The sequence below is a fragment of the Lactuca virosa genome, chromosome 6, assembly GCF_052849685.1.
Source record: "Lactuca virosa cultivar CGN04683 chromosome 6, Lactuca_virosa_CGN04683_v6, whole genome shotgun sequence".
In the NCBI taxonomy this organism is placed as follows: domain Eukaryota; kingdom Viridiplantae; phylum Streptophyta; class Magnoliopsida; order Asterales; family Asteraceae; genus Lactuca; species Lactuca virosa.
This window is the reverse complement of record NC_136431.1, coordinates 170,675,456-170,747,544: the sequence shown is the minus strand read 5'-3', so window position 1 is coordinate 170,747,544 and position 72,089 is coordinate 170,675,456. Positions and strand designations below refer to the sequence as shown.

At 36.8% G+C, this 72,089-nt stretch overlaps 3 protein-coding genes and 1 long non-coding RNA gene across 4 annotated transcripts; 2 read left to right on the top strand and 2 right to left on the bottom strand.

Moving 5' to 3' along the window:
• Positions 1-34,468: 34,468 nt before the first annotated feature.
• On the top strand, positions 34,469-36,869 carry LOC145119142 (phosphoribulokinase, chloroplastic-like). Its single transcript, XM_079054763.1, has 5 exons — positions 34,469-35,286; positions 35,748-35,832; positions 35,948-36,032; positions 36,139-36,383; positions 36,472-36,869. Exons 1-5 carry the CDS (start codon positions 34,736-34,738, stop codon positions 36,721-36,723), a joined length of 1,218 nt encoding a protein of 405 aa, XP_078910889.1. The 5' UTR covers positions 34,469-34,735; the 3' UTR covers positions 36,724-36,869.
• A 135-nt stretch (positions 36,870-37,004) lies between these two features.
• Positions 37,005-39,465, top strand: LOC145119141 (uncharacterized). Its single transcript, XM_079054762.1, has 2 exons — positions 37,005-37,211; positions 37,412-39,465. Exons 1-2 carry the CDS (start codon positions 37,106-37,108, stop codon positions 39,130-39,132), a joined length of 1,827 nt encoding a protein of 608 aa, XP_078910888.1. The 5' UTR covers positions 37,005-37,105; the 3' UTR covers positions 39,133-39,465.
• Positions 39,466-42,025: 2,560 nt separating this feature from the next.
• Positions 42,026-45,179, bottom strand: LOC145120297 (AMP-dependent synthetase and ligase family protein). The gene is made up of 6 exons (XM_079056122.1): positions 43,949-45,179; positions 43,430-43,619; positions 42,948-43,093; positions 42,778-42,845; positions 42,463-42,565; positions 42,026-42,303 (listed from the first exon to the last, which is right to left on the bottom strand). Exons 1-6 carry the CDS (start codon positions 45,047-45,049, stop codon positions 42,190-42,192), a joined length of 1,722 nt encoding a protein of 573 aa, XP_078912248.1. The 5' UTR covers positions 45,050-45,179; the 3' UTR covers positions 42,026-42,189.
• Positions 45,180-47,041: 1,862 nt separating this feature from the next.
• Positions 47,042-49,564, bottom strand: LOC145119120 (uncharacterized). Its single transcript, XR_013713687.1, has 3 exons — positions 49,097-49,564; positions 47,906-47,963; positions 47,042-47,230 (listed from the first exon to the last, which is right to left on the bottom strand). It is a non-coding gene; the product is annotated as an uncharacterized LOC145119120 (long non-coding RNA).
• Positions 49,565-72,089: the final 22,525 nt, after the last annotated feature.

The following is a 72,089-nucleotide window of genomic DNA, read 5'->3' as shown; positions in this document are numbered from 1 at the left end:
CAAGATAAGAACAAGGCTCAACAGTCTTATTTAGATTGGAAACAAAACAAAATTATCAGAAAACAAATTAGAATAGTTAACAGTTCTCTCAGTATCATACTTATATTTTCCTTTTACAATATAGTCAGAAAATTTTGAAGGAAACTTAGACTCCCTACTAGACCTCCTAAAACCTGTAGAGATGTTGGAAATGGTACCCAAATTCATTAACTATTGGTAATATTTATAATAATATTAGGGTCCTTTTGGGTTTCCCTCAATACCCAAATTGAGTAGAATAAATAAATGAAAAATTATTTTATTAATTATTATGGTTAATAATTAATTAGAAGCTAATTAGAAAAACATTTTGGGAATTAATTAACAGTTTAATTAATTAAAGGGTTGAATATTCATTAATCAATAGTTGGTTAATCAGGAATGTTCCATAACCCTTATGGAATTAGGGTTGGATGAAAATCAATCCATCCCACATGGGAAAATGAGTGAATTTAGTTCTAGGTCTCCTATCCCACATGGGAAGGAGTAAAAAACCTAGGAAGGGATCTAAGACTATAAATAGGGCCTTAGGGATTTCATTCTTCCTTGCACCTTGGCTTAAAGTTTCGCCAACCCTTCTTCCTCCCCACATAGGGATAATTTCTAACCCTCTTAGGGTTGTGAAATTTACCCTTCTCCTGGTTATTTTTATTCCACTCTTTGTCATTGGGTGTGATACCATTAGAGGGATTTTGGTTTGGGTCCTCTCATCAAAGTAACTTCATGGAGGACAAGATCAAGATCTCAAGCATGGAGGCCAAGGGCTACATAAGAGGTATGTTTCTCTTCCTTATGTCTTATGTTTCATAGGGTAGTTGTAATTAGTATGAAGCCATATATCCTAGGGTGCATGTACACTTAGGTATATTATAGTTTGATTTTTCGCTACCTAGTTTAAGTGTATTTTATGCATAGAAAACCCAACAAGAGACACTACCAGATGGTTCAAATTCAGAATTACTAGTTTCCTCAGAAACACTATATGGATCAGGCATAGCCTCCATGGAATGAGGACTAAGTACCTTGCCACCCTGGCTGCTGGGTCCAGCGAGCTCAGAACAAATGGCTACACTTGTACCTTCAGACTGATTGCTAAAACCATATTCATCATGTGCAAGTGTATAAGCTATACAAGATGTTTTGAAAAAATAATCATTGGAAACAAAGTGCCTAGTATTTAACTCATTAGTCATATAAAAACATTAGAATTTTGATTAATTCCACCAATGTATTTTTTCATTTTGTAAGGAAAAACATCTTCATAAAATTTTACATCCCTAGAAAAGAAAAAAGAATTGTTGTCAAGGCTAAAAAGTTTATACCCTTTCTTTTCATTAGAATTACCAACTAAAAACAAATTTTTCAGACCTCTCAGCCAGTTTATCAGAAACATTTAATCTAACAGCAAAGCACAAGCAACTAAAAACTCTTAAATTTTTAAAAATAGGGACCTTATTGAAAATCATTCCAAAAGGAGATTTACCATTCAAAATAGAAGTTGGAAGTCTATTAATTACAAAAGTTGCAGCAAGAACAACTTCACCATAAAATTTAAGAGGCAACTCAGACTGAAAAAGAAGAGATCTACAAACATTAAGTAGATGCATGTGCTTTCTCTCCACAACACCATTATGTTGTGGAGTGTAAGCACAATAAGTTTGATGTATTATACCATTACTTCTAAAAAATTTGGTTGAATTGATTATTAACAAATTCAATCCCATTATCAGACGTAACAGTCTTAATACAAACATTAAAGTGATTTTTTAACATGTTAGAGAAAACAGAAAACCAATAAAAAAACTTTAGTTTTAGACTTCATCAAGTAAAACCAAGCACCTCTTGTGAAATCATCCACAATACTCAAGAAGAACTTAAAACCATCTTAAGTAGTAAGTCTATAAGGACCCCACACATCAATATGAATTAATTCTCCAAAATTGGTTGATTTATGTTCACTATTGTGAAAAGAATTACGAGACTACTTTGCTTTATGACACACATCACAAGGAGGAAGAGCCTTAGATCCTAAACAAAGAGACCCTCTAAGAACATTAAGAGACTGATCAACAGGATAACCTAATCTATTATGCCAAATTATCTTAGACACATAAATCAAGTTTTGAAACATCAACTTTATTTTCTAAAAAAAATTCACTGTGAGTCATATGCTGACTAGCACTTGAATCTATAACCCATTTTTACTAGTAATAAAAAAATTACAAGAGATACCTACCATATTAACAATCACTTATGTACTTCCTTGTTTCTCATTGATAAGGCACAAAAACTTAGAATAATGATCACCAGTTAAGTAAAACTTATCAGAACCACAAACAGTCTAAGAATTGTTATTGGATTGAGTACTAATAGACTGATCAGTCTGAGTATTCAATACAAAAACATTCCCAGACACAATTTTACTAAAATTTTGGCTATAATTATTCCTAAACTCAAAATCTTTTGGAAAACCAATAAGTTTATAACATCTTTCAACTGTATGACCTTTCAAACCATTATTCTTACATTGTAAATTATGATTTCCTCGAGTTGTATAATTAAAAGTTTTTCTTTTTATCAGAAAATTTTCCTGCAAAAGTAGATGCTTGAGTTTTAGAAGAACTACTAGAGAGAGAACCTTCTTTTTGAAGAGATTCTTCTCTAGAATCAATTGAAAAAGCTGCTTTTACATGTGGAAGAGGATCCATGAGAAAAATATGGCTTTTAACTTGAATAAAACTATCATCTAGACTAGTGAGAAATTATTAACTTCATTAACTTTGAATTATTATTAAACTGAGTAGAGGCTTCACAAGTACCTTCAACAACTTTAGTTAAACCATCAAATTCTTTCCAAAGAGCATCAAGTTTACTATAATACACAGAAACAGACAAACCATTTTGAGACAAAGAGTTGATCTTCTTATAAAGATTAAAGATAACAGAACCATCAGCCTTATGATATGTTTCAAACACTTCATTCCATATAATAGAAGCAATTTCAGAACAAACATGACTAGCATAAATGGACTCAAAGATAGAACCTAAAAGCCAAGAACATACAACATCATTGAATCTTTCACATTTATGGATTTTAGCTTCATCATTGACAGAGTTAACAAACGAATTATCAACAAAACCTAGCTTATTCCTCCCTTTTAAAGCCCTAATCATAGAACTTATCCATATCCAAAAAATTATGACCAGTTAACTTGATACTAATTATGGAAACAATACCATTATCAAACGGATGCAGAAACAAAGGATCATCAAAATCATAATGATCAACACTATTCTTAGTACCAGATCCTCCTGGAGATGTTTCACCAGTTATGATGAATACACATAATGAAGAACCAAGATATTAGATGAACTCGGTAGGAAGTATCACTCAACCTGCCTATACTACCCAGATTCATAGTCACTCTTGGACCAGAGCAAGTATAGTAAAGACACATAGCCTTACACAAAGTTAAATGATACTTTGGAACTTAACAAATAATCTTAAGAACTTGTACCGAAATTAAAATAAGACTTACAACGGTTTTTTGCGAAAACAATTAACAACAAGCAACATAGATTATTACCAAGGGCATCCAAATGCCAAGGACCACCTGAATTACTCAGATTGCACCGTTTGTGCCTGTTGAGGTTGACCGTGGCTTAATGTTGGCCATTAGAAGTAACCAGATGTTATCTAACATTTACTCTCAAGCTAGCGTTTACACTCAACAGACGAAGATGTCCGAGATGGTTCAAAGTACACACCGCGATTCATAAAAGAAACAATGATCGAACACCAATCTTACCATAATACAATAGATCAAACACCAATCTAGCCATGAAGACACAAAACCAAAGAGAAAACCCTAATCGAAACACAAAACAATAGGAAGACACAACACAATCGGAACAAGAAACCCTAAATAGAAAGGAAACACCCTAGATCGAGATAAACGAACATAATACAACACACATTACTCAATCCCGCTCTAATACCATGTTAAAACGATAAAGAAACAACTCAAAACACCAAGAATTAGAACATCAACATTTCTCTATTTATTTAGAACCAGTTGGTTTGAACATATATGTACAATGAAAACCTCGCTACAAATAACACTCACTCTCAAGCTTATTACAAAAACAATAACAGAAGAATGAACACACAAAGAGATTTGTAACCTGAAACTATAAACCATAAAACCCGAAGACTCATGAACAAGACAATAGGAAAAGCAAGTGCAATAAAAAATATCTATGCTAAAAAAATGAACAAATGAGCCATCAACAACTTTAAATACACTGGGCATAAACCATGAATCATACACGGGAAAACCGAACTTGCATTCATAACTTGAACCGAAATAAGATCTGTGTGCTTTTGGAGAATGAAAGAAACGAGGCCCAGTCCTTCAACCTAACAAAACGAACACAATAAACCCTCCAACATAAACCTGCACAAAATGCCCACAAGCAACAAACACCTCACAAACTAACCCTTTTATGACATCTTGAAATAGCATCATACTTTTCAACAAGTAGCTTTGATATCTTGCAAAATTCGATTGGTACAACAATAAAAAGCCACAAGTATTTATAAAACTCATTCCCAAATTCACTAAACTTCATTTTTTATTAGTTTAACATTACATTAAATAACAACTATAGCAAAAAGAATATATGTTCAAACTTTTTAAACTTACTTTTAAGGATGTTATAGTAATATCCACCAAAGTATATTGAATTTTAACGGGGATAAGTAGTTCAAATGAGTAATCGAGTTACCACCTTGTAGGAAAGAATGATAAATGAATTTTCTAAAGGACCTCACAGTGTTTCACGAACCACCCATCAGTCAAACCCACCTATCATATTTGTTAGACATTATAACTCCTTGGATCACATTTAGAGACCATAAATATTGATTCTTCAATCCTTACTATGATCGACTTTTCCAATTCCACATGATGAATATATCTGTAACTCTTTCTAAAAACTATCAATGGGGTAAATACCATCACATAAAAGAGTGCAAATATCTTCAAAAGATTAACATTTCCTACCCACATATCCTCCTAACAGCTAGTTGTTAGCATGTTTTCCACTTTCATAACAAAGTAAGAATCAAGATTCACCCTGGGGTGGTTATATTACTAAGAGAAGCGAGAATACCTTTCCACTAAGAATTACATCTATAAGTTAGCATTAAAAAAAACCTCCATGTTGATTGTAGCTAGCTTGAATTACCAAGACCCATTTTGAGTTTTGTTACAAAGGAAAAATACCTTTCCACTAGGAATTACATCTATATAAGTTAGCATTCAAAAAACCTCCATGTTGAATATAGCTAGATTTAATTACCAAGACCCATTTTGAGTTTTGTTCACAAAGGAACCTCCACCAGTATTTTGCAAGCAAAGCCCAGTTAGCTCCAAAGAGGCTACCGATGTCCAAACCACCTTTATTGTTTTTTTTTATCAAAAGAGAAACCTTCCATTTAACAAAATACATCTTCTTTTTGTGCCTTTCAACACTCCAGGAGAACCTCCTTCTAAGACTTTCAAGAGCGTTAGTTACCTTTTGTGGGGCTTTAAAGGAAGAAAAGTAGTAAGTGTAGAGAGTACCAAGCACATACTTATTGAGAGTTAGTTTTGCTCCTATCAACAATTCCTTGAACTTCCAACTTATAAGTTTGCCTTTGGAATACTTTTCTATCATAGGATCCAAGATTTGCATCTAGAGATTCAAGGTAATTTATCCCCTTTACAATGAATAATATTGGCCAAATCCTCTTGTCTCCTCGATCCCTATTCCAACAACTAAAAGTTTTAAAAGTTTTCATTAGTTATGATTAATTTGAAGACCCAAGCCTAGATAGAAACTCTAAGGATACATATAATTTGTTGTGTTCATTTTTCCCAATCCCAACAAACAATGTGTCATCTGCAAAGCAAATGTGGGAGACGCTCCCTACTACCAATCTTGAAACCTTTGATTATACCTTTTCTATAGCGTCCCAAAAGGAAACTCTCAATCCTCCCATTATAAGAAAAATAAAAAAAGAGATAAGGCGTCACTTTTTATAAGACCCTTATGTAATCTAAACTCGTCGAACGAAGACCTATGTATAAGAATAAAAGTTGTGGAAAACGAAAATAAGCTCTAATATAAGCTCTCCACTTATACCTTAAACTTATACCTAAAAGGATGGAGTCAAGGTAGCTCCAAGAAACCCAGTCATAAGCTTTCTGCAAATTAACATTAAAAGATATTAGCTTTTCTTGACACTATTGGCCCAAGGAATTAACTCATTTACAATAAGGACCTTTTCAACATTTGTATCCCTTTACTAAACATTGAATGATACTCACAAATGATAGACCTCATCATTATCTAAAGAGTATTAGCAAGAACCTGAACAAAAATTTTGTAGAGACTTCCGATTAAACTAATAGGATGATAACTATATATGAAAGTTATGGCTTTAACTTTTAGGATACAAGAAGTATTTAGAACACATATTATAGATACATTTTTTAAGGAAACCTACATACTTAACTTAAAAAATAAAATATGAAACCTTAAAACCTTCAAATAATTACATTTTCAAATGATATAATTTAGGTCTTTTTGATAACCTTTGAATTAAACCATTCAGAACTCTGAATCATTGAATAGACCTATAAACCATTCAACATTCAACGCGTTTGATATAACCTATGAACGACCACCGAACAAATACCCTACCTTATTAAAAATAGTAAGAGGTTGGAACCATTCAACACTAATGATTCAGTTTTTTTTAATACATCTCATGTAGCTATAAACGAACCAAACGAAGGTTCTTCATGTTTGTTCATTTAAGTTAACGAAACAAAGAATGAACACAAACGAGTTTTCTTGTGCACGCTCATTCGTTTGACAAATTACATTGTTCATGCTTGTTCGTTTATGCTTGTGAACATGCTAAACGAACATAAGCAAACAAAGATAGACAAACATAATTAAGCATATATGAACATAAAAAAATATAATTTAATAATGTAATCTGTCACACCCCCGGCCGACGGTGTGACAGATTGGTATCAGAGTTACATGTTATAGTGAATTAGTAATTCCTTAGAAACTACGACTATAACCTATGGCATAAAACTCTGAATTAGTTAAATCTAATAAAAGTATTATTATTTATTACTGTACGGATAAACTACTTAAGGGAGAGGTGTCTAGGATGGAAAAATTTGGCGTTTAGGTTGCTAGATTTCAGAACAACTATATGCAAAAATGGTCCCCCCCCCTACGAACTTTCCTACTTGGCCGATCCTTGTAGTCTTGAGGTACACAAACAGAGAATTAATAAAATACCCTAATCAAACACTAATCAGATAAAGAGTTATATAATCTCTTATAAATACACTGGTATATCATAAAAACTATCCATTCAAATCACAACTTAAGATTTTAGGTCAAAAGTGAATACTAGGGTTAGTCTAGTACTGTCGTCGTACCACAACTAGAGCTAGAATGCGCAACTAAGTTTTATTATGGTCCAACTAACGCACACGTAAAACTGGATGTCATAGTTTAAAATCTAAACCCTTGAAGATTTATGGATCATTAGTTTAGTACGCCTAGTTAGAAGATTAGGACGAGGCCTACCATTAGAGGATCTTCAGATCAGTAGCATAGATCGACTTTCTGAAGACTAGAGCCTTAGATCAAGACCTGGTGCAAGAGGATGGTACACCTTAAGGATATCTGAAATAGAGACAAGCATACGACACACCATCCATATAGAAAGTGTTGGATTAATGTCTAAGTCCATAACTATATTTGGTATGTACTTGACCCGACCCGGCATGGTCCATTTGGGTTGCACTTCACCGACACAATTTATATGGATAGTCTTTTGAGAATAGTATATTTATGATTTATATTAATATATTATAAGTTCTAATATATTAATATGGAATCATATTATTTAATTAGTATTGATCAAGAATTAATTTAGAATTAATTAAGTGATCAAAAAGAACTAATTAAATATGGACTCTTATATATATGGAATGGGCCAAGTTCATTTAGGTTGGGCTAAGCTTTCATGGATGGTCCATGGAGCTTTTAACCCATGGATCCTATGTAAATGAAAGGTCATGGGTATTAGGGTTTACATGGATGTAACCCTAATCCTCCATAATATATAAAGGGGTCCTTGGCTCACAAAATTGGCATAAGTGTGTGAAAATAAGAGTGGGCCGATTTTAGTGTGCATACATATTCTCTCAAGTTCTTCCAAGGTGTTTTGGTGTTTTGGTGATTTGTGATTCCATTTGAGGCTTCCACACTATTGGGGCTAAGCTCTTAAAGCTTGAAGACATCAAGCTACATCAAAAGGTATGTCATCTAACTAGAACTTTGTAGTATAGGTGCTTCATAATATGCTAGTTAGGATGAAACCTTGGAATAGTTAATATTTGCATGTATAATAGAGAAAACATAGATCCAAGGTTTATAGGGTTGCATGTACACCATAGGAGTGTTAGAATGCTCAAAACCCAACAGAAAGTTACCTAAGATACGGTACTATCTACTCTCTCTCTCTCTCTCTCTCTCTATATATATATATATATATATATATATATATATATATATATATATATATACACTATAATAGGAAATTATATGTATTATATATTATTTCTCATAAACATCTACCTGTTTGATGTCTTATGTAGGAATTAGAGACGATATGGAGGACATATGGGACTGGGTGTCACATCCTTATTTGGTGGAAGATCAGGTGGTGCCATACACGACCGATACTGGGAGCGATTACGATCCGACGATGCCCCTACAGCCTACTCCAGTATCAGCTGACGAGGAGCCATTTGAAGGTGAGGAAGAAACCAGTGAGGAGGAGCATCTTAGCGATGAGATCGGTGGAGTACTTGCAGACAGTTCACCCTATCCAAATTCGTCTTCCCACCAGGAGACTCAAGTGGAGGACCTTACTGAGTCAGAGTCATCCCCAGAGACTGTTTCCCCACTTCCCCCATCCTCTCTTAGTATTCAAATCCCAGGACGCAAGATTATTACTACCCCCAGAAAATCCATTCCCATCCCATCCCGCAAGAGGGCAGCCTCCCCACCATCATCCCCGATTCCATCCAAGAAACCTTGCCCCACCTGCAAGTGGACACCCCCAGGTAGATGAGTGGATCCATTAGGATAGTATTGGTTGTTATGATATTGGAGAGTCGTCCTAGGCGCCGAGGCGCGATTCCATCCTAGAGGATACCAAAAATCGTGCGATCTCAGTGTTAGTCCCGCATGTTGCACGGCACGGGGATCGCATACATCAGAGGGATGAGGATCGCGAATCGTTAAGGAGGGAGTTCAGGATGTTAGCTTGTAGAGTTAGGGTATTAGAGCAGGGAAGATACTATGAAGAAATAAGGATTCTCCACGCTTATGATCATCTGGAGGAGACTCATTCTATAGTACAGTACCAACATATCGTGATTGAGAGTCTCGAGGAATGCGTGAGAGAGACAGAGTTGAGGTTGTTGGTTTCTGGGATAGGAGCGGCCACTATGAAGGTATTGGTTACCTACAACATCAATTAGCTTAGATAGTGGCCTTTATATTAGTCTGTTTTGGGTTATGATAAATAGTTCAGGGAAGCTAGAGACTATGAATTTTTTTGGTTTTGAGGGAGGGAATAGTCGTGTAGCCGATAATAGGAAACCACTACCTATTTTGTGTAAAATATATACTATTCCTGCTCAAACCACACTATTGTAGACTCTTTTGTTCTTAAAAATCTGTTGTACAAAGTTTGCGAAAAGTTAATGAAAACTATGTGATCTTACTGTTTATTTTGTTGCTTGATTGCTTTGTTTTTCTTGATATAGTTAACTCTTCTAACTAAAATATCAAAGTAAAACTCAAAAATAACAACTAACATATGCCTTCAATTTATAATCATGCCTCACACTAGAAGGAACCTAGGGCCAATCGAAACCAATCCCGAGCCTATGAGCTCACCAGCGATCGAGGCACTAGTGGCTCAACGCATAACTGACGCCATAGAAAGCCTAGAAACCCCTAGGAACTTAGGATCAGGAGGTAACGGAGGCGAGAGTTCACAGGGTGATAATCGAGGTCCAACTAGAGTTTGTTCATATAAAGATTTTAGGAACTGTAAGCCGAAACCCTTCTATGGAAATGAAAGCGTAGTTGGGCTGACTAAGTGGATGGAAAAGATGGAGTCTGTTTTCAAGATAAGCTTCTGTCCAGAGGACAATAAAGTCAAGTTTGCCTCCTACACCCTGGCAGACGCAACATTAAATTGGTTGAAGAGTTACACCAAGACCATGGGCGTAAACATAGCAAACGCCATGTCTTGGAATGAGTAGAAGCAACTCATGATTGGAGAATATTATCCACGCGAAGAAATGCAAAAGATGGAGCAGGAGCTGTGGAATCTCACGATGCAAGAAGTTGATGTTGCGACCTACACAAGCTGTTTCAATGACCTTGCCACCTTATGTCCCGGTATGGTTACCCCAAAAAAGAAGAAGATAGAAAGATATATTTGGGGTTTGCCTCAGCCTGTCCAAGGCTTAGTTACTGCCTCAAAGCCAACTACCTTCGACAATGCTAAGAGACTATCCTTTACTCTGACCCATCAATAGGTTCGTCATGAAACGATGGTTCAGAAGGACGACCTTCCGAGGGTGGAGGGTAGAAAGAGGAAGTTTGGCAAGGAGTCCAAGAAGAAGGATAGGCAACCAACGGAGAAGAAGCAGGAAGTTATTAAGGTGTTTTCGATTTCAAGACCCTCGACAGGGACTACCTATGGAAGTAGCCCTAGATGAAATGAGCGTGTGTTTTGTCACAATGAAGCATGTTGGGTCTGTATAACTGCGACAAGAAAGGTCATCTTGCCAACAGATGCAAAACCCCACCCAATCGAGGAACCGCAACCATAGATAGCCGAGCGTGCTATGAGTGTAAGGAGATTGGAAATATCAAGAAGGATTGCCCAAAGTTGAGAGGTCAGGGAGATAATGCTAGAAGCACAACATTTTTCATAGGAGCAAGAGCGGCCGTCTAAGACCTAACAGTGGTGACAGGTACATTTCTAATCAATAATTTATATGCAAATATACTTTTTGATACCCGCACCGATAGAAGCTATATTACTCCCAAATTTAGGAAATCATTAGATCACTCCTCTAGTAAACTTAGGGAAGCCTATAGGGTAGAAATGGGTAACGGTTAAGTCAGTAGTGTTAAGGAAGTACTTAGGAATTGTGCCTTATTATTAGATAACCATTCTTTTCTCGTCGACCTTATGCCAATGGTCATTGGAAGTTTCGACGTCATCATCGGTATGGACTGTTTATCCTCTAACCACGTCGAGGTGTTATGCTTCGAGAAAGCCTTACGTCTACCCTACCAAATGGAGAACCCCTGATCATTGACGACGACAAACCCAATAACAACCTAAGGATCATATCCTGAATGTGTTGGGTTTTGAGCATTCTAACACTCCTATGGTGTACATGCAACCCTATAAACCTTGGATCTATGTTTTCTCTATTATACATGCAAATATTAACTATTCCAAGGTTTCATCCTAACTAGCATATTATGAAGCACCTATACTACAAAGTTCTAGTTAGATGACATACCTTTTGATGTAGCTTGATGTCTTCAAGCTTTAAGAGCTTAGCCCCAATAGTGTGGAAGCCTCAAATGGAATCACAAATCACCAAAACACCTTGGAAGAACTTGAGAGAATATGTATGCACACTAAAATCGGCCCACTCTTATTTTCACACACTTGTGCCAATTTTGTGAGCCAAGGACCCCTTTATATATTATGGAGGATTAGGGTTACATCCATGTAAACCCTAATACCCATGACCTTTCATTTACATAGGATCCATGGGTTAAAAGCTCCACAGACCATCCATGAAAGCTTAGCCCAACCTAAATGAACTTGGCCCATTCCATATATATAAGAGTCCATATTTAATTAGTTCTTTTTGATCACTTAATTAATTCTTGATCAATACTAATTAAATAATATGATTCCATATTAATATATTAGAACTTATAATATATTAATATAAATCATAAATATACTATTCTCAAAAGACTATCCATATAAATTGTGCCGGTGAAGTGCAACCCAAATGGACCATGCCGGGTCGGGTCAAGTACATACAAAATATAGTTATGGACTTAGACATTAATTCAACAGTCTCCCACTTGGATAAGTCTAAAACTATTATTGAGTATGACTTCAAAACCTAACTGGCAATCGTAGCTCTTAAAGCCGCTGTCGAACTCTGACCTTGTCAATGACTTGTCCATTAGATAAGGGATCATATATTCCTCCATTCTAGATATCATATGGACTGAGACATGGATTATAATCATTCTCTCTGTCCATTTGTTGTTTCCCGATTTTCGATTTATGATGACTGACTGATTGAACAAATCAAATCAGTCCTGGCCAAGCACTCACATGTGTCATCGCTAAATCATCGAGGGTCCCACAGATATCGCTTTTATCCCGAAGGTAAAAGGAATGGATAAACTTCGACTCATATGGCTTGTTCTACTACTTGTTGAATCATACACAAAGGCACCTTTTATAACATCGAGTTACCAAATGCGTTTTCGTGCAATCAATGTATAACCAACTCATAGTAACAACTCATATCTCTAGGTTTGAAGAATATAAGATATTATCGTCTCATGATCACTCGTGATAAAATCCATGAAGTGATTCAAATGAGCGCGGGTTGAATCCAATACTCAGAACTTATGAGCACTCATGAGTGTTGTAGCACCACTTTGTCCACCAACTTGGACCTCTACAAACCAACCCATGACAGTCTTGATTCATATCTACTTCCAACATATGACCGACTGTGGATGGTTTAAATAACTTAATCATTCAGGAAGAGCGACTTAGTTATTCCGGAAGTCAAAACATGCAAAGTGAAACACAAGAATAAATGAATCAAATATGGTATCAAACCCTATGAATATAAATAAACACTTTTATTTATCACCATACTGATTACTCATTATTCATTGTTTCGGTTTTATCAACTTTATACTTGAATTAAAAACACTAGTTGTCCCATGCTCCAAGCATGTACACTATGTTTTTCTTAAACAATAGCTTTGCCATACACCAAGTATGCACTCTATGTTAGTCTATGATCCTTACTTTGTGAAATAAACCAATTGAACATAATTTCAATGATTCTAATTTCACACTCCCAAATCCTTATCGAAAAATGTGAGAATTTCAAATTCCTATCATTTATCGAAATCTGTTTAGATTTTAAACTTATATGCACTGACCCTCCTGTAATGAATATGTACAAGGTCACAAAGACTTGTCAACAGTCATTATAAGGTATTCCAATGGAGATCAACTCCATGGAAACTAAGTCTCATATTCAAAGTACATTGCTTTGGACATGCTTCTTGCATTAAGTTTTTTAATCTTACACAGATAACTTCCACCTATGGAGACAACTCCATATTCTCATTTTGACTATCACTTCTGAATAAGAGATGCCTCTTTTTAGAATATGTCAATATGGTCCTTCCAAAATTAGCATTATACTTCCAACTGTCCCTGAGCAACCAATCTTTGGTAAACCTCAGATTGTCCTCGACAATTGCTTAATCATTTTAGTCATATCGAATTCTAGACCTTTTCCCTTCTTAATGCCTCTAGGCATTTGGAAAAATTTAGAAATGACAAATATTATAGCACATGCAATCGATCATGTACCCAAAGCAAATGGTACACGATTCATGATGTCTCACATAAAGACATGATTCTAGACTAGTCTTTTGCTACAATATTTTTATTTGCCATGTTTTCAAAATTTGACTATGAAGAGGGATGCCGTAATCATAATCGAATTTTGAGAACGCAATATATAGAATTTCCTTAAGTTGAACCAATCCAACATGAAATTCATATATATATTCTTGACTAAAGATGATTAAGGTCTCAATCTAAGCCTTTAGAACTGAAATGAAGTATTTCCTCTCCCTTAATTATAGCAAAACAACTTTTTCAATCCCTGCAGCCTCACGAATTGAAACTTTTGTTTTCTATAATTAACATTGCTAACTTGCAACACTAACAATAATTATCATGCTCCCACTAACATGATGATTATTAGCATAACACTTATGCTCCTACTAGCTTTGACATGTACTCAGAAATCAGCTGGACTTCTAGAAATCAATACTTTATTGACTTTCTTACCAAAGTTCAGATTTCTGATACGAGATGCTTTGATAAAACTTTATCAAAATCATACACCTTTCCTTAGATAGCATGCATGTGTGTCTAAACAATTTCAGAACTATGAAAAGGGATGTCGTAATCATAGTCTCAATTGTTTAGACCTTTTGCCATCTGCTTCAAATCTACTTGGTGGAAGTGTTTCCTCACCATCATTTTCATGAATCGGAGAGAAACCTTATGACCCTTAGATTTTATGGTGTATGTGTTCTTATCCATGTGAATCGTCAAAACCATTGTCACAAGACAAGGATAATGACAAATCCAAACTCATATGGACTGAACTTATGCAATTTTAACTTCTTGCCACCTGGCAATACAGAGCCTGCCATTGCTTCCAAGTTGTTATGCAACCAATTGAGAACTTTCAGAACTCCTATGCAAAGCCAACTTTAACTGGAATGGGCACAAAATATGTCAACACGATAGGTTATAAACCTCAAGTCGTGTGCTAGTGAAGAACCTCAGGTTTTATTCTTGATTAGTTCTTGAAATTCTTTTTAGGATCTTTAAGACTCCCACTATCCTCTTGACATATAAGACTATCTTGCCAAATATTCAAGAGATAGTGCGGATTCTTTATCAAGACAAACACTTCACACAATTGGCCTTAGTTGGTCTTTGTTTTATCCAAAACATCACAACTTACCAATTTTAAATGTACAAGAGTAGGACACTTTTACTCTTACATTTGACAAGTGTTTTAAACCTTTCTTTAAGATATGTCACTCAAGTTACAATCTTGGAGTATGACTCTAAGAATTGTTTTGGAACGAAGTATGACTCATCTTCCTGATCTAACCATTTCAACAATTCATGACTCCTCTTCTTAGTCATAAGAATGCACTAAGATGACCTTTAGAGGACTAATTGTGATATGATTTCTAAATCATTAAGATGATCACAAACATGATACTAAAGTACTCTCCCATCTTTTCAGATTTGAGAAACTTTTATCTTTCTGCCTAATTTGATTCTTCCCATTCGTTCTGCCATACATTGAGACTTTTCCAATGTTTCAGAATTATACTTAAACTTGTAAGTATAACCATATTTACTAAACTTTAGTAAATCAAATAGTTTTAACGATCTTTGTGGTGGACATGACCAGTGCACAAGAATGTGTACTCGATCCCTTTAGTCCTTCACTTGACTCACACATCCATGTGAACAAGTAATTAGTCTTGATTTTCCAATGCTTGAAAGTTCTCATTCATCATACTATTCAACTTGCATGATTCCAAGTTTCGGTCCAATTGAAACTTGGGTGATGAGGAACTTTCCTGATTTGGTAAATTTAGACACTACCACAAATGAAAGAATCAAATCCATTTTCCAATATTGTTGTCAGTGGAATCATATAAGCAATAATTTTCCACATATGTCATTGTAAGGATACTTCAAATAAATAAAATTAAACAATTTTCTTTTATTTTAAAACTTTGCGGAAAAACTTATCCTTACAATGCAAAAGCACATGAAAAACTTTTTTGTTATCTATTCCTAAGCAATATATCATAACTCCTAAGCAACAGCTCAACATTCTGATCACAGAACCATGCAATCGAGATCCATCTTCACGATCAGAATCAGCATATACTTCCTTTAAGTTTCTTCACTTTTCTTTGATTCTTAAAACATCAACATGTGACCCAGTCACATCATGTAACAAGAATCTCATAATAGAAACTTAACAAATTTAGATAGTGGACTTTAACTAAAGTAGAGTCAATCTTCTTGACTTGATCAACCTTATGATCTTTCAAGTAAATAGGCTGCTTCGCAATCAATGCCCCTTCCTTTGGCAAGAGAAAACATAGGGACTCTTTGGGAATGGTACATGAGACTATCGCAGACTTAGCCTTTCTCTTTACCATTTGGTCAACCTAGTTGACTATGGTCAATCCCTTTCCTTGGGAAGAGAAGGCTTTTCTAGATATCCAATGTTACCATTGTCAATGTCCATGGTAGTTTGGGAAGTTGATCTACTAATCAAATTTGCTCTCCCAGTGCTCCAAATTATTGTTGATTCAACAGCACCAAGCAAATAGATAAGATCATTAAGGGTCATGTCATAGTCTGTTTCATAGTAGTCCCAAAGGAATTCACTATGTGACTTAGAAAATGATTGAACCACCAACTTTCTTAAGAGTTTGACACCCAACTCTCCCGGCTTGTCAATATGTGACTTCATCTCCAAGATGCGATCACACATAGACCTTGCTTGCCAATAGGGCTTGAGTGACCTTGAAGTTGTGGGTTAGGGAGAATAATTGGAGGAGGTGGAGGAAGTGAAGTTCCAAGAGATTTGGGAGGATCATAGATGTCTGAACCAGACATATTTTTGGGAGATATTCAAGATAGTTGATCTAAAGTCCTTAATATAACACCCAATATGAAATATTAAGGCTAGGACCCAGCAAACTATTTTATAACTTGGAAGAGGGATGCCGTAATCCAAGCTAGAAAATATTTGAAGGTAGGTGAATGACGATTCACCAATTTCCACCAAGATAAACGAAATGTATTATTAGGTTTTAATTGGTTTTGAAACTCCTAGATCTTTTGAGATTCATTGAACTTTTCAAAGGCATGTTTCAATCTCGAGTGTGCCCTTCAGGTTTTGTGACTGGGATGCCGAGGATCACAAAACAAGGTGTAAATAACCATGCAAATATACTTGGTACCCTTAATATTTACCCCTCAATCGATGTGCCGGTTAACCACACACGCTCCACCGATACTATGATAAACATTAAGTTACCCTTTGCCTACCTTGTTAAATCAAGCTAGTGTGCCGGTTAACCACACACGCTCCACTAACTGACTTAAGCAAAGTACAAAGTGTAATTTCATGGGTTAGCAACAAATTCACATTTTCCTAAGTAACTAATATTGGGTATTATTAAGAGTTTAGTTACTTAGTATTTATCATTAATACTTTTAATGAAGGGAGAATTATAGTCCTTGTCCTACCCGTTCGGCTAACGACCCTCCACCGGTCAAGGAAGCGGTGGGTGAGAGTAGACACTCATTAAACTGTCATTTTATAGGCAGTAACCTTATACCCCCCTTATAGACCGGCTTCGTGAATGAGGCCTACTATTGGTAAGACGACTTGCTCTTATACATATAATATATTAAACTTTTAATATTATAATAGTATAAGGGTGTATTTTAGACATTTAAAATATTTGGTGGTTTAATCTATTAATTAAACTAAACTTTTAATTTAATTAAACTCAAACCATATCTTTATTTATGGATTTAATAATACTCTTTTAATTAAACGCTTTAATTAATTATTAATAAAGTCCATAAAAGTTAATTTGAATTATTCAATAAAACATCATAATTCCAATTATTAAATTCAAAATTAAAACCATTTAATTAATTGTTTAAGTTATGAACCCAAGAGTTTTAGAATTCAATTCTTTTTTTTCATAAAAAGCTTTTTCCAAATTCCAAAACTTGAGGGCAAGTTTTGTAACTCTTGAAAACCTTTGGATTCCATAACTTATGGAGTTAAATACTTGTTTTATGATGAAACTTTTCATGTTCCATAACATAAGAACAAGTTATGGAATTATTTAAAACATTAACTCCAAATTTTGTAACTCCATAAAAACTTTGAATCAAAATTTTTTTTAAAAAAAAAACTTTCATATCCATAACTTATGGAAGTTTCAAAAACCCTTAAGATCACAACTTTAAAAAAAACTTTTAAGCTCCAAAATTTTATGACAAAATATGTAACTCCTTAAAACATTTAGATCAAACTTTTAAAACTAATAAAATAATCATATCATTTTATCTTTTACTAAATTTGACCTAATTCAACTCATATAGCAAATGATTCAAATTTTACAAATAATTAGTTTTTCACACAACAAGTAATTATCTTAAAATTTGACAAACGTCATGTTTTTTTTTCCTTTTTTTCCAACTTGAAAATAAAACATTTGCATCAATATAACAGAAAACAACTCATGGCTCTGATACCATTGTTGGGTTTTGAGCATTCTAACACTCCTATGGTGTACATGCAACCCTATAAACCTTGGATCTATGTTTTCTCTATTATACATGCAAATATTAACTATTCCAAGGTTTCATCCTAACTAGCATATTATGAAGCACCTATACTACAAAGTTCTAGTTAGATGACATACCATTTGATGTAGCTTGATGTCTTCAAGCTTTAAGAGCTTAGCCCCAATAGTGTGGAAGCCTCAAATGGAATCACAAATCACCAAAACACCTTGGAAGAACTTGAGAGAATATGTATGCACACTAAAATCGGCTCACTCTTATTTTCACACACTTGTGCCAATTTTGTGAGCCAATGACCCCTTTATATATTATGGAGGATTAGGGTTACATCCATGTAAACCCTAATACCCATGACCTTTCATTTACATAGGATCCATGAGTTAAAAGCTCCATGGACCATCCATGAAAGCTTAGCCCAACCTAAATGAACTTGGCCCATTCCATATATATAAGAGTCCATATTTAATTAGTTCTTTTTGATCACTTAATTAATTCTAAATTAATTCTTGATCAATACTAATTAAATAATATGATTCCATATTAATATATTAGAACTTATAATATATTAATATAAATCATAAATATACTATTCTCAAAAGACTATCCATATAAATTGTGCCGGTGAAGTGCAACCCAAATGGACCATGCCGGGTCGGGTCAAGTACATACCAAATATAGTTATTGACTTAGACATTAATTCAACAGTCTCCCACTTGGATAAGTCTAAAACTATTATTGAGTATGACTTCAAAACCTAACTGGCAATCGTAGCTCTTAAAGCCGCTGTCGAACTCTGACCTTGTCAATGACTTGTCCATTAGATAAGGGATCATATATTCCTCCATTCTAGATATCATATGGACTGAGACATGGATTATAATCATTCTCTCTGTCCATTTGTTGTTTCCCGATTTTCGATTTATGATGACTGACTGATTGAACAAATCAAATCAGTCCTGGCCAAGCACTCACATGTGTCATCGCTAAATCATCGAGGGTCCCACAGATATCGCTTTTATCCCGAAGGTAAAAGGAATGGATAAACTTCGACTCATATGGCTTGTTCTACTACTTGTTGAATCATACACAAAGGCACCTTTTATAACATCGAGTTACCAAATGCGTTTTCGTGCAATCAATGTATAACCAACTCATAGTAACAACTCATATCTCTAGGTTTGAAGAATATAAGATATTATCGTCTCATGATCACTCGTGATAAAATCCATGAAGTGATTCAAATGAGCGCGGGTTGAATCCAATACTCAGAACTTATGAGCACTCATGAGTGTTGTAGCACCACTTTGTCCACCAACTTGGACCTCTACAAACCAACCCATGACAGTCTTGATTCATATCTACTTCCAACATATGACCGACTGTGGATGGTTTAAATAACTTAATCATTCAGGAAGAGCGACTTAGTTATTCCGGAAGTCAAAACATGCAAAGTGAAACACAAGAATAAATGAATCAAATATGGTATCAAACCCTATGAATATAAATAAACACTTTTATTTATCACCATACTGATTACTCATTATTCATTGTTTCGGTTTTATCAACTTTATACTTGAATTAAAAACACTAGTTGTCCCATGCTCCAAGCATGTACACTATGTTTTTCTTAAACAATAGCTTTGCCATACACCAAGTATGCACTCTATGTTAGTCTATGATCCTTACTTTGTGAAATAAACCAATTGAACATAATTTCAATGATTCTAATTTCACACTCCCAAATCCTTATCGAAAAATGTGAGAATTTCAAATTCCTATCATTTATCGAAATCTGTTTAGATTTTAAACTTATATGCACTGACCCTCCTGTAATGAATATGTACAAGGTCACAAAGACTTGTCAACAGTCATTATAAGGTATTCCAATGGAGATCAACTCCATGGAAACTAAGTCTCATATTCAAAGTACATTGCTTTGGACATGCTTCTTGCATTAAGTTTTCTAATCTTACACAGTTAACTTCCACCTATGGAGACAACTCCATATTCTCATTTTGACTATCACTTCTGAATAAGAGATGCCTCTTTTCAGAATATGTCAATATGGTCCTTCCAAAATTAGCACTATATTTCCAACTGTCCCTGAGCAACCAATCTTTGGTAAACCTCAGATTGTCCTCGACAATTGCTTAATCATTTTAGTCATATCGAATTCTAGACCTTTTCCCTTCTTAATGCCTCTGGGCATTTGGAAAAATTTAGAAATGACAAATATTATAGCACATGCAATCGATCCTGTACCCAAAGCAAATGGTACTCGATTCATGATGTCTCACATAAAGACATGATTCTAGACCAGTCTTTTGCTACAATATTTTTATTTGCCATGTTTTCAAAATTTGACTATGAAGAGGGATGCTGTAATCATAATCGAATTTTGAGAACGCAATATATAGAATTTCCTTAAGTTGAACCAATCCAACATGAAATTCATATATATAGTCTTGACTAAAGATGATTAAGGTCTCAATCTAAGCCTTTAGAACTGAAATGAAGTATATCCTCTCCCTTAATTATAGCAAAACAACTTTTTCAATCCCTGCAGCCTCACGAATTGAAACTTTTGTTTTCTATAATTAACAATTCTAACTTGCAACACTAACAATAATTATCATGCTCCCACTAACATGATGATTATTAGCATAATACTTATGCTCCCACTAGCTTTGACATGTACTCAGAAATCAGCTGGACTTCTAGAAATCAATACTTTATTGACTTTCTTACCAAAGTTCAGATTTCTGATACGAGATGCTTTGATAAAACTTTATCAAAATCATACACCTTTCCTTAGATAGCATGCATGTGTGTCTAAACAATTTCAGAATTATGAAAAGGGATGTCGTAATCATAGTCTCAATTGTTTAGACCTTTTGCCATCTGCTTCAAATCTACTTGGTGGAAGTGTTTCCTCACCATCATTTTCATGAATAGGAGAGAAACCTTATGACCCTTAGATTTTATGGTGTATGTGTTCTTATCCATGTGAATCGTCAAAACCATTGTCACAAGACAAGGATAATGACAAATCCAAACTCATATGGACTGAACTTATGCAATTTTAACTTCTTGCCACCTGGCAATACAGGGCCTGCCATTGCTTCCAAGTTGTTATGCAACCAATTGAGAACTTTCAGAACTCCTATGCAAAGCTAACTTTATCTGGAATGGGCACAGAATATGTCAACACGATAGGTTATAAACCTCAAGTCGTGTGCTAGTGAAGAACCTCAGGTTTTATTCTTGATTAGTTCTTGAAATTCTTTTTAGGATCTTTAAGACTCCCACTATCCTCTTGACATATAAGACTATCTTGCCAAATATTCAAGAGATAGTGCAGATTCTTTATCAAGACAAACACTTCACACAATTGGCCTTAGTTGGTCTTTGTTTTATCCAAAACATCACAACTTACCAATTTCAAATGCACAAGAGTAGGAAACTTTTACTCTTACATTTGACAAGTGTTTTAAACCTTTCTTTAAGATATGTCACTCAAGTTACAATCTTGGAGTATGACTCTAAGAATTGTTTTGGAACGAAGTATGACTCATCTTCCTGATCTAACCATTTCAACAATTCATGACTCCTCTTCTTAGTCATAAGAATGCACTAAGATGACCTTTAGAGGACTAATTGTGATATGATTTCTAAATCATTAAGATGATCACAAACATGATACTAAAGTACTCTCCCATCTTTTCAGATTTGAGAAACTTTTATCTTTCTGCCTAATTTGATTCTTCCCATTCGTTCTGCCATACATTGAGACTTTTCCAATGTTTCAGAATTATACTTAAACTTGTAAGTATAACCATATTTACTAAACTTTAGTAAATCAAATAGTCTTAACGAGCTTTGTGGTGGACATGACCAGTGCACAAGAATGTGTACTCGATCCCTTTAGTCCTTCACTTGACTCACACATCCATGTGAACAAGTAATTAGTCTTGATTTTCCAATGCTTGAAAGTTCTCATTCATCATACTATTCAACTTGCATGATTCCAAGTTTCGGTCCAATTGAAACTTGGGTGATGAGGAACTTCCTGATTTGGTAAATTTAGACACTACCACAAATGAAAGAATCAAATCCATTTTCCAATATTGTTGTCAGTGGAATCATATAAGCAACAATTTTCCACAAATGCCATTGTAAGGATACTTCAAATAAATAAAATTAAACAATTTTCTTTTACTTTAAAACTTTGCGGAAAAACTTATCCTTACAATCCACATGGAAAATTGTTGTTATCTATTCCTTAGCAATATATCATAACTTCTTAAGCAACTGCTCAAAATTCTGATGCGATCGAAATCCACCTTCGCGATCAGAATCAGCATATACTTCCTTTAAGATTTCTCTCTATTCTTTGATTCTTAAAACATCAACATGTGACCCAGTCACATCATGTAATGAGGATCTCATAATAGAACTTAACAGAGTTAGATAATGGGCTCTACCTGATGTAGAGTCAAACTTATTGACTTTAACATCCTTAGGTAAATTTGGCAGCTTTGCAATCAACGCCCCTTCCTTTGGCAAAATAAACATATGGACCCTTTGGTAATGGGACTATCTCAGACTTAGCCTTTCTCTTTACCATTTGGTCAACCGGGTTGACTATGGCCAATCCCTTTCCATTGGGAAGAGAATGCTTTATCTGGATTTCCAGTGTCACCATTGTCACTGTCCATAATGTTTTTGGGAAGTTCATCTTCTAATCAAATTTGCTTTACTATCGTTCCAAATCATTGCTGATTCAGCAGCACCAAGCAAATAGATATGATCATTAAGGTTCATGTCATAGTCTGTTTCATAGTAGTCCCAAAGGAACTCACTATGTGACTTAGAAAGTGATTGAACATCCAACTTTCTCAAGACTTTGACACCCAACTCTCCCGGCTTGTCAATATGTGACTTCATCTCTAAGATGTGATCACACATAGACCTTGCTTGCCATTAGGGCTTGAGTGACCTTGAACTTGTAGGTTAGGGAGAATAATTGGAGGAGGTGGAGGAAGTGAAGTATGACTTCCATGAGCCAAACTCGGGAAGTCATATTTATTAGGAAAGCTTGGTTTGGGAAGATCATTGTTGTCTAAACCAGACATCAACAATGGGAGAAATTCACGTAAAGTTGATTTAAGTCCTTAATATAACACCCAATATGATATATTAAGGCTAGGACCCAACAAACTATTTTATAACTTGGAAGAGGGATGCCGTAATCCAAGCTATAAAATATTTGAAGGTAGGTGAATGACGATTCACCAATTTCCACCAAGATAAACGAAATGTATTATTAGGTTTTAATTGGTTTTGAAACTCCTAGATTCTTTTGAGATTCATTGAACTTTTCAATGGCATATTTCAATCTCGTGTGTGCCCTTCAGGTTTTGTGACTGGGATGCCGAGGATCACAAAACAAGGTGTGAAGTAACCATGCAAATATACTTGGTACCCTTAATATTTACCCCTCATTCGATGTGCCGGTTAACCACACACGCTCCAACGATACTATGATAAACATTAAGTTACCCTTTGCCTACCTTTTTAAGTCCAGGTTAGTGTGCCGGTTAACCACACACGCTCCACTAACAGCTTAAACAAAGTGCAAAGTGTGATTTCATGGATTAGCACCTTATTCACATTTTCCTAAGTAACTAAGATTGGGAATTTATAAGTGTTTAGTTACTTAGTATTTATCATTATACTTATAATGAAGGGAGAATTATAGTCCTTGTCCTACCTGTTCGGCTAACGACCCTCCACCAGTCAAGGAAGCGGTGGGTGAGAGTGGACACCCATTAAGCTGCCATTTTATAGGCAACAACCTTATACCCCCCTTATAGATCGGCTTCGTGAATGAGGCCTACTAATGGTAAGACTGACTTGCTCTTATACATATATATATTATTAACTTATAATATTATAACAGTATAAGGGTGTATTTTAGACATTTAAAATACTTGGTGGTTTAATCTATTAATTAAACTAGACTTTTAATTTAACTAAACTCAAACCATATATTTATGGATTAATAATACTCTTTTAATTAAACACTTTAATTAACTATTAATAAAGTCCATAAGAGTTAATTTGAACTATTCAACAAAACATCATAATTCCAATTATTAAACTCAAAATTAAAACCATTTAATTAATTGTTTAAGTTATGAACCCAAGAGTTTTAGAATTCAATTCTTTTTTTCATAAAAAACTTTTCTCAAATTCCAAAACTTGAGGGCAAGTTTTGTAATTCTTGAAAACCTTTGGATTCCATAACTTATGGAATTAATGGTGTTTTATGATGAAACTTTCCATGTTCCATAACTTAAGAACAAGTTATGGAATTCTTTAAAACATTAACCCCAAATTTTGTACCTCCATAAAAACTTTGAATCAAATTTTTTTAAAAAAAAAAAAACTTTCATATCCATAACTTATGGAAGTTTCAAAAACCCTTAAGATCACAACTTTAAAAAAAAACTTTTGAGCTCCAAAATTTTATGACAAAATATGTAACTCCTTAAAACATTTAGATCAAACTTTTAAAACTAATAAAATAATCATATCATTTTATCTTTTACTAAATTTGACCTAATTCAACTCATATAGCAAATGATTCAAATTTTACAAATAATTAGTTTTTCACACAACAAGTAATTATCTTAAAATTAGACAAACGTCATGTATTTTTTTCCTTTTTTTTCAACTTGAAAATAAAACATTTGCATCAATATAACAGAAAACAACTCATGGCTCTGATACCACTGTTGGGTTTTGAGCATTCTAACACTCCTATGGTGTACATGCAACCCTATAAACCTTGGATCTATGTTTTCTCTATTATACATGCAAATATTAACTATTCCAAGGTTTCATCCTAACTAGCATATTATGAAGCACCTATACTACAAGTTCTAGTTAGATGACATACCTTTTGATGTAGCTTGATGTCTTCAAGCTTTAAGAGCTTAGCCCCAATAGTGTGGAAGCCTCAAATGGAATCACAAATCACCAAAACACCTTGGAAGAACTTGAGAGAATATGTATGCACACTAAAATCGGCCCACTCTTATTTTCACACACTTGTGCCAATTTTGTGAGCCAAGGACCCCTTTATATATTATGGAGGATTAGGGTTACATCCATGTAAACCCTAATACCCATGACCTTTCATTTACATAGGATCCATGGGTTAAAAACTCCATGGACCATCCATGAAAGCTTAGCCCAACCTAAATGAACTTGGCCCATTCCATATATATAAGAGTCCATATTTAATTAGTTCTTTTTGATCACTTAATTAAATCTAAATTAATTCTTGATCAATACTAATTAAATAATATGATTCCATATTAATATATTAGAACTTATAATATATCAATATAAATCATAAATATATTATTCTCAAAATACTATCCATATAAATTGTGCCGGTGAAGTGCAACCCAAATGGACCATGTCGGGTCGGGTCAAGTACATACCAAATATAGTTATGGACTTAGACATTAATCCAACAGAATGAAGGCTAGAAAATACTTGCAGAAAAAGTATTTCGCCTTTTTAGCTCATATTGTCGATAGGAATGCCAATAAGAAGAAAAAGAATGAGGAAGTACCTCAGGTGTGCGATTTCCTTCATGTATTCCCTGAAGATCTACCAAGTCTACCGCCAACTCGACAAGTAGAGTTTCGAATCGATCTAGTTCCAGGAGTTGCCCCCGTAGCAAAGTATCCTTATAGATTAGCACCCTCAGAGATGTAATAGTTCTCCAACCAACTACAATAACTTCTTGACAAGGGTTTCATTAGACCAAGCTTTTCGCCTTTGGGAGCACCCATTCTTTTTGTCAAGAAGAAGGACAGATCTTTTTCGAATATGCATAGACTATAGAGCTAAATAAGTTGACCATTAAGAATAGAAATCAACTACCCCGAATAGACGATCTCATCGATAAATTGCAAGGATCCAATTACTTCTCTAAGATCGACCTGAGATCGAGATATCATCAACTTCAAGTCATGGAAGAGGATATTCCAAGGACTGCTTTCTGGATACGCTAGGATCATTATGAGTTCTTGGTCATGCCCTTCGGATTAACCAATGCCCTAAATGTCTTTATGGATCTTATGAATCGACTGTGCAAGCTCTACTTGGAAAAATTCGTGATTGTATTCATTGATGGTATTCTGGTATACTCACGGACCAAGGAAGAGCATGGGCAACACCTTCGAGTGATACTAGAGCTTTTAAGGAAAGAAAATTTTTACGCAAAATTCTCTAAGTTAGAATTTTGGATAAGAGAAGTACACTTTCTCTGGCATGTAGTAAGAAGCAGATGAATTCATTTCGACCCATCCAAGATAGAAGCGATAAAGAATTGGGAAGCGCCCAAAATGCCAACAGAGGTACGTCAATTCTTAGGAGTGGCTGGCTATTACCGGAGATTTATAGAAAACTTCTCTCGTATAGCCAAACCCCTCACAACATTAACCCAAAAGGAAATAACATTCATTTGGGGAGACCATCAGGAAACGACTTTCCAAAAGCTAAAGGAAATGTTGTGTGGTGCACCGATACTATCCCTTCTAGAAGGCACGGATGACTTCCTAGTATATTGCGATGCTTCACATTAGGGATTGGGATGTGTGTTGATGCAACGGGAGAATATCATATCCTACGCCTCAACGCAACTTAGGGTACATGAGAACAACTACACCACCCACGACCTAGAGTTGGGAGTAGTAGTTTTTTCCCTGAAGATTTGGAATCATCACCTTTATGGAACGAAGTGTGTAGTATACATGGATCACAAGAGTCTGCAGCACATCTTCGATCAGAAAGAGCTCAACATGAGACAAAGAAGATGGTTAGAATTTCTAAGCGACTATGATTGTGAGATTCGTTACCACCCATGAAAGGCTAACATTGTAGCTGACGCTTTGATCCGTAAAGAACGAGTTAAACCTCGTACAGTCAAAGCACTCACGATGACCATCTAGTCAAATCTAATCTCACAGAATAGGAGTGCTCAACTCGAGGATTTAACGGAAGGAAAAGTTAAAGAAGAAGGCCTCATAAGTATGGAAAGACAACTCGAAGTTAAGGATGATGGGACGAGATATTTCATGAACCGAGTATGGGTTCCAAAATATACATAGGTCAAGGAACTAGTTCTAAATGAGGCCCATAGGACTAGATATTTCATTCATCCTGGAGAAGATAAGATGTACATGGACCTAAAGGATCTTTATTGGTGGCCAAACATGAAGGCTGAGATTGCAACCTATGTAGGTAAATGCCTAACATGTTCCAAAGTAAAGGCAGAATATCAACGAACCTCGGGATTATTGTAACAGCCGGAGATTCCTGAGTGAAAGTGGGAGCAGATCGTAATGACCTTTGTTACCAAATTAGCAAAGACTACTATTGGTTATGACACTCTATGGGTAGTTGTCGATAGATTAACCAAGTCTGCCCACTTCATATAGATAAAAGAGACATATAAGATGGAGAAGCTGACCAGAACGTACCGTAGAGAGATCGTCAGATTGCATGGGCTACCCTTATCCATTATCTGTCACACCCCTAAACCAGAACGGAGGAAACGTTCGGGGGCGGATGACGTCATGTACAGTATCACAAAAGTTGCATAATAGTAATCAAAGTACAACAACCATGATATTGATAAAGTATAGTTTTACACCTGTGTTCAAATCAATGTTTACTTACACCAAAATGTATAGCAAAAACTAAAAGACGTAAATCAATGAAGCTCCGTCTTCTCAAAACCTGTGGGTACCTGTTTACTGATTCCCTGAGAATATAAGTAGTTTTGAAAGTGTATCAACAATTAAGTTGGTGAGTTTATAAGCATGTTTGTATTTGAAATCTGTCATTTATTCCTTGAAAATGTATGTGGTTTCTTCCAGAAAATCAAATATTTTTTTGTTGTAAATGAATTGTAGTCTTGGTATCTTGAGATTAAAAATGTATAAGTGTTGTTGTACTCTGAAATAGTATAACTAAGTTTCAATTCACATAAAACCATAAAATGTATGTTTTATTTGTATTGGAAATAGTATTATGTGTTTGTTATGAAAACTCTATAAATGTAAGTGTCTGGATTCGCCAGCTGTACTGTAAAATACTGTATTATAATTTTATTATTTAATAAAACTATGTGAAGTTGTTTACGTATTCGTACACTAATTGTATTGTTCAATAACAAATTGTGAGTTATTATAACCATGCTTGATGACCTAAGATGGCCTGAACACAACGTTCTTCAGGCGTCGGAATCGGTACGACATTTGTCACCCCAGGCCTGCCGGCCTAACTGTAGCTAACAGTTTACGTGCGGGATTTTCAGTCCCGTATAGATCTATACACAAGTGTCACGCTCTCCCTCCAGGAGACTCTGGTTATAATTTCAGGGCTTTTGTTGGTACTTGGATAAGTACGTGAAGTATGTCTCACAAAGCTATATTGTTGGTTACGTGTAGAATAATGAAAAAGTCACTTTGTAATGAATAATTGTATGTATATTTCATAAACTATATCTATTATAGTTTATATGTTTGTTTTCCGTAATGTATTCTGAACTTGGTAACATAGTGTATATGATCCATAAACTATACCTATTATAGTTTATATGTTTGTTTTCCGTATTGTATCTCGAACTCGGTAAAATGATATGTAAGTTCCATAAACTATACATATTATAGTTTATATGTGTGTGTTCTACTGAAATGAAAACCTTTGTATTGTTAATGATTTTGCAAGTTTAAATCATAAAATCCGTGATAAAGATGTTCTGTGAAATTTAACAAGTATTGAAGATCCGAAGTCAGCAAGTTCCGAAGTAGATATTGAGTCTGAGGTGAAGACCATTCCGAGATGGAGCAAAGATCCGAGATTGATAGTCTGTTTATGCATTTATTATTTCTTGTCTTTTATATGATGTAACGTTTCATAGGACTTAGCTTTTTGTATCAGTTTGATAATCAGTTGTCAGAAGTTGTTTATTATCCAGTCCTAGGAACAAAATGCAGTTTGTACGATGTACCTCCTTTCCTATATAAGGAGTGATTTTATTGACAAGAAATATACAAATTGTTCCTCTAAAGGTAACAAATATTTGTTTTAACTCTCTTTCACCTTTCTCTCAATTCAAAACCCTTCGCAACATTCTTTTTGTTCATTTATTGTCTTTACCTTGATTATACTCATAGTTTCTTCATTTAATACTTATGTACTTTGTTGAATCTTTACTTCAAGTCTCGACTCTTATTACCAGACTTGACTGGAACATCAATTAAGAACAGACATTGATCTTTAAGATTAACTCAAGGTTTGAGTTTTTAAACCTTGTCCTTGCGCATCGTTTATTGTACTCACAAAGTATCTCCTTGGAAAGGAGTTCTAAGATTCGGAAAGCGGGGTGAACTAAATCCGAGGTATATAAGATCATTCAAGATCCTCGAAAGGATAGGTCCAGTTGCGTATCGACTTAGGTTAACCCAAGATCTTAATAATGTGCACGATGTCTTGCATGTGTCAAATCTTAAGAAGTGCCTTTCCGACAATACGCTCGCCATTCCACTTGATGAAATTCAGATTAACCCTAAACTGAACTTCATCGAAGAGCCAGTCGAAATAATGGACAGAGAGGTCAAACGACTCAAGCAAAGTCGGATGCCCATTATTAAGGTGTGATGGAACGTTAAGCAAGGGCCAGAGTACACATGGGAATGAGAGGACCAAATGAAGGACAAGTACCCTCACTTTTTCGAAGGAAGCCCGACCACAAAATAAAATTTTGGGACGAAATTTCCTAAACAGGGGGAGACTGTGACAACCGAGAGGTTTCCGTCACTAATAGGAAAGAGTAGGGAAATAGATGTAATAGCTTAGTGTTGTAATATTTGATTTTTGAGATAATAAGAATCAAATGTGTCATTACATTTATTTGTTAAAAACGTTCATTAGGCTTAAAAATTAGTGTGCGAAAAGTTGTAGAGTTTCCTAAGCTGGTTAACATACTTAGGTAATACTCGTGAACGTGATCTCAAGGATATAAAATTCGTAAAAATCCAACTCCAAAGGAAAGAGTTATGGATTTTATAAAAATAAAAATCAACTGCGTAATTAAAATTAATTATATCAAAACGGTACTTAGAGATCGGTTGAGTGTGGACTAAAAGTGCAAAAAGGAGTTTCGTAGTACTCCTTGAGATATAAACTTTAGGAAAAAGTTTGCCGAAAATGGAGTTTGTACGAGAGAGATATGATTTTTATAAAATCATTTATTTTTAACCCCGTTAGGCAAAAAAATGAAAGTCAAAGCTAGCCAAAACAACCTAAAGGAGAGTTGTAGTACCCATTGATCAGACCAACACATAGATATAGAGAGGGCTTAGATCGGAGCACATACATAGAAGTTATGATTTTTACAAAATCTTTTTCATTCGCGCCCGGTGCGCGTCTCCGCTCGCCACGCACCTAACACCGGATTCGAGTAAATATTTGCCCGACACACACCTCCAAAACTCGACTATAAATAGAGAACTGTGCCATCCCAGTTCCACACATCCTCAAATATATATATATATATATATATATATATATATATATATATATATATAGATATATATATATATATATATATATATATATAAGTCTCGAGGTAGATGCCATCTGGAGCGATCCCTGGAGTCCTGAGCCTGATTCAACCCTACATCAAAGGTTTCGCACGACTAGGGTGAGTACACGACCCCTATTTCCACTATTTTGAATGTTTTACGTGGGGGGGGGGGTATATTCTTATCAAATAGTTTTATCAAAATATATTTATCATTATAAATATCATATCATTTTATAAAGATTAAAACCTTAGGATAATATAGCTATAGATACTATGTCTAGTTATAAGCTATGATATTATACCTAAGATATATGATGTCCAATAGTCTAGGAAGAGATAATACATAGATGTTATAATGGCCAATTCCCTAGGATAACATAGTACCTAGACGTTATGTTGGTCAAATTTAGGGATATGCACCGTATTGAGTTGTTACTCCGCCAAATATCATGTTTTCAATAACCATAATTAGTGTATATATATGAATACTTATATATACTAAATAATTATGAGATTAAAGGTTGCAATTATCAAATATAAGATAAAAGATTTATATTGTGATAGTTATAGGAAATCTCTAGGAAGGATTACGTTAAAAGATAAAAGATAAATACCTAAGGTAAATGCGTTAGTGAGCTGTTAATTCATCCAAAGCCTTGATTAAATTCGGCATTCCCTAGATACCTATAATCGTTAATATTGTGAGAGCTAGAAATATATGTGTATACGTGGTCTAACAACCCCACCTGCGATTGCTAGCTACAATCTCGACTGAATAACTTTTTTATTATTCACTATTTGACGTCCGATGAAGCGTTGTGGCGGGGCACAATTTTTAGTCAAACAACGTCGATTATGGGGGCTCATGGTAATACATTAGATCACCTTAGAGTTCAGACTACCATCAGCGATGCCTTATTCACTATTTGACGTCCGATGAAGCGTTGTGGCAGGGCACAATTTTTAGTCAAACAACGTCGATTATGGGGGCTCATGGTAATACATTAGATCATCTTAGAGTTCAGACTACCATCGGCGATGCCTTAGAATGGTAGATAAAATACGTTAGGATCGTTGGATATCTTACAAAGATAGTAAATTAGGAGTAATAAAATATATCCTAATAAGATAATAAGATAGGATCGTTAGATATCCTAAAAGATAGTAAGCTAGGGTTGATAAAATACTTTAGGAAATGTTTTTATGAAAAAAAAGGATTCTTAAACTAATACAACCAATTAAAAGCCGAAAACTCTACAAACATATGCACTCACCAACATTATGTTGACGTTTTCAAAAATACATGTATTCTCAGGGAGATGAGTGAGAAAGAGGATAGTCGTGTCAAGGAGAAAGAGGATAGTCGTGTCAAGAAGGAGGAAGTCTACAAGGAAGCTGTTGGAGTTTAAGTACCGTTTGTTTATCGTCTTTAGTCAAGTTTAGGATGTTTGTCTTTTCAAAACGATGTAACCCCAAAATAATTTATAATAAATAAAAGAAATGTTTGCGATAAACCTTGTGTTATGTTCTTTATATATCTGTACGCCTCAGTCCAATTTCCCCACGTTCGCACCGCCCAACGTTTCTACCGCCGGTCGGGGCTGTGACATAATCAAACACAATTGAACATATATGAACATAAATGTAACTTAAATGAACGAATGTAAATGAACAACATAAACGAACGTTCACGAACATCATTCAACGAACAAAACCATTGTTCGTGTTCGTTCATTTAACTAAACTAACGAGAATTTGTGTTCATGTTCGTTCATTTATTAAATAAACGAAAAAAACGAACTTCCCGCCAAACGGTTCACGAACCGTTCATTGAATGTTCAGTTTGTTTAAAGCCCCAGCCCCATAATGTACGAGAAAAGTCCAAAAGAAAGCTAAAATATATGAAAGAATCATAGCATTACATCAATACCCTTAGATCAAAACAATCACTACAACAACATCAATATACCTCATAAATCCTATAAGAATGGGGTATGAGCAGTCAGTAGATGTAAGTAGTCATGTCTATAAGAACAATTGCATCACATATGACCTCCGATATGGGCGTTACAAGAACATCCAAATGGAAAACAAGAGGTAGTAAGTAAAAATGTGTAGAAAAATAAAAATATTAGTACATCATAATACAAGCATATGAGTCCGAGAACCTACAAATGAGCTCAGACATGGAAAGAGTAAGTTAAAGTAATTAGTAAAAGATAAAGGAGAAAGAAAATCATAATGCACATATATGAGTATAAGAGCAGGAACATTTATAACAATAAAGATAAAAAAAATTAGCACACAACAAGGGGCTAGGCTACTATCCGAGGTCATTTCCTTGGAAAGAGCAATATCTGTTGTGTATAGTTTCATACTATCCTACCAATTCCTTACATGATGTCCTATCCTCCTCTTACTATCAAACATTATTGACTATATCAGCATTACCATCGTCGATGGCAGCCCCATTTGGACATGTCAATGCCACCTCAATCATCATTTCCTTAATTTTATGCTCCTTACTCCTAACAAATTTCTTATTGTCGCATTTTGGTATTCTATCTAACAAAGTTCAGCAAGTTCACCTTAATATCCTCATTTCAGCTACTTCTATTTTTCTGTCGTGCTACTTTTTGTCCGCCAACATTAATTCAGATCATACATCATGATAGACCTAATAGTTTCTCTGTAAAACTTCCCTTTCAGAGGGTGTTTGAGATTACTTTAAAAACGACCTTTGGACTTTTCATTTTTCCAAAAAGTAAAAAAAAGTTGAGAAGTTCAAAAGTTCAAAAAAAAGTTCAAAGGAAAAAAATTGGATTCTAAAAATCACGAAATGGTGACTTTTTAACCTCCTAAAAACAACTTGTCTTTTGTTCGTCCAAACACATTTTAAACCATTAGTTTTGAAAAAAAAAATTACAAAAAAGACTTTAAAGCTAAAAAAATAATCTCAAACACCCCCCTCAGTTTCAACAAGACATTCCCTCTTACAAGACTCGCACATCATCCTCCATTTTTGCCTACTTGTATATGCGATGAGTGACATCTAGGTAACTCTACAAGTACTCTCTGCCTTATGTATCATAAGGCCCACATATTTGAAGCTCTCATTCGATAGAATAGTTTGACCCCCTATACTTAAATCAAAACAATCTATTACCGCAATTACAAAATGATTGGAAAATTACAAATTTTGGCCCAATGTGTACTATTCAAATTCATAAAATTCCCTATTTCGCTTTATTAAAGAAATTAATGCCATTGTTTTATTATGATCTACTTTCATTTCAGCATCTTACATAACTCAACTCAATTAAATGACAAATATACCTCCAATTTTGTCCAACTATATCTCTCTACCCCCCACCTTAAAATTACCTCCAATTTTGTCCAAAACCAAGGGTAGTCATAGAAACCCATAAAGCTAGCTAGCTGATGTCCCCCACATCCATTTCTCATCTGATTCTTACACTTTCGTTAGTTTCTTTTTATACTTCTAAGGGAGTTGTAACCTGTGAATCTTGAATTACACATTCAAAAGCTCTTACATTTCTCTCTCTAAAACTTCAGGAGGGAGAGAGAGAGAGAGAGAGAGAGAGAGAATGGCAGCGTGCACAATTTACACAGTCCAAGCTCTCAACACAACATGCTCGATCTCAACACCCACAAAAACCCACCTGGGATTCAACCAAAAGCAGGTCTTTTTCAACAGCAATGGAGGTAAAGGGACAAGTAGTGGCAAGATGAGAGGTGGTGAAATAACATGCTCAGGGGACACAATAGTAATTGGACTTGCAGCTGATTCTGGGAGTGGGAAAAGTACCTTCATGAGAAGGTTGACCAGTGTTTTTGGTGGTGCAGCTTCCCCTCCAAAAGGAGGGAATCCCGACTCAAATACACTCATAAGTGATACAACTACAGTCATATGTCTGGATGATTACCATTCTTTGGACAGAACTGGAAGGAAAGAAAAGGGAGTGACTGCACTTGATCCACGAGCCAATGACTTTGATCTTATGTATGAACAGGTTAAGGCTCTTAAAGATGGTGTTGCTGTTGAGAAGCCGATTTATAACCATGTTACTGGTCTTTTGGATCCTCCTGAACTCATCAAATCCCCTAAGATTCTTGTCATTGAAGGTCTTCACCCAATGTAAGTCTTAAAGGGTGATTAATTTCTTCAACTTTTTTAAAGATTTTGGAAGACGACATTAGAAAGTTTGATCGTTATTCCATTAATGTTAAAGTTTAATGTCGACCCGTTTGTTTGTGGAGGATATGAAGAGGATATCTAAGCTGGTACATTTGGATATAGATTTGTATGGCTGAAAATGTTATGATCATATCCTCATAATATCAGTGGGGCCATGTTGAAGACAATTTAAATTTTATTTTTTTATATTTACTTTTTCTTACTTTATTTTTCTAACCCTATGCACCAATTAATTAGATTTTGTGGTACATCACATCATTCCTATTTTTAGTTATAACTATATCATGAAAAAAATTTCAACTGATAATCATCATTAATTATTATGCAATAACTGTAGCTTTGGTTATGAATTATGAACTTATGATCATATCTCTTTTTTATTTTCTTTAAATTATATGTAGGTATGATCAGAGAGTTAGAGATCTCCTAGACTTCAGTATCTACTTGGACATCAGTAACGAAGTTAAATTCGCCTGGAAAATTCAGGTTTAGCATCAAAATAATATAACCATATTTCTTACAAAAATACAATACGAAATTATGTTTTGAAAAAAAAAATGAATAATTTTACAAATGCACCATATGTATCTATGAACTCTAGAGAGACATGGCAGAGAGAGGACACAGTCTTGAAAGCATTAAAGCTAGTATCGAGGCTAGAAAACCAGATTTTGATGCTTATATTGGTAACCCTCTCACCCATGCTTAAAGATCTCATAACTCTTAATTTATCCAGGAATTACGAATATATTCTTAATTGATCCCTGTTTATGATCATGATCACGTATACAGATCCTCAAAAGCAATATGCAGACGCGGTTATTGAAGTGTTGCCTACACGTCTGATTCCAGATGACAACGAGGGAAAAGTGTTGAGAGTGAAGCTGATCATGAAGGAAGGAGTTCCATACTTCAATCCTGTGTACTTATTCGACGAAGGTTCCACCATCTCATGGATCCCATGCGGGAGGAAGCTCACTTGCTCGTATCCTGGCATCAGCTTCTCATATGGCCCAGACGCTTACTTTGGGCATGAGGTAAACCTACACCATATATAATACCCCAAGCTACGTACGTACACCTGTAAATACAGATGATTTCACCGAAAGTTCAATCTTTTTGCAGGTTTCTGTGTTGGAGATGGATGGGCAGTTTGATAGACTAGATGAACTCATCTATGTTGAAAGCCATTTGAGTAACATCTCAACGAAATTCTATGGTGAAATCACACAACAAATGTTGAAGCATGCTGATTTCCCGGGTAGCAATAATGGCACTGGTCTCTTTCAAACCATTGTAGGGTTGAAGATCCGGGACTTGTTTGAACAAATTGCAGCTAAAAGGGAGTCAACTCCACTTCAATCTACAAAAAGTTAAATATTATAAACAAGCAGTTTCTGAGTGTTTCAATCCCATATGTATTTAAGTTCCAGCTGTGTATTGGAGATCTGTACGTAATATAAGGAATCCAATTCATAAATGATAACCCTAATTTAAGATCCATAAAAGCAGTATCATTTGCATTTTCCTGGTGGCAATTTCGTTGACACTTGTCATGATGCTAATTTTAGTCAAGAAAACATGATATAAGAGCTTTAAATCTGAAGTAGGATCTAGCTATTAATGTAACTCCCATCCGAACTAGGTAGGAGGTAAGTAGTAGGCAAGCTTCTTTTAATGTTTTCTACTCTATAAAAGGCCTGAAAATCCGTAACCTTTTGTATAAGTCATCGTTGGTATATACGCACGGTTTCCGAAAATGAAAAAACAAGATGGCTTTGTGTTAGTGTTGGCTTTTCTCTGTGCATTTGTTATCACCGTGTCTGCTGTAATCTCTGGAACATCTGGAAATGATGAGAGAAAAAGTAAGTTTTTTATTTATATTATAATGTTAGTGTGTACAAGATATATGGGGTTCTAAAAGAAATATTAATTAATTAAGAAGCAACAGTAAACTCCAACAGTGAGAAAATAACCTTGGCTACCCGATATGAGACACTAACATATAACATATTCTCAGTAAAGTTCGTGATTGGCATGTTCTAATTATTCTATTATTTCCTAGGAAATTTAGTCAGCAAGACACATCATGGAGGTGGTGGGGGTGGAGGCAAGGATGCTTATGGATATGGAAGTGGAGGACAGGGTGGCGGATGTGGTGGTGGCGGTTTTGGAGGATGGGGTGGTTATGGATGTGGAGGTAAGGGAGGAGGGAAAGGTGGTGATGGTGATAAAGGAGGAGGTGACATAGGAGGAGTGAGTGGTGGAGGTGTTGGACAAGGGGGAGGTAACAAGGGAGGAGGGAATAATGAAGGTGGTGGCCAAGGAGGAGGTGATAAGGGAGGAGGGAGCAGTGAAGGGGGTGGTCAAGGCGGAGGTGACAAGGGAGGAGGGAGCGGTGAAGGTGGTGGTCAAGGAGGATGTGACAAGGGCGGATGTGCCGGTGAAGGTGGTGGCCAAGGAGGAGGTGATAAGGGAGGGAGTGATGTAGGTGGTGGTCAAGGAGCATGTGACAAGGGAGGATGTGGTAGTGAAGGTGACGGCCAAGGAGGAGGTGATAAAGGAGGAGGGAGTGGTAAAGGTGGTGATCAAGGAGGATGTGACAAGGGAGGATGTGGCGGTGAAGGTGGCGGCCAAGGAGGAGGTGATAAGGGAGCAGGGAGCGGTAAAGGTGGTGATCAAGGAGGATGTGACAAGGGAGGAGGGAGCGGTAAAGGTGGTGATCAAGGAGGATGTGACAAGGGAGGATGTGGCAGTGAAGGTGGCGGCCAAGGAGGAGGTGATAAGGGAGGAGAGAGCGGTAAAGGTGGTGATCAAGGAGGATGTGACAAGGGAGGATGTGGCGGTGAAGGTTGCGACCAAGGAGGAGGTGATAAGGGAGCAGGGAGCGGTAAAGGTGGTGATCAAGGAGGATGTGACAAGGGAGGATGTGGCGGTGAAGGTGGCGGCCAAGGAGGAGGTGATAAGGGAGGAGGGAGCGGTAAAGGTGGTGATCAAGGAGGATGTGACAAGGGAGGATGTGGCAGTGAAGGTGGCGGCCAAGGAGGAGGTGATAAGGGAGGAGGGAGAAGTAAAGGTGGTGATCAAGGAGGATGTGACAAGGGAGGATGTGGCGGTGAAAGTGGCGGCCAAGTAGGAGGTGATAAGGGAGGATGGAGCGATGTAGGTGGTGGTCAAGGAGGATGTGACAAGGGAGGATGTGGTAGTGAAGGTGGCAACCAAGGAGGAGGTGATAAGGGAGGAGGGAGCGGTAAAGGCGGTGGTCAAGTAGGATGTGACAAGGGAGGATGTGGCAGCGGAGATGGCGGACAAGGAGGAGGTGATAAGGGAGGAGGGAGCGATGTAGGTGGTGGACAAGGAGGATGTGACAAGGGAGGATGTGGCAGTGAAGGTGGTGGCCAAGGAGGAGGGAGCGGTAAAGGCAGTGGTCAAGGAGGATGTGACAAGGGCGGATGTGGCGGTGAAGGTGGTGGCCAAGGAGGAGGTGATAAGGGAGGAGGGTGTGGTAAAGGTGGTGCTCAAGGAGGATGTGACAAGGAAGGATGTGGCAGTGAAGGTGGCGGCCAAGGAGGAGGTGATAAGGGAGGAGGGAGCGATGTAGGTGGTGGTCAAGGAGGATGTGACAAGGGAGGATGTGGCAGCCAAGGAGGAGGTGATAAAGGTGGATCAAGTGGCGGAGGTTATGGTCAAGAAGGAGGTGATAAGGTAGGATGGGGTGGTGGAGGTGGTGGTGGTGGTGGTGGAGGCGGCGGAGGTGGTGGTGGCGAAGGTGGTGGTGGCTCATAAGGCCACGGACCAAAGTGCCATATATATCATATATAGATGGTTCATGTTTCCACAATGCAGTTGTTTCTTTGATTGAGTTCAATGTGAGTATGTTGAACTCATAGCATCTTGATACTTATCTTTCTCAGTAATAATAATAAAGTTTTATTCATTCAAAAAAAAAATTCAACAATGTTGGCCATCCACATACATAAAGTAAACCTGTGACTTCGCTTGATGAATTTGGATGACTTCTGTGAATTATGAAAAAAAAAATGAAATATGATATATAGAAAATATTTGAGAAATGAAGAACAAAAATGTAAGGCAATTTTGTAACAAGTTAGTGCTTAATGGAAGGGCTAAACACAAGAAATGACAACGCACATTTATTTATTCGTGCATTACAACATTCTACTTGCATATCTTTCTATTACAACATTGTACTTTTATTTTTATTTTTCTTATTATTAAGGCATTGTATTGTTAAGATCTACGAGGTTATTGCATTGCAACATCTGTTTGTATTTTTTTATTAGGAAATTATAGTTCATAAAATGTACCCAAATGTACTATATTGTTAATAATAGAACAAAGGAAAATAGAATGGTATAATTATAAATAAATTAATGGAAGTGTGTGGTTGTTTCTTGCATTTAACTCTAATGTTAAGTCTTCTTTCTACAATTAGTGAAAAAGAAAACACTCATATATAGATAACATAACTCACTAAATCAAAAAGAAACAGCATCTAAGGGTAGCAACGAATACTTCTCCAATTTGGGATTTGACAACCCCAAAAGATGAAAATCACAAACTCAAAATCAAATGAATATAACTTAAATTCTTACTAGTGAAAATCCTACCCCCTCTAAGAAATACAAGATGACCACATACAAGTCTTCCAAAAGCTACACTTCATAAAATTTGGTATTATATTTTCAAGAAAATCGTTGTCCTATTTGGGATTTGACAACCTCAAAAGACAGGCATGTTCAACTTTCCTATATAAGTTCATGTATTTACAAACAAATTGACATTTATTTATACTTTCAGGTTTAAGGTTTAAGGTTTAGGGTTTAGGATTCAGTTAGTCACAATCAACAGGTGCAATCTGCAATAAGATCTTTTAGTCTTTATTCTACATCAATCTCCATCAAAGATTCGGTTTGATTTACTTTTGTATAAAAATCTTTACTTTATTCGATTCTCAGAAACACTTTGTATCATATCCATCATATAAGATGTAAATCAGATACACAACTCCCTGTAATTTTATTACCTGAATGAACTTGATTCGAGTAAATGATTGCATAAACTCCTTTGTAGTTCTTTTGCTCAATGCATATTTAATTAGCTCCATTTGTGTATTCTATGGAGATTTGTAATGTAAACAATTTCAGTTCAGAAATGAAAACACTAATTTAAGATCCATAAAATGCGTACTATTCGCATAGTCCAGGTGTCAGTTTTGTTGCCACCTGTCGTGATGCTAACTCTCTTTGTATTTTTAGTCAATAAAAGATGATCTAAGAGGTTTGAAATTGAATCTATCCAGTTTTGTAACTCCCACCAGAATTTTGTAGGAAGTTAGTAGCAGACAAGTTTCATTTAATGCTTTCAAATCTATAAAAAGAGCCCAAAAAGAGTAACATTTTTGTATAAGTGATCGTTTTTATTTACATACATTTTGAGAAAATGAGAATCAAAGGTGGTTATGTGTTGTTGGCTTTTTTGTGTGTATATGTTCTTGTTGTTTCTGCTGTAATTGCTAAAAGTTCTGAAGATGATGAGAAAAAAGGTAAGTATTTCGTTTGTAATTAACTTGTTTTAAGATCTTATGATTTGCTTGTTCTCATATTTTTTTTGTGTGTGTGTATGTTTGCATAGGGAATTTAGTTGGGAAGACACAAGGAGGTGGTGGAGGTGGAGGTGGAGGTGGAGGTAATGATGGTTGGGGTGGGTATGGAAATGGAGGAAAGGGTGGCGGATGCGGTGGTGGTGGTTTTGGAGGATGGGGTGGTTATGGATGTGTAGGTAAGGGAGGATGGAGTGGTGGAGGTGGTGGCCAAGGAGGAGGTGGTGGTCAAGGAGGAGGTGACAAGGGAGGTGATGGTCAAGGAGGAGGTGGTAAGGGAGGATGGAGTGGTGGAGGTCAAGGAGGAGGTGGTAAGGGAGGATGGAGTGGTGGAGGTGGTGGCCAAGGAGGAGGTGGTGGTCAAGGAGGAGGTGACAAGGGAGGTGGTGGTCAAGGAGGAGGGAGGAGGTGGTGGTCAAGGAGGAGGTGACAAGGGAGGTGGTGGTCAAGGAGGAGGTGGTAAGGGAGGATGGAGTGGTGGAGGTGGTGGCCAAGGAGGAGGTGACAAGGGAGGAGGTGGTGGTCAAGGAGGAGGTGACAAGGGAGGTGGTGGTCAAGGAGGAGGTGGCCAAGGAGGAGGTGGTGGTCAAGGAGGAGGTGGCCAAGGAGGAGGTGGTGGTCAAGGAGGAGGTGACAAGGGAGGTGGTGGTCAAGGAGGAGGTGGTAAGGGAGGATGGAGTGGTGGAGGTGGTGGCCAAGGAGGTGGTGGTCAAGGAGGAGGTGGTGGTCAAGGAGGAGGTGGTAAGGGAGGATGGAGTGGTGGAGGTCAAGGAGGAGGTGGTAAGGGAGGGTGGAGTGGTGGAGGTGGTGGTCAAGGAGGAGGTGGAAAGGGAGGATGGAGCGGCGGCGGCGGCGGCGGTGGTGGTGGTCAAGGGGGATGGGGCGGCGGCGGTGGTGGTGGCGGAGGAAAGGGTGGCTCCGGAGGTCACAGTGGTGCTAAAATTGGAAAAGCTAACTAATACAACACATATACTTCCAAGAATAAGGCCATGGGCCCACTTCCATATACACCATATCCAAATGGTTTCTACAATGTAATGGTTTCTCTCGATACTATGTAATAATAAATTCTATTTATTCCAATAAATTCCAACATTGTTGTTGAATGTTGATCACATTACAAAAAAATAAACCCGTGTCAACCCGACTCAAGGGTTTATATTTTATAAGCCACACACTTGAAGAATTGCATAAAAAATAAATGAAATATTTTTAAATCATCAAATTCTCGAATATAACTTGTCCTTTAATTGCCTCCTTAGTATCTTTCCAGCTGCAGACCTTGGTATCACGTTCATGAACATCACTTTTCTCACCTTCTTGTATGGCGCCACCTGTCACATTGCAAATACTGATTATATTTTTTTAATAGAAATAAATAATAAAAAAACAAAAAGTAGGATTCTATAACAAAAAAATTAATTCAAAGTACGTTGCTATTTCTAGCAATGAAGATTTGAGTGATTATATTTTTATATTTATAGAATGAAAACCTGTTTTGCTACAAAATCAATTATGCTGGATTCAGTAACTTCAAATCCAGGCTTCCTCACTACAAATGCAACTGGAACTTCTCCTGCTTCCTCATCTCTAGCTCTACATGATCAAAATCACAAATTCATCACAAGTCATGGTTTGACTTTTGAGGTCAAAGTCAAACAAATTATACTTTTGACTTCAAAATTGATCCGATTTTCATACACTTCTTCGAAGCACTAGATAACCACATACAAACCTTATCCCAAAAGCTACATGTCGAAAATTTAGGGTTTAGAGTTTAGGGTTTAGGGTTTAGTTGACTAACTTACCCTGTTACTGCAGCATCAAGTATGGCTGGATGAGATGTAAGAACATCCTCTAAATCAGCAGGAGCAATCTGCAATAAGATCATTTAATCTTTTATTCTTTATTCATTTCTAAGAAAGATTGGATTTTTATTACTTTTGTATTAGTCAAAGTCTTTATTTTATAAGATTACCTGAAACCCTTTGTACTTTATTATCTCTTTCAAACGATCAACAATATGCAAATATGCATCTTTATCAAAATAGACAATGTCTCCTGTATGTAGCCAACCTTCCTTATCAATAGTCAAAGAAGTTGCCTCCACATTGTTCAAGTATTCTACAATAAAAAAAAATAAAAAAGATCTTCTATCAAATTACTATTTGTGGGATATCTAAATCACAAAGGAAAATCTTTGAGGTTGACATGACTAGACTAGACTATACTCAACAAGATAAGCTTATAGAGTTAAAAGGGTATTTATGTCTTTTACACAGCAGAAAGATCAAAAGGGTATTTATGTCCTTGTCCCGTCATATTGGGTGGGCCCCACTTTTTTGAGTGGGACAAAAGAATTTACAGTTTTTGTGTCATTGACAACTGTAGTACAGACTGTTCTATTCTGTCATGTCATGTGTAACAATTGGGCCTGAGTTCTCAAGGAATAGTGGTTACCTTTCATTATAGCGGGCCCACGTAACCAAAGTTCACCGGTTTTTCCAGGTGGCAGATGTAAACCAGTAACCCAATCCACCACTTTAGCTTCCATATTTGGAGCCAAAAGTCCAGCCGATGCATAATTATGAACATCTCGTGTGTTGAATCCACGTGTTCCCACAGCAGTCGATTCACTCATGCCATAACCCTAAAAACATCTGGTCAACATCAGTTATTCTTCCAGTAACCCCTGACACTGGTCCACCACAACGGTTGAACAACATCATGTGTGATGTAAATTAGGTACACATGGGCCCACCACAACAGTTAAACAACATCATGTATGATATAAATCAGGTACACATGGGCCCACAACAACAGTTGAACAACATCATACGTGATGTAAATCAGGTACATATAGGCCCACTAGGTAGGTGACATAAAAGTAAAGTACCCCACAAGGAGTCTAAATCCACATTGGAACTGAAACTCCCACACTGTATAGCTGCTTTGCTATTAGGATTGAAATTTTATTACCTGAATGAAATCGACTTGAGGAAAATATTGCATAAACTCCTCTATAGTTTTTGTGCTCAAAGGAGCAGCTCCACAAGACACCTGCTTTAAGCTCTTCAAGGTTTTACTTTTACCAGAACTACCCTTTCCCATCCTACTCAACGCAGTCACCAATGGGGGCACTCCGGGAAAATGAGTGACTCCATATCTATCTATAGACCTCACCATTCCATCAACATTAAACTTTCTCATAACAACAATCGTAGTACCCAATGAAAGAATCCCCATAGTGAAAAGTGTAAGTCCATAGATATGAAACATGGGTACAACAGCTAAATACACGTTGTCTTCAGGGGGATACGCATATTGAGAAGCTTCAAATCGAACGAAAAGCTCAACCCCAGAAATCAAATTTCTATGAGTTAAAACTACGCCTTTACTTGCGCCGGTAGTTCCTGATGAATAAAGAATCGCAGCGGTGTCATCTTGCTTAACTGTTCGACATGGAACCAAATCGTGATCGCTTGAAATTAGATTGAAAAAAGGCGCAAAACGAACTTGGTTTGAATCGAATTTTGCAGTTTCGGGCACTAGGATAGATTCGATTCCTATCGAGTTTAGTTCGTCGGCTTTATCAGGAAAAGTAAAGGCTAAAGTGACGTGACAACCAAGTGTTTGTTTTTTTATCTCAGAGAAACTACTGAACGGATTCATGGTACTTACGACAGCTCCTAGATATAGAACACCCAATAAAACAATGGGATAGTAAATCGAATTTGGTAAAAGGATCAAAACGACATCACCTTTTGAAACACCCATGTGGTGGTGAAGTCCATTAGCCATTGATTTCACCAACGGTTGGAGTTCTGCGTACGAAATTGAAACCCCGGATGCTGCATCAATGAGTGCAGTTTTTCCGTTGTGTTTGTGTGAGAATACGCAGGAAACGACATCGAGAAATGGGTCTGAAGGGAGGTTAATTCGTGGGTGTCTGCTGTTGTATACTCCGTTGTCTTCGGAATACCAGTCGTGCGACATGGGTTGGTTGTCTGACGTTTCAAAATTGGAGCTTTCCGTTGAAGAATGAGAGTTATTTAATTGGGGTTTGGAGAAGGTAGCCATTGGCGATGAGGTATGCAGGATCTTGAAGAATAATGGAAGAAAGATTTTATGGAAAAGCAAATTCCCGAGGTTCTTAGTATTTATGCGGACAGGAGGGTGTAAGAAGATTCGAAAAATCAAAATAAAGAAAGTGAAGTAGTTTTAAAATAGCGCTATTCACTAAAATACCCGGGGAGGATAATAGGGTTGATAATCAATTTGTTTATTATTTAACGTCATAACTAGAATTTCTTTTAGTTTTAGAATTTCTTTTAGTTTTAAAGGAGATTGAAGCTATGATTAAATGCAAATTGGGTGGTGGCCTGGTGGGCATTATAGGTTTGTATAATAAGACAGATTTTGATCCCAAATACTACAAATTGCAAGGGTCATATAGGTTTGTATAATAAGACGGATTTTGATCCCAAATACTACAAATTGCAAGGGTCATGGCTGAGCATTTGGACTTCCGGACCAGACCTGGATCGGTCTCCGATCCAAGGTCCATAAATTGTTGCAAAACCGGTTGATCCAAAAATCGGTCCAAATACTCACCCCTAAGTCGTAATAGATAAACTAAATTTCGGTAAAGCTTCAATGAATTGTACCATATGCACCTAAAGTTGTACCAGTTCTACGGATACAAGAACCGGATAACCTGGATCTGGATCGGACCTGAAAACCGGGCATCAACAATCCGGTCCAAGGTCCACCAATTTCTACCAAACCGGTTCGGTCCAAATGTTCACCCCTAGTTATGGCCCACGGGCAACACCTATGTGGGTAGACGAGCAACTGTGGTGGAAAAACGCTTCCAGTAGTAAATGATTGGTATACAAAGATTGATATGATTTTAGCCATTTTTTTCTCTTACAAAATATTAAGGAAAAAAAATTGTATTGCAAAGTGGCAAAGCTACTTTAAGATCACAGTTATTTTATGACCAAAGGTTGTATGATCAAAGTTGTTGTAAGGCCAAAAATGCTATATGACCAAAGTTGTTATACTACCAAAGTTCCTATATGACCAATGTTGCAATATGAGCAAACAAGTTATATGTGTAAAGTGGTCGTAATGTCAAATATGCCATAGTAAACTCGTTGTATGTGCAAAGCTCTTGTATAGGCAAAGTCGTTGTATGCCATAGCAATTATATTGCCAAAGTTGTAAAAAATGGTCAACCACGTCGTTAATATGGTCCATGTTAACCCACATAGGGTTAATATGGAAGGTCAATCACGAAACACTAGCAATGTTTTGGATATATCATGGTTCGAACTCTAGACATCTTGTGTAGAATTTTGCATCTCAAACACTAGGCTCACATTAGTATGGTCAACGTTAACCTACGCAAGGCTTATGTGAGAGATCAATAACAGAAAATTAACAATATTTTGGGCATGGCAGGGTACAGACCTTATACATTTTGTGTGAAATTTTGTAACTCGAACACTAGGCTCCAATCAATAGGTCGACAGTTGTTGTATGTCGAAGGTCGAAGTAGTTGTATGTCGTAGATATTATATGTCAAATGTAACATCATAAATTTCAACCTATTTTTTCAAAGATCTATATGCCGCAAGACTCATTATAGAATAATATTGCTACATAATATATGATCTTAAAGGGTCGCATTAACAACAACTTGATGCAAATATATTATATATAAGAATTTGACTCTTGATAAATAAATATATATATCTTGTAATTAATTGGAAATTATTTATTTCATGGAAATATTAATTTTCATTGCTAAGTATCAAAATATATCATAAGGTATGATTTATTATGTCATGTACATCTTTTTGGATCAAAGGGGATTTTTGTCTTATATGGATTAATATGTTTTATAAGTTATAAAAATTAAAAGAGTTTTTATAGAAAAACTAGCTTCTTGTTTATATAAAATATACATGGAGACCATAAAGGGAAAAGAAGACATGCTTGCATTTATTTTAATCATAAACCCATGTTCTTACACTTGTAGCCTTTTGTTACTATATGCATGGTGTATTAAAGTGTAACACCCATAAAATTCAAGCCAATTTAAAACTTTTTAGGACATTTAAAATCATTAAGTTATTACAAATTGTTGTCAAAATAGTTTAATTATCAGAGTATCCCCATAATCAAATCATAAAATCATGAACTATGAGGAGTTGTACGATCACGCCTTTGCCTTGCCACGATCCCCTGATGCACCTGAAACAATAAACTGAAACTGTAAGCCCGAAAGCTTAGTGAGTTCCCACAAAATACCCATACCCACAACAATACACATATAATCATAACAGCATACTATGGGTCCAATCAACCATCGGGTTGGAATACCCCAGGCCCTCAACCAACAGGTTGGAATGCCAACACACTATGGGTCCAATCAACCATCATGTTGGAATACCCCATGCCCTCAACCAACAGGTTGGAATGCCAACACACTATGGGTCCAATCAACCATCAGGTTGGAATACCCCAGGCCCACAACCAACAGGTTGGAATGCCCACATACTATGAGTCCAATCATCCTCATGATGGAATACTCACAGCCCATAACCAACAGGTTGGAATGCCCAGGTCCATTGGCTTTCGCACAAAGCAGATAAGCCTCAACCGCCAAACAAACATGTGCACATATAACAGATAATCGCATAACAGTCTATAGACAATACTTGATCTAACGGACCATACCACATAGCACATAACACCATCCCATCTACCAGGATACCGATCTAACAGATCATACCACATATCATATAATATTATCCTACCCTTTAGGATACCGATCTAACAGATCATACTAGCATAACATAACCATATAACAATTCAAAGGGCCGGCCTTGGTGCCTTAAACCCTTGAGTATAGTGAGGATAACTCACCTGGCACTGCTGAAGTCCCGCAGACAAAACTCCAGCTGCTGGTTGACAGAATCCCAAGCTGTCAACATCAAACAATACCCAATTAATAATTGGGTTCCAAGCCCAAGGTCCAACTCACACTCCAAAGACCCAAAAGTCAAGTAATAGGCCAAAGCTCAATATATGGCCCAATTTTCCAAATTGGGCCCAGACCTCTACATGGTCTTTCCTTAAGGCTCATTCGATTATTCCAATCCAATTTCCATGGCCCATCATCACATAGTCATCAAGGCTCAATTATGGCCCAATTTTCCAAATTGGGCCCAAGTCCTCACATGGGCCTTATCCTAAAGCCCATCTCCTTATTTTGGTCCATTAACTTGTTCTTGGACAATCCATTAATAGTCCAATCGCCAAAGCCCAATAGGAAGGCCCAATTCAAGGCCCGAGTGAGATTAGGGCTTTCACATGAAATGATGATTAGGGTCAAGTATTTCTTACTTAACCCCTTAATGACTTAATCCATTAAGGACTTAATCCATTAAGTCCATTATTGTCTTACGTTAGTTTGCCAAAGATTATTAATTATTATTTTAGGTTTAATAATTAATTCTCGTGTGTGTCCCAAACAATTTCCATATTTAGGGTTTTATGCTCTTAGGGTTTTCCAAACCCTAATTAGGGTTTTCCAACCCAATACTAGCCCATTAGTCAATTGGTTGAGCTTCTAGGTCACTTAGGGCTTTATTGGGCCCATTAGGGTTTTATTAGGTCCATTGGGGTCTCTTTGGGCCCACTAGGGTTCTTTTGGCCCATTAGGGTTTAGTAGCCCTTTGTCCAAACATCCAAACGAGGTCCAAACGTAGTCAAAGCACACCGCCACCCGACACGGCGGCCGGGTGGCGGCAGGAGGCGGCAACCACCACCTAACGGTGGTGGTGACAGATTTCTTACTATTCCGATTGGTTACAAGTTACAATACAATACAAAACACCCACACTAATAACACACACACTCACACTAATAAACACACACACGCAACCACCTCGTGGTGGCCGGTGGTGGTGTATGGCGGCAGAAGAGTAGCAACCGGCCGATAGCCACCATGGTTGGCTGCCATGGTGGCTCCCCAACGTTTCCGGCCAGCCCCTAAACACACCCACCCACCGACACATACAGAACCACGCACACACACACGCGTAAGACACCCACCAAGCATGGCGGTGGTCGGAACAGGAAAGCTGGCAACAGCGTCGGCAATAGCGAAGACGGGACAGACAAAACAGGTACATCGGCGGCACGACGACAAAGGTTGGTGGTCTACGCCCCTAGCAGCGGGTTTCATCGACTCTCGGCGGTTCTCCGGTAGCAGCGACGCAACCTAGCGTCCGTCGACTGCTTGCTTTCAACAGGAACGGACAGCGGTGGCTAGGGCACGGCAGCGAAATCCATTTGCCGTCCCAATCGTCGCTGGCAGCGGGAAAGCGACATGCACATCGGCGGTCAGCATGGCGGCTTCGGACGCCCGCAGCCCACCTCATCACGACGACTTGAGCTATCCCGACGTGGGAGGAGAAGTGGAGGTCGACGGCGGTTCTTCTGGTGGCCTTAGCTGATCGGAAGGATGAGAGTAGGGGTGTTGGGGGCTGGAGGGTGAAGAGGGAGGCATAACGTGGCGGCTACTAACAGATTAGGGTTAGGGTTTGAGTGGGCAAGGTTTTAAACGAGGGAACAAGAGGGAATGAAACCGGGTTCAAGTCCCGTGTTCTAATGAAACCCCGATACATTATTACAAGTTTAGCCCCCGTCTCCACAATTAAATTCATATAAGGTCCAATATTTACACTACAGCCCCTGCTCTAGGAAATTCCTTTCAGTACAAGTCCAAAAATTACCAATTAGCCCTTCCTCTAGAAAATATTCTCATCTTAGGTCCAGAACTTACTCTTTAGTCCCTGCTTCCATAAATCCTTACATATTAAGTCCCACAATTACACTTTAACCCCTGGAGTTCAAATCTTGTCATTTGACTTCCCGAAACCAACACTTTATTAATTATTATTCGATCTTAGGCTCAAATAATATAAAATAATAATAATAATTACTTCCCGGGGTTCCTGATTTATTATCTAATTACTTTACTTAAAATGGGATGTTACAACTCTCCTCCACTTAAATTTGATTTCGTCCTCGAAATCGTTTCTTCTTATTCCTTTCATGCCAAACAATCATGAACTACAATCCCAAGCTTCACCCTAGCCTTTCCAAGGCAACCGTAACCAACCCTCGCAGGGTTCTAAAACCTGAACATAAACGAATCCCTTGCAATATGATCACGTTTACTCAATTCGTAATCTGAAGTCTCGAGATGGTCTCGCTCCTTGACAGATTGCCCACACTGGATCATTGTCGAATGCATTGCACTTAACTCCCAACTGGCTACTCAACTTCTGATAACCTGAGGTTCCCACTAGAAAACAAAATCACAAATCCCACACTGCTAACTATGATCCTTTAGTTCCCGCACCACATACATATAATAACTGGCTTATAAGCACAAATACTCATACCTGGCCCAATCAGCCTCGGGCTGGAATACCAGGTATGCCTACGACGGGTCCAGTCATCCCTAGGATGGAATACCCTCTTATCACACACATGTTTGGTCCAATCAACCCTCGGGTTGGAATACCATACACGTCAGGTCCACTCAATCGTAGGGTCCGGTCATCCTCACGATGGAATACCCTAGATTGGAATACCACTATATACATAACTCAGTCTAACCCATAACTTGAAATCCCATGACCTATCCTTGCATCTCATCCAAGATCCTCTGATTCGTCACAACCGAGTAACACTCATCTGAAATACCGGGTTCCGGCCCGGCTGCGGAGCTAAAGGACTCCCATATAGTTGCCTCACACGACTTCCAAACGAAATCCTTCCCTGGAACTAATTGCCACTAGTTATCATGCCACTGCGACTCTAACAACTTTCTGATCCAACCGATCGGATCCATGCGTCAAATCCTGACGTCATCAAATCCAAGGCTAAAAGTGATTGCTACCTGACCAACAGTAGACTTATATCACAAACGACCTTAAGCAATTCCTTTATTCCTTGATCTCTCAACTATAGTAGCGTTCCTACAGTCTTATCGCTGGCTTAACCAGGTCTAATCCCAGTGGGGAAACCCATAAACCCCTCCGTGGATTTCCATATCCTCACTGTTACACCCGAACTGGTGGTTACTACTGTCCCTTCCGCGTCCTAACAACCCGCTCATGCTATCTACCAACCTAGTGAATGATGCGGCTACACCCCCAGACTTATATCACTTTAGCACTATCTGCTAACCTTGTGAACGCTACGGCTACACCCGCATATTTACAACACTTATCACACTATCTGATCGCAAGTGAATGCTACGGCTACCCTCGTAGTCTTACAACACTTCCCATACTAACTGATCGCAAGTGAATGCTACGGATACCCCCGTAGTCTTACAACACTTCCCATACTAACTGATCTCTAGTGAATGCTACGGCTACCCCTGTAGTCTTACAACACCTCCGATTGAAGTCACCACCGCCGCCGTCGTAACCGCAGACCACTAGAAGCGTCGTTGTCACCTCACTGCTGACGAGGAGGGGGAAGTCGGTTTCCCGAAGTGATGCTCGGAGGGTCGGAGTACGCTCGCTGTGGTTGATGTTATCCCCTCCTCCGTGTTCTCCCGTAGATGCAGCAGTTTACGACTGCCGGCGGTCATCACCAAGGGCTCGTCACGACCGGGATGCATCTGGCCAGCTCTTGCCATCAGGAGGAAAATGCCGGTACCGGTGAAGTCTCATTCGCACCTTCCCCATCGTGACGCTGCTGCTCCACCGCCGTTCTCCGGGCATGTTCGTGTGGGAGAATGTTTCTCGGCTGGGAACCAAAAGAATCGCCGCCACCACCATGAGGTAGTCGCTGTTATGGCAAGATATTGATATCGCCGCCATGCGCCACCGGAAGGGGTGGCTGGATGCTTGAAAATTGAAGCATGGTGGGTGTGCTTGTAGTTCTGTTCGCAGCAGGTGTGTTTGGGTGTTTTGTTTAGTTGGAGTTCACGGAAAAGCCACCGCCACCACCGTGAGGTGGTGGCTGCCACCATCTGCCGCCGCCGGCCACCATAAGGTGGTTGTGTGTGTTTAATTAGTGTAGTGTGTGTGTTTATTTGTGAGTTCATTGTAAATTGTAAAAAAATTGGAATAATGAAAGGAAAAATCAAACCACCACCATAGGGTGGTGGCTGCCGCCTCCTGCCGCCACCGGCCGCCGTGTCGGGTGGCGGCGTGCTTTGCCTCGTTGTGTTGATTCGTTTGGGGTGCTTGAAACCCTAATGGTCCCAAAGAAGCCCTAATGGGCTTAGTGAAAACCCTAATGGTCCCAAAGAAGTCCTAATGGGCTTAGTGAAAACCCTAATTGGTCTAATGGACCCTAATTGACCTAAGGAAAACCCTAATGGGCTTAAGGACTTAGCTATTGGGCCTAATGGGCTAATGTGGGTTGGAAACCCTAATCAGGGTTTGGAAAACCCTAATGCAATAAAACCCTAATTTGGGACTTAGCGGGACCGCATCGGAATAATTTAATGAACTTAAAATATTATTTATTATTCATTGCAAATTAACCTAAGGCCATGTGGGACTTAATGGATTAAGTCCTTAATGGGTTAAGTAGGAAACTTAACCCTAATCATCATTTTATGTGAAACCCTAATTTCACTTGGGTTTATTATTGGGCCTTGATGATTTGGGTTAATAATGGGCCATCCAAGATCAAGCAAATGGACTAGAATAATTAATGGGCTTTGAGGTAAGGCCCATATGAGGAGTTGGGCCCAATTTGGAAAATTGGGCCATAGATGGGCCATTATTTGGGCCTTGATGATTATGAGACATTGGGCAATTGAATGCCAATTGTTTGGACTGGACTAAATGGTTGGGCCTTATGGTAAGACCTTGTAAAGGTTTGGCCCCAATTTGGAAAATTGGGCCATATGTTGGGCTTTGACTCATAGTTGACTTTTGGGCCTATGGATTGGGCCTTGGGCTTGAATAAATCCAAGCATGGGGTAATGTAGTAATGACCCAAGTACGTACTTATGGTTATGTAGTGGAACCCAATTATTAATTGGGTGATGTTTTGATATTGACAGATCGGGATTCTGTCATCCAGCAGTTAGGGTTGTGTCTTCGGGACTTCAGCAGTGTGAGGTGAGTTACCTTCCAGCAGGAGTGGGTCTACGGCCACAATGCCGACCCACTAGTAGGAATTGTTTGTTAGATGATTGTCTTTGTGATAATTATCTGGTGTGTTGTTATCTGATATGCTTTATGTGCTAGGATGCTATGATATATGTGTTAGTAGTGGTAGGGTGATATAGCCCCTAGTTATCGGTTGAAAGATACCGAAGGGGTAGATAGTACCCATGCATGCCTAGCAGTATGATCATGATATGTTATTATGTGGTAGTAGTAGAGCTGAAATAGTCCCCGGATACCGGTTGAAAGATACCGAAGGGGTAGGTCGGGCACCCAGATATGCCTGACAATATATTCATGTATGATATGCTATGTTATTATGTGGTAGTGGTAGGGGTGAAATAGTCCCCGGTTACCGGTTGAAAGATACCGAAGGGGAGGTTAGCTCCCGGTTACCGGTTGAAAGAGACCGAAGGGGAGGCCAGCACCCAGATATGCTAGGTGGTTACCGGTTGAAAGATACCGAAGGGGTAGGTCGGGCACCCAGATATGCCTGACAGTATGTTAGTAGTATGGTATGTGGTATGATGGGGGAACTCACTAAGCTTCGTGCTTACGGTTTACAGTTTTGGTTTCAGGTACTCGTTTTCAAAGGAAAGGAGTCGGCTTGATCGCAACGCATCACACTATGGTTTTCCGCACATGAGATCTTTGGTATTACACTCTGATATTGTTTTATGATAACATGTTTTGATTATTTCTACTTTGGTTTTGACATGACATGATATTATGGATGTTTTCTTATACTGTTGGTTTTATAATAACTCATCTAAAAATTAAATTTTTGGCCTTGAAATTTGGGATGTTACAAATAAAATAATAGATAAACCCGATATCCATGAAGAAAGTTTTAGTGGTCGTGACAATGATTCCGGAGATATAAAGAACGCCGAAATCCGAGTTATAACAAAGAAGTTATAACCCGTCGAAGTTTTACGGCTAAACCGACACGGCACCGTGTAACGTAAAAAGTGAATTTTTGATAAAATACTTTTTAGCCTTAGCGATCTAAACAAAAGTCGTATTATACGTTAAACCGAGAGCGTGCGTAAAAAGAACGTCCAAAACTGACTTCGTATGAGGAAGTGACGATTTTTCTAAGATTTAGCATAACAATGCACAACCCGGAATTCGAATTTTAGATCGGTCGATTTTTAGCCAATATAATCTAAATGAAAAATGAAGATATCGTTAATAGGAGTTCAACGATAAAAAGACAATCGAAAACGGAGCTCGTATGCGAAAGATGGACGAAACTTAGTCCTTACTCTTCGAGTGCGGCGAATTCGATACAATTTTGTAAATATGAGATAGAATGAGAATTAGCCGACGGGGTCTAAATGAAAGTTGTAGTACTCGTAAATATCAACACGTGGATATAAAGAACGTCGATAATAGAGCTCGTATGTTAAAGATATGGACGAAACTTAGTCCCTATTCTTCGAGCGCGATAAATTTGATACAGTTTTGTAAATCGAAGATAGAATGAAAACTAGCCGACGGGGTCTAAATGAAAGTTGTAGTAATCGTAAATACCAACACGTGGATATAAAGAACGTAGAAAATGGATCTCGTACGAGGAAGATACGGACGAAACTTAGGGCCTACTCTATGATCAAACCCCTATAAATAAAGGATGAATTCTTCATATTTTCTTCACACCATAAGCCTTTCTTTCTCTCTCTAACTTCTCTCTAGACTCCCATGTCACAACTAGAAATTCTAAGGTTTTGTAAACATTAACAAGAGTAACATTTGTGACTAAAACTTGAAAACATGCATGATATTTATTCAATGACAACAAAATTCCATCAAACACTCTATGCAAACACGTCAAATGGTCAACAAAAGATTGGAAACCCTAAAAATCCCGGTTTAAGTCCATTATGGACTAGGATTTCCTTATTGGGCCTAATGGGCCAATAAGCTTCCAATTTTACTATTTTGGGCTTAGGAACCTTAAATGGGCCCTAATTGGACCCACTTTCATAAACTTAACATTTTAGGCCATAATGGGCCTAAAATGAAATGGTTTACCCTAATGGGCCTTATTGGGCCATAACTAACCTAATTTGATTATTATGGGCCATAAAACCTATTCTTTTAAGTCATTTGGACCGTGAGACACCTTAGAGGCCCAATGGGCCGAAAAAATTTATTTGAGCCTCATAAATTCGAGCATGGGCCCAAAATGACTCATTTCCCTCTCTTTTAGCCCAACTCGGCCCAATGAGAAAAGAAAAATAATTAAAAGAAAAATGTGGAATTATGGGAGGAAGACACATCATTTTTACATCTTGGATATCCATGCTAGATTTCTCTCCTCCCCATGCATCCATCACCTCATCTATTTCTCTTCCCTTCTTTCTTCCTCTCGGCCGAGAATCACCAAACACTCACACATCTTCAAACCTTCATCTCAAACACTCTCAAGAAACATCTTCTTCCTTCCTACAAATTTTCAAGATCTTGGACATTTCAAGGAGGTTCTTCCATAAGAATCATCATCTTTGGTAAGTTGTTGTTTGGATCCATGACCTAGTTTCTTTATTTCATCAAAGCCTCTTCATAACTCATACAATTTTTGTGATCTACTCCTTAGAAGCTTCTTAATTTCGAAATCAACTCAAGTAGGCTTGCTAAGGACCCAAAAACCTTCTTCATTTCTTCTCCAAAACCGAAACCACAAACCAAGGTGAGTTCATACCCCATTGTTTTCGGTTTTTACTTATTTTTGGGGGGAGAATACAAGTACTATGTGATGATCTATGTGTGTTTGCATCTTATGTGTGATTTCCTTAGTTTTTGGTTGTGATAATGTGTAATACTTGTGTTATTTCGAGATCTATAGCAAGAAGGGTGAAAGAATCATAAACAAAAACATAATAAACAACATACATCATAGATCTAAGGGTCCTTAAGTTTACAAAGTGAAAAACAAAACCAAAAGAACTTTACAAGTGTCATTTTTGCAAAAATAACAAAGATTGGGTATAAATTGTAAATTGTCGGTTTTATGAGGGCTATAAGTTGTTTATTTGTATAAAAGCTGATTTCTATGAAAATAACACTTTTCAAGGGTCAAAAACATAAATTTTAGCTTAATGGGCTTAAAATTGGGCCTAATGGGTTTTGGGCCCAAAGTTGCGAAAAAAATGAGGTTTTGAGGGGCTGAATTGGAAAATTTTACAAACTATGGGTCTAAAATGTAAATAAACTTTTTCAGGGGTTAAAAATGAGTTTATTACCAAATTAGGACTAAAATTGCAAAGTTTTTGAATTTGGGGTCGAAACTGTAAAACTTACGGAATTCGGGCCAAAAATGTGAATTTTTTTACAAATAAAGGCTGGAAATGACAAATGCAATAGTTTTGGGCAAAAATTTCTATTCAAATAAAGTTTAGGTGGAAAATGTCAAGAAAAATGGTTTAAGGACCAAAAATGTAAATTTTCATAAAAAGGGACTAAAAGTGCCATTTTTATAGAAAAAGGGACCACAAAGATCAACCTAAATGTTTTGGGCCAAATAAACAATTATAAATGTTTGGGTTAAAAATATCAAGTTTATAATGCATGATTTTAAAGATATATATATATATATATATATATATATATAACTAAAGCTTCGTTATAATTCCAACGATTAACTTATTTCTTTTCAAACATTGTGAATAAACATTAGTAGACAACAAAGATATCAACAATACGAACTTAAACTCGATAAAACATAAACGATTCAATGGTTCGACTCAAATACCTTCTTTCGTGTTATTGGGCCTTTGTGGTCCAATATCATGATTTTTGGGCCCAACATAAATACACATGTTTATTGGGCCTCAGGTGACCCAATTACATGCCTAATGGACCCTCAATGGCTTTTACATGCTATTGGGCCGTAGTGGCCCATTTGCATTGCTAGTAAGGTCCAAATAAATCATATGCGTGATGGGCGAACAAGTCCTTCGCATACTCGACAGCCTTTAATAACATACGTGATTAGTGGGCCTCCGTAGTCCTCTTCTCTTCGTCTGTTAGGCTTATCTTCTATTCAAGTAAACAAAAATCAGGTCGTTAAAAAAGGTTATTCAATTTCATTTGGATTTAGTGAGTAATAACGGGCGACACCAATAAGTGTCGGTCGTAGTCTATAGTTATAATCAAAGTCTCCTGGAGGGAGAGCGAGAGTTTGTGTATAGATCTATACGGGGGTGACTCCCCCACACCTAAGCTGTTCGCTACAGTTAGACTCGGCCAGTCTAGGGTGACAAAGTCTTAATTTCAATACCGGCATTCGCAAGAATGCCAAAACAGACGAACTAGTCATTATTATGCATGGTTATAACGACTCACATAGAGATCCAATATCATCTAAGTAATCATGGGAAATCATATTCATTCGTTGTGACGATACTATAATACAAAACGAACATACTATTTTATCAGAAAACATCGGGTTTTCCGGAGAAACAACATTATTCACTTGCACTTTCAATACAAGAATTCATTATGAGAAACATATCACTTTTACACGTTTTGAAATCATTCACGCATGTACTTATGGATCATCACACCTATTTCGTAAACAATTGTCTTTTCAGAAAATATCGGATTTTCTAGGTTTTACAAACTACACATAACATTTTCATATCAAACCTGCTTATGAATTCACCAACATTATATATGTTGACCGTTTTCAAAATAACTTGTATTCTCAGGTAACAGATAAGCTGAAGAAAATTACCAAGTGTGTTAGGATGTTATGTTTTGTGACTCTCAAACAATTTATACTATGGATTATGTAATGTAAACAATGTACTGGATGCGAACGATGACGGTTGTAATGTATTAATGCATGGAATGTTTATGTTATGTTTAATATATATTCATTGTGATGATATTTCAATTTAAGTCACACGAGCCCTCGGACGTTTCCGTCGTCTGGTTCGGGGGTGTGACATCCCAAAACCCCTCTAAATCCCTAGTAACCTCAAGGTGCTAAAGAAAAGCCCCGGAGTGCCCGAAGGCTCCGAGAAAAAGAGCTTTTCGGCTCAGAAGCTTTGCTCCAGCGGAGCCCGATTTTTTAGCAAAACCCGTTGTAAGTGAGATATGCCTACCCTACTTTAAATATAGCTTATATTTAAATTAAATATCGTTATTATGAACCTATAAATAAGATTTATCAGTGATTCAAAGTCGTTATACTGATTGAACTACTTACGGGAGAGGTGTCTAGAATGGTCACATTGGGGTTGGTTGTTGGATTTCAGAAAAAGCTATATGCTGAAATGGTCCTGCCTCCCAACTGTCCTGCCTGGCTGATCCTTACTTGATAGATCATGAAGTAGACTCTGAGTTAATGATGAATCTAGACTAATAATTAGTCGCAATGATCATTAGACTAAAATCTATTGGTAATGATACTAGGTTTCGTCGAAGGAAAATAAATTAAGCGAAGCGTTGTATGAGTTCGGAATCATCACTTTAACAAGTGAGTGCATAGTTACTTTCATCTTACACATAGATATGAAGTATTTTATATAAATTATGTGCTATGTGTGTATATTATCTGTTTACTTGATATCTATGTTGGATGAACGTTTTTATACATGTTTTAAATGATTTAAACTGTATACGTATTTTATATCTACAAAAATGTTGGGTATAACATAGGTAGATGAAATAGATGATGTGTGATAAAATGATGAGAGGCCTCGATGTTTACGATGATCCAGTCATCTAGCGAAGTATAGATGAAGACCACGAACTATTCTAGACAGTCTAGTGGAACGCTAGCAGGCTCGCAACCTGTATGTGTTTATTTGAACTTAGTGTTCGTCAGCAATACTCCATCCCCCTCATGGTTGCCTTATTTGACATAAATTGTTGAGGAACCCCCGAAGTAGTGTTGTCACCCTGATGAAAATCCTTAGGCTAGGTCCCTTATATTAGATGCTTTAGGGACGTAAAGTTAGGATAACGGGAACATGTAAAAGGGTTTGTTTGGTGTGATGAAATTAATAAACTTATTATTGTGGGTTGAAAACCCTATGTGACAACTGTCAATTCTGGGTCAAACAAAGTCAACCAGGTCAACTCAACTTGTATTAGAATTTTAGGTGAATTGCGATATTCCCTAATGCGTCCAATGTACGATTGACAAGTTATAACACAAAGCACCACTCTTATTGGAAATTATAGAACATAAACCCTAAATAAGGTTAGTATCGTAACAATTCGGTAATTCAATTTTATATTATCTTAGTATAAATAATATTCATAACACGATGTAGTTGAATTCATAATCATTACACTACATGGCAAATTCATAACAAAGGCTACAAATACAAGTTTTTGGTAAATTCGTCACCAAATACGACAAATTTCATACTCGGCCTAAAACGCCCAACTTTTAACGAAAAGAATTTAGGCATCAACCTAATTTTCGTGTAACATATTATTATTTTTGATAATAATGATTTTATTAACAATTTGAATTTTTATAATTCAAATCAAATATTTATACAACATTTATACCATATTTTCTTTATAAAAATACCACACTTTTTATAAAGAATATCATATTTTTATAAAAATTTTCCCACTTTTATAAATTACCTAGATTTTTATAAGAATAAGAAGAGTTGACTTAGTGACATGATTGTTACATCTTTTCCCTATATAAAACATTAACCAACATGTATCAAGACCATTACCCAACATATAACAATGCAAACATCACCTCACCCCACCCCTTACCCCCCCTACCCACCCCACCACCCTACCTCCCCCCTAAATTTCGTTCACCTCTCCCCCCTCTCTCTTCATCTTCATCTCTCACTTCATCTTCTTCATTACTCCATAATCCTCTCAAGAACAAGTTCAAATCTTCCAAAGATCCATCCCTCCATAATCCTAGGATTTTTGGTAAGCATTCCTTGTTAATCTAGTGTTTTTATACACATTCATACTAACTTTGTTACATTTACAAACATTTATATGTGTTATTATTCATAGGGTAATACCATCTTCTAGTGTTCTTCAACCATCTTCAAGTGTTCTAAGCTTGAGGATCTTCATCTTCATCTCTTTATCCACTAAGAAATCCACTCAAGGTGAGTTCATACCCCTTCATTTTTGAGTTTTTCCAAGTTTGGGGGGGGGGGGGGAATACAAGTAAACAAATCCAATTTGGATGATCTAAAGGCTTTGCAAACTAAAAATACAAGTTATGTCACTAAAACATATCTAAGCTTAAAAATCAGCTTTTTATAGAAAAGTTATGGTCTGTTCACGGACTGTTTTGCCTTGCTTAAACTTAATATACTTCAAAACTGTTCAATATAAAAATATTTCAGGTCTATACCTTTTTAAGGACTACTTGCACGCATTCATACGATTTTTCTACAATTTATGGTGATTTTTACAAAACTGTCTATCATTTCGGAAAATTTTCGGACCAGTCTATAAAAATGAACGTTTTCACTCTAGTTAAGAACCACTTAAGGTCAGGGAAAAATATTACGGGCAAAGTAGACTCATTTTCTAAGCTCTGAGAGTTTACGGATCCAAATTTCGACTTACGATGATTTTTCTATAATTTTTCTAAAAACAAAGACAGAAAAGTCAAAAAACTAGAAATTGTCCTCATCATACTAAATGTTTTATACTTGTGTTTAGATGTAAGTTTATGTGTTATAATCTTTTAAAACATCTAGACATGATAACTTACATGTGTTTATATATGTAATTATATAAATGGACTTAACAAAACATTCATAATAAACTATAATTGGTATAGTTTGGAAGTCACAAACAACACTTTTCAAAGATACATATAATTATTTAAAGGTATAATTATCTTAGTTTGCAAGTAAAAGGGGAGTCATAGTTAACGTAAATCTGTTAATGCTCTTGTGAGACTTTCCTTCACCATACCTACCTAGCGTACACCTTAAGTCCTGCGTTATAACCAGAGTCTCCTGGAGGGAGAGCGAGACCGTTGTGTATAGATCTATACGGGATTGACAACCCCACACCTCTGCTGTTCGCTACAGTTAGACCGGCAAGTCTAGGGTGACAAACGTCTACCAACTCCGACGCCTGAAGAACGTCTTTTAGGCATAACATTCATATTAAGCATGGTTATAAGAACTCACATAGAGATTAGCGAAAGTATTTGGTTTACGGGAAGCTTACACTTCATTAGTTTTATTGAAAGATATGAAACTATATACTATTTTCTGTACGATATTCACTTCCATCGTGGTCTTAGGGTTTAAGACCATAGTTCACCTTTAAGAAAATACTGCATTTTTCTGGAAATATACATTATTACTTTACAAGGAAAAGATACAAAGGAATTACTTTCAATTTCAGTTCATATTAAAGAAAATATCGGATTTCTGGAAATATACGAAACCATCTTTCGCAAAACAATTACAAACCTTTTTATGCAAAAATGATTATGAACTCACCAACTTAATTGTTGACACTTTTCAAAATCACTTGTATTATCAGGAAACCAGTAGACAGGTACTCAACCCTTCTTGAGGGTCGGCGTCGTCATCTCATGTTTTTCCTACTTTTCAGTTATTTGTATTCAACTTTTGAACAAATGAGTTTTGTAAACAATGTAATACTTGAAATCTCAATGTATGAATGTTTTTGTTGCTATGTTTCATTACTATTCAATTGTTATGATACTATATATAAAGTCACTCCATCCGCCCTCAGACGTTTCCGCGGTTCTGGTTTGGGGGTGTGACAGATTGGTATCAGAGCATTGTTTATAGTGAACTAGTATATCAAACCATACAAGATATACAACTATAAATACAATGAGACTAAAACACTCTGACTAAAAGTATACTTTAAAAATATAAGTATTTTATAAAAGTATACATACTAGAACAGTGTCATAATAAGAACAAAACAAAAGTATTTATATGTTGGACACTACAGTCAAACCTAGACAGTTATGTAATCATATCTGGGATAAATATAGCCTGATCAACTACATTTATTTTAGATACGACCAAAATGTGTTTGGGAGTGGTAGTGGTGTTGCAACAAGTCTAAAACTTACCAACTCCACATGTAAAGGAACATTAGAATCGAACATATAATTAAAATACTATAGGAGTATTTTAGGCACCATAATTAACTTATGTGAAAACTAAAAGACCCCCACTGGTAGGTCTATAATTACTGAGTGTGTACGTTAAGGTTATATATAATCTGTATACACTACGTGACTATAGGAGGACCCGGTAAGGATCATCATAAACATTTCAATAAAGATACATTTATTAATCTCATAGATTCTTTAGACCTTCCCATTCTCGCACGAACAACATAGGTAGATGTAGCCACTCCACTACAACAGTCAGCAGAAGAGTAAGGAGTTGGAGAAACCATCAAGGGACCTTACCCTATCAAGAGTAGACATAAGAGGCTCGCCCGAACATCCGGAGTCGGGCTCTCCATCATGAAGTAATGGAGATCAGTGACAAAACTCGAAGCATGATGGAGCGAAGATTCAACATATCTACGAGAAACAAGAACACCATGCGGATGCCCGGAGGCAATGAAACTTTACAGCTGAAACTAGGACAATCATAACAAGGATAGAAATACAGAGGAAACCACTCATGAGGCGTACGAGGTGGCAGAGCACCTTATGCGTCCCTCTAATAATTAATAAATTAATATACAACCTAGTAAGTTAGTGATTACACTACTCACACTATGTGTTAGGCTTATCGCCTCTCTTATCGCAACTAGTAATAATAAATCAAGCAAGATACGCCATCCCAAAACCTATAAAACCCGAGCCAACTTAAGGATTCGATATCTATAATCTATTAGGGCACCTTAACATTTGTACAATACCTATTTCTACTCTCTACCATAAATACATCATAGGGATGTAGGTCGAAACATTGAGAATCGTACAACAAAACGTGAAATTTATATGTAAATATAAATAGATAGAATACAACTAGAAATGACCATAGTTACTTACGAACTTGCTTCTCATCATGCAACAAAATAATGTCTTCCCGTGAAAATAACCAGCACACCGGCGAAACACCAGTTCTGCGGATAAACTCCGCTACATTCCAAGCCGCAGTAACAGTTGTCATGGCGCAACTCAACACCAACAACACAAACGAAAATGGAAACAGTGTCAACAATTCCAACCGTAATAACAACCAAGGAAACCAACGAGTGACAACTTACCAAGACACCCCAACCCCCAAACCTAAGATCATGAAACGAAAGTTCGGGAACAAGAAAGGGGGCAGTTCGACTCAAGGGCCTACCAAAAGGCAACAAGCTACAACAGTCCATACCCCTACTAACCCTACTACCTCAACACCGAGAAAACCATATTATGGAAACCTCCCACACTGCAGCAAGTGCAAGTACCATCATCATGGAGTCTGTCGGGAATTGTATTGTGATAGGTGCAACAAGAAGGGGTAAACCGCCCGTTTCTGTAGGACCCCGACCCAATACATCACTCTAACCCCGAGGCTGGAATAAGTCCAGTATGTCACACATGCGGTGAAATGGGACATTTCAAGAGAGATTGTCCAACAGAGAGGAATGACGGAGGAGCAGAAGGAGTTTAACAACAGGACATGATGAAGCAACAAGGAACCCTATTGGAATTTTCGATACGTTTCCAAACAACAATAATTAAGCATCGAATTTTCACTAAAATTTTTGCCAATTAAAACATCATCATAAATTGTTCCCTCATCCGAACACATCATATCAATCATAGAAAAACTAAAGATCCTTGCAGGTGAGCTATGATGGCTTAGTGTAAACGCAGGGTTATATATAATTAAGATTCTACAGACTATGAGTGCGTGATTCCGCCTTAATTCATGTTCCTTGTCAGGTTATGGATTTAGAGCAGGGCCACTCAGTCGACTATCTTTTCAATCTTAATTATATACGACTAGGTTACACCAAACTATCATAGAGAGACCTAGTAGAAATCAGACTACGAAATTCCATCATTTTATATCAAAGTACTCGTAATACTAGAACACCCTAAAATCCTGAACAAAATAGTCGCAGTAATAATAACAAGGATGAAACTGGTAGTGTTAAAAATGTTGGGTTTTGAGCATTCTAACACTCCTATGGTGTACATGCAACCCTATAAACCTTGGATCTATGTTTTCTCTGTTATACATGCAAATATTAACTATTCCAAGGTTTCATCCTAACTAGCATATTATGAAGCACCTATACTACAAAGTTCTAGTTAGATGACATACCTTTTGATGTAGCTTGATGTCTTCAAGCTTTAAGAGCTTAGCCCCAATAGTGTGGAAGCCTCAAATGGAATCACAAATCACCAAAACACCTTGAAAGAACTTGAGAGAATATGTATGCACACTAAAATCGGCCCACTCTTATTTTCACACACTTGTTCCAATTTTGTGAGCCAAGGACCCCTTTATATATTATGGAGGATTAGGGTTACATCCATGTAAACCCTAATACCCATGACCTTTCATTTACATAGGATCCATGGGTTAAAAGCTCCATGGACCATCCATTAAAGCTTAGCCCAACCTAAATGAACTTGGCCCATTCCATATATATAAGAGTCCATATTTAATTAGTTCTTTTTGATCACTTAATTAATTCTAAATTAATTCTTGATCAATACTAATTAAATAATATGATTCCATATTAATATATTAGAACTTATAATATATTAATATAAATCATAAATATACTATTCTCAAAAGACTATCCATATAAATTGTGTCGGTGAAGTGCAACCCAAATGGACCATGCCGGGTCGGGTCAAGTACATACCAAATATAGTTATGGACTTAGACATTAATCCAACAGTCTCCCACTTGGATAAGTCTAAAACTATTATTGAGTATGACTTCAAAACCTAACTGACAATCGTAGCTCTTAAAGCCGCTGTCGAACTCTGACCTTGTCAATGACTTGTCCATTAGATAAGGGATCATATATTCCTCCATTCTAGATATCATATGGACTGAGAAATGGATTATAATCATTCTCTCTGTCCATTTGTTGTTTCCCGATTTTCGATTTATGATGACTGACTGATTGAACAAATCAAATCAGTCCTGGCTTGGCCAAGCACTCACATGTGTCATCGCTAAATCATCGAGGGGCCCACAGATATCCCTTTTATCCCGAAGGTAAAAGGAATGGATAAAGTTCGACTCATATGGCTTGTTCTACTACTTGTTGAATCATACACAAAGGCACATTTTATAACATCGAGTTACCAATGCGTTTTCCTGCAATCAATGTATAACCAACTCATAGTAACAACTCATATCTCTAGGTTTTAAGAATATAAGATATTATCGTCTCATGATCACTCGTGATAAAATCCATGAAGTGATTCAAATGAGCGTGGGTTGAATCCAATACTCAGAACTTATGAGCACTCATGAGTGTTGTAGCACCACTTTGTCCACCAACTTGGACATCTACAAACCAACCCATGACATTCTTGATTCATATCTACTTCCAACATATGACCGACTGTGGATGGTTTGAATAACTTAATCATTCAGGAAGAGCGACTTAGTTATTCTGGAAGTCAAAACATGCAAAGTGAAACACAAGAATAAATGAATCAAATATGGTATCAAACCCTATGAATATAAATAAACACTTTTATTTATCACCATACTGATTACTCATTATTCATTGTTTCGGTTTTATCAACTTTATACTTGAATTAAAAACACTAGTTGTCTCATGCTCCAAGCATGTACACTATGTTTTTCTTAAACAATAGCTTTGCCATACACCAAGTATGCACTCTATGTTTGTCTATGATCCTTACTTTGTGAAATAAACCAATTGAACATAATTTTAATGATTCTAATTTCACACTCCCAAATCCTTATCGAAAAATGTGAGAATTTCAAATTCCTATCATTTATCGAAATCTGTTTAGATTTTAAACTTATATGCACTGACCCTCCTGTAATGAATATGTACAAAGTCACAAAGACTTGTCAACAGTCATTATAAGGTATTCCAATGGAGATCAACTCCATGGAAACTAAGTCTCATATTCAAAGTACATTGCTTTGGACATGCTTCTTGCATTAAGTTTTCTAATCTTACACAGATAACTTCCACCTATGGAGACAACTCCATATTCTCATTTTGACTATCACTTCTGAACAAGAGATGCCTCTTTTCAGAATATGTCAATATGGTCCTTCCAAAATAGCACTATACTTCCAACTGTCCCTGAGCAACCAATCTTTGGTAAACCTCAGATTGTCCTCGACAATTACTTAATCATTTTAGTCATATCCAATTCTAGACCTTTTCCCTTCTTAATGCCTCTGGGCATTTGGAAAATTTTTGAAATGACAAATATTATAGCACATGCAATCGATCCTGTACCCAAAGCAAATGGTACGCGATGCATGATGTCTCACATAAAGACATGATTCTAGACCAGTCTTTTGCTACAATATTTTTATTTGCCATGTTTTCAAAATTTGACTATGAAGAGGGATGTCGTAATCATAATCGAATTTTGAGAACGCAATATATAGAATTTCCTTAAGTTGAACCAATCCAACATGAAATTCATATATATATATATATATATATATATATATATATATATATATATATATATATATATATATATATATATATATTCTTGACTAAAGATGATTAAGGTCTCAATCTAAGCCTTTAGAACTGAAATGAAGTATATCCTCTCCCTTAATTATAGCAAAACAACTTTTTCAATCCCTGCAGCCTCACGAATTGAAACTTTTGTTTTCTATAATTAACATTGCTAACTTGCAACACCAACAATAATTATCATGCTCCCACTAACATGATGATTATTAGCATAACACTTATGCTCCCACTAGCTTTGACATGTACTCAGAAATCAGCTGGACTTCTAGAAATCAATACTTTATTGACTTTCTTACCAAAGTTCAGATTTCTGATACGAGATGCTTTGATAAAACTTTATCAAAATCATACACCTTTCCTTAGATAGCATGCATGTGTGTCTAAACAATTTCAGAACTATGAAAAGGGATGCCGTAATCATAGTCTCAATTGTTTAGACCTTTTGCCATCTGCTTCAAATCTACTTGGTGGAAGTGTTTCCTCACCATCATTTTCACGAATCGGAGAGAAACCTTATGACCCTTAGATTTTATGGTGTATGTGTTCTTATCCATGTGAATCGTCAAAACCATAGTCACAAGACAAGGATAATGACAAATCCAAACTCATATGGACTGAACTTATGCAATCTTAACTTCTTGCCACCTGGCAGTACAGGGCCTGCCATTGCTTCCAAGTTGTTATGCAACCAATTGAGAACTTTCAGAACTCCTATGCAAAGCCAACTTTAACTGGAATGGGCACAGAGTATGTCAACACGATAGGTTATAAACCTCAAGTCGTGTGCTAGTGAAGAACCTCAGGTTTTATTCTTGATTAGTTCTTGAAATTCTTTGTAGGATCTTTAAGACTCCCACTATCCTCTTGACATATAAGACTATCTTGCCAAATATTCAAGAGATAGTGCGGATTCTTTATCAAGACAAACACTTCACAAAATTGGCCTTAGTTGGTCTTTGTTTTATCCAAAACATCACAACTTACCAAATTCAAATGTATAAGAGTAGGACACTTTTACTCTTACATTTGACAAGTGTTTTAAACATTTCTTTAAGATATGTCACTCAAGTTACAATCTTGGAGTATGACTCTAAGAATTGTTTTGGAGCGAAGTATGACTCATCTTCCTGATCTAACCATTTCAACAATTCATGACTCCTCTTCTTAGTCATAAGAATGCACTAAGATGACCTTTAGAGGACTAACTGTGATATGATTTCTAAATCATTAAGATGATCACAAACATGATACTAAAGTACTCTCCCATCTTTTCAGATTTGAGAAACTTTTATCTTTCTGCCTAATTTGATTCTTCCCATTCGTTCTGCCATACATTGAGACTTTTCCAATGTTTCAGAATTATACTTAAACTTGTAAGTATAACCATATTTACTAAACTTTAGTAAATCAAATAGTCTTAACGAGCTTTGTGGTGGACATGACCAGTGCACAAGAATGTGTACTCGATCCCTTGAGTCCTTCACTTGACTCACACATCCATGTGAACAAGTAATTAGTCTTGATTTTCCAATGCTTGAAAGTTCTCATTCATCATACTATTCAACTTGCATGATTCCAAGTTTCGGTCCAATTGAAACTTGGGCGATGAGGAACTTTCCTGATTTGGTAAATTTAGACACTACCACAAATGAAAGAATCAAATCCATTTTCCAATATTGCTGTCAGTGGAATCATATAAGCAACAATTTTCCACAAATGCCATTGTAAGGATACTTCAAATAAATAAAATTAAACAATTTTCTTTTATTTTAAAACTTTGCGGAAAAACTTATCCTTACAATCCACATGGAAAATTGTTGTTATCTATTCCTTAGCAATATATCATAACTTCTTAAGCAACTGCTCAAAATTCTGATGCGATCGAAATCCACCTTCGCGATCAGAATCAACATATACTTCCTTTAAGATTTCTCTCTATTCTTTGATTGTTAAAACATCAACATGTGACCCAGTCACATCATGTAATGAGGATCTCAGAATAGAACTTAACAGAGTTAGATAATGGGCTCTACCTGATGTAGAGTCAAACTTATTGACTTTAACATCCTTAGGTAAATTTGGCAGCTTTGAAATCAACGCCCCTTCCTTTGGCAAAATAAACATATGGACCCTTTGGTAATGGGACTATCTCAGACTTAGCCTTTCTCTTTACCATTTGGTCAACCGGGTTGACTATGGCCAATCCCTTTCCATTGGGAAGAGAATGCTTTTTCTGGATTTCCAGTGTCACCATTGTCACTGTCCATAAAGTTTTTGGGAAGTTGATCTTCTAATCAAATTTGCTGTACTATCGTTTCAAATCATTGCTGATTCAGCAGCACCAAACAAATAGATATGATCATTAAGGTTCATGTCATAGTCTGTTTCATAGTAGTCCCAAAGGAACTCACTATGTGACTTAGAAAGTGATTGAACATCCAACTTTCTCAAGACTTTGACACCCAACTCTCCCGGCTTGTCAATATGTGACTTCATCTCTAAGATGTGATCACACATAGACCTTGCTTGCCATTAGGGCTTGAGTGACCTTGAACTTGTGGGTTAGGGAGAATAATTGGAGGAGGTGGAGGAAGAGAAGTATGACTTCCATGAGCCAAACTCGGGAAGTCATATTCATTAGGAAAGCTTGGTTTGGGAAGATCATTGTTGTCTAAACTAGACATCAACAATGGGAGAAATTCACGTAAAGTTGATTTAAGTCCTTAATATAACACCCAATATGATATATTAAGGCTAGGACCCAACAAACTATTTTATAACTTGGAAGAGGGATGCCGTAATCCAAGCTATAAAATATTTGAAGGTAGGTGAATGACGATTCACCAATTTCCACCAAGATAAACGAAATGTATTATTAGGTTTTAATTCGTTTTGAAACTCCTAGATTCTTTTGAGATTCATTGAACTTTTCAATGGCATGTTTCAATCTCGAGTGTGCCCTTCAGGTTTTGTGACTGGGATGCCGAGGATCACAAAACAAGGTGTGAAGTAACCATGCAAATATACTTGGTACCCTTAATATTTACCCCTCAATCGATGTGCCGGTTAACCACACACGCTCCAACGATACTATGATAAACATTAAGTTACCCTTTGCCTACCTTGTTAAGTCCAGGTTAGTGTGCCGGTTAACCACACACGCTCCACTAACAGCTTAAACAAAGTGCAAAGTGTAATTTTATGGATTAGCACCTTATTCACATTTTCCTAAGTAACTAAGATTGGGAATTTATAAGTGTTTAGTTACTTAGTATTTATCATTATATTTATAAGTGTTTAGTTACTTAGTATTTATCAACTTGAAAATAAAACATTTGCATCAATATAACAGAAAACAACCCATGGCTCTGATACCACTGTTGGGTTTTGAGCATTCTAACACTCCTATGGTGTACATGCAACCCTATAAACCTTGGATCTATGTTTTCTCTATTATACATGCAAATATTAACTATTCCAAGGTTTCATCCTAACTAGCATATTATGAAGCACCTATACTACAAAGTTCTAGTTAGATGACATACCTTTTGATGTAGCTTGATGTCTTCAAGCTTTAAGAGCTTAGCCCCAATAGTGTGGAAGCCTCAAATGGAATCACAAATCACCAAAACACCTTGGAAGAACTTGAGAGAATATGTATGCACACTAAAATCGGCCTACTCTTATTTTCACACACTTGTCCCAATTTTGTGAGCCAAGGACCCCTTTATATATTATGGAGGATTAGGGTTACATCCATGTAAACCCTAATACCCATGACCTTTCATTTACATAGGATCCATGGGTTAAAAGCTCCATGGACCATCCATTAAAGCTTAGCCCAACCTAAATGAACTTGGCCCATTCCATATATATAAGAGTCCATATTTAATTAGTTCTTTTTGATCACTTAATTAATTCTAAATTAATTCTTGATCAATACTAATTAAATAATATGATTCCATATTAATATATTAGAACTTATAATATATTAATATAAATCATAAATATACTATTCTCAAAAGACTATCCATATAAATTGTGCCGGTGAAGTGCAACCCAAATGGACCATGCCGGATCGAGTCAAGTACATACCAAATATAGTTATGGACTTAGACATTAATCCAACATCTACATCAGGTAAAATCCACTATCTAACTCTATTAAGTTCTTTTTAGATTCTTAATACATGATGTGATAAGATTACATTTGGTGTTTTGTAGAATCAAAGAAAAAGGAAGCTTAAAAGGAAAGAAGTGAGCTAAATCTGGTCATCAAGAAATGGATCTTAATCGCATGACTCAAAGATCGGATTGTTTGAGCTACTACTTTTGAGTTAGGATAGATTGCTAAGTAATATTTACATAGTTTTCTTTTGTAATCGCATTGTAAGGACAATATTTTTCCGCAATAAAATAAATTTTGATTTATCTTATTTATATTTCCTTGCGATGGATTTTATGAAAATTGGTATTTGAATAGTTCTATTGTTAGCAATATTGTGAATGGATTTGATTCTTAGTTATGTTATTTGTGGTAATGTCAAAAGTTTATCAAATGAGGAAAGTTTCTCATCACCCAAGTTCCAATAGGACAGAAACTTGGAATCATGCAACTTGCATTGTGTGATGAATGAGAACCTTCGTATTTAGAAAATTGAGACTAATTCCTTGTTCACATAAGTATGTGAGTCAAGTGAAGGACTAGGAGATCTGGTACACAATGTTGTGCACTGGTCAAATCCACCACAAAGAATGATAAGTTTATTCGTCATGATTTACTAAAAGTCTAGTAAACATGATTATGCTTACAAAAATAAGTGTAATTCTGAATTATTGAAAAGTTTCAATGAATAGCTGAACGAATAAGAAGAATCAATGAAGGCAGAAAAGATAAAAGGTTCTCCAATCTAAGAAGAAGGGAGAGTACGTTTGTATCGTGTTTTATGATCGTCTTGGTCATTGTAGGAACCATATTACAATTCATCCTCTAAGGATACCTTAGTACACTAGTTTGACTAAGAAGAGGAATGGTGAATTGTTGAAATGGTTAAGTCAATAAGATGTATCGTACTTCGTTCTAATATCAAGTCTTAGGGTTATACTCCAAGATTGTGAATTGAGTGAGATAATATTAAGTAGAAATGTTCTTACACTTGAACATTTTGGTAAGTTGTGATGTCTTGAATAAGACAAAGACCA

Excerpts from the sequence above, each read along its gene's own strand:
- LOC145119141 (XM_079054762.1), top strand. The coding sequence starts at position 37,106 with ATGAAAAAACAAGATGGCTTTGTGTTAGTGTTGGCTTTTCTCTGTGCA. Across the intron at positions 37,212-37,411 it reads TGGAAATGATGAGAGAAAAA|GAAATTTAGTCAGCAAGACA; the intron begins GTAAGTTTTTTA and ends ATTATTTCCTAG.
- LOC145119142 (XM_079054763.1), top strand. The coding sequence starts at position 34,736 with ATGGCAGCGTGCACAATTTACACAGTCCAAGCTCTCAACACAACATGC. Across the intron at positions 35,287-35,747 it reads ATTGAAGGTCTTCACCCAAT|GTATGATCAGAGAGTTAGAG; the intron begins GTAAGTCTTAAA and ends AATTATATGTAG. Across the intron at positions 36,033-36,138 it reads AGATTTTGATGCTTATATTG|ATCCTCAAAAGCAATATGCA; the intron begins GTAACCCTCTCA and ends TCACGTATACAG.
- LOC145120297 (XM_079056122.1), bottom strand. The coding sequence starts at position 45,049 with ATGGCTACCTTCTCCAAACCCCAATTAAATAACTCTCATTCTTCAACG. Across the intron at positions 42,566-42,777 it reads CTTGATGCTGCAGTAACAGG|AGCTAGAGATGAGGAAGCAG; the intron begins GTAAGTTAGTCA and ends TTGATCATGTAG. Across the intron at positions 42,304-42,462 it reads TTGATTTTGTAGCAAAACAG|GTGGCGCCATACAAGAAGGT; the intron begins GTTTTCATTCTA and ends GCAATGTGACAG.